At 39.1% G+C, this 71,593-nt stretch overlaps 5 protein-coding genes and 1 pseudogene across 7 annotated transcripts; 3 read left to right on the top strand and 3 right to left on the bottom strand.

Moving 5' to 3' along the window:
- Positions 1–23,484: 23,484 nt before the first annotated feature.
- LOC112188849 (protein GAMETE EXPRESSED 1) lies at positions 23,485–26,996 on the bottom strand. Its single transcript, XM_024328077.2, has 7 exons — positions 26,691–26,996; positions 25,675–26,192; positions 24,987–25,574; positions 24,779–24,905; positions 24,508–24,694; positions 24,266–24,413; positions 23,485–24,177 (listed from the first exon to the last, which is right to left on the bottom strand). Exons 1-7 carry the CDS (start codon positions 26,979–26,981, stop codon positions 23,928–23,930), a joined length of 2,109 nt encoding a protein of 702 aa, XP_024183845.2. The 5' UTR covers positions 26,982–26,996; the 3' UTR covers positions 23,485–23,927.
- A 1,692-nt stretch (positions 26,997–28,688) lies between these two features.
- On the bottom strand, positions 28,689–29,711 carry LOC121051297. Its single transcript, XM_040513504.1, has 3 exons — positions 29,498–29,711; positions 29,258–29,340; positions 28,689–28,997 (listed from the first exon to the last, which is right to left on the bottom strand). Exons 1-3 carry the CDS (start codon positions 29,709–29,711, stop codon positions 28,689–28,691), a joined length of 606 nt encoding a protein of 201 aa, XP_040369438.1.
- Positions 29,712–33,773: 4,062 nt separating this feature from the next.
- On the top strand, positions 33,774–35,930 carry LOC112184674 (annotated as a pseudogene).
- Positions 35,931–40,288: 4,358 nt separating this feature from the next.
- Positions 40,289–47,136, bottom strand: LOC112184673 (protein FAR1-RELATED SEQUENCE 5-like). The gene is made up of 7 exons (XM_024322921.1): positions 47,068–47,136; positions 42,232–42,987; positions 41,591–42,142; positions 40,923–41,502; positions 40,640–40,878; positions 40,478–40,558; positions 40,289–40,348 (listed from the first exon to the last, which is right to left on the bottom strand). Exons 1-7 carry the CDS (start codon positions 47,134–47,136, stop codon positions 40,289–40,291), a joined length of 2,337 nt encoding a protein of 778 aa, XP_024178689.1.
- Positions 47,137–55,042: 7,906 nt separating this feature from the next.
- Positions 55,043–55,552, top strand: LOC112184672 (uncharacterized mitochondrial protein AtMg00810-like). Its single transcript, XM_024322920.1, has one exon. The coding sequence runs from the start codon at positions 55,043–55,045 to the stop codon at positions 55,550–55,552; it is 510 nt and encodes a 169-aa protein (XP_024178688.1).
- Positions 55,553–59,941: 4,389 nt separating this feature from the next.
- On the top strand, positions 59,942–68,350 carry LOC112187696 (DEAD-box ATP-dependent RNA helicase 20). 3 transcript variants are annotated; one of them, XM_024326586.2, is made up of 10 exons: positions 59,942–60,107; positions 60,440–60,705; positions 64,118–64,297; positions 64,405–64,566; positions 64,782–64,936; positions 65,896–65,988; positions 66,182–66,267; positions 66,359–66,585; positions 67,397–67,462; positions 67,558–67,699. In XM_024326586.2, exons 1-9 carry the CDS (start codon positions 60,052–60,054, stop codon positions 67,429–67,431), a joined length of 1,260 nt encoding a protein of 419 aa, XP_024182354.1. In that variant the 5' UTR covers positions 59,942–60,051; the 3' UTR covers positions 67,432–67,462; positions 67,558–67,699. The 3 variants fall into 3 exon arrangements, with proteins under 3 accessions (XP_024182354.1, XP_024182353.1, XP_024182352.1); XM_024326585.2 differs by having other exon boundaries at positions 67,392–67,462; XM_024326584.2 differs by lacking the exon at positions 67,397–67,462 and adding an exon at positions 68,114–68,350 and having other exon boundaries at positions 59,943–60,107; positions 67,558–67,791.
- The last annotated feature ends 3,243 nt before the right edge of the window (positions 68,351–71,593 follow it).

Genomic DNA, 71,593 nt, shown 5'->3' with positions numbered 1-71,593 from the left:
TTCCATATGAGCCTTACTAGGATTATGCATGAACTGACTCATAACACTAATTGCATAAACTAAGTTTGGTCTAGTGTGTGACCGATAAATTAATCTTCCAACTAACCTCTGATATCTTGCCTTATTCATGGGTATTTGATCTGGATACTCAACTAACCGATGGTTCTGCTCAATGGGTGTGTCAGCTGGTTGGCAATTGAGCATACCCGTCTATGCTAATAAGTCAAGGACATATTTTCTCTGGCTCAACATAACACAATCTTTTCCTCTAGAAACTTCAATTCCTAAGAAATATTTCAAACTCCCCAAGTCTTTCATTTCAAATTCTGTTGACAATGCACTCTGCAACTTCTTAATCTCCTCAAGATTATTACCTGTCACCACCATATCATCCACATAAATAATTAAAGTTGTAACTTTACTCTTTTGATGCTTAAGGAATAGGGTATGATCTGAATTGCTCTGCTTGTACCCAATCCTCCTCATGAATGTTGTGAATCAACCAAACCAAGCTCTTGGAGATTGTTTGAGGTCATATAGGGACTTCCTTAAACAACACACCACCTTGACTCTAGTGGAAGTACCATATCACGGAGGCAAGTCCATGTAGACTTCTTCATTCAAATCACCATGCAAGAAGACATTTTTAACATCAAATTGTTGCAGAGGCCAATCAAGATTAGCTGCTAGAGACAGAAGTACCCAGATTGTATTGATCTTTGCTACTGGCGTACAAGTTTCACCATAGTCCACACCATACTTCTGGGTATAACCCTTCGCTACTAGCCTTACCTTATATCTGTCCACCGAACCATCTGAATTGTGCTTCACTGTATACACCTATTGGCACCCAAGTGTTTTCTTTCCAGGAGGTAGTGATACTAACTCCCACGATTGATTTTTCTCAAGTGCATCCATCGCTACAACCATTGCTTTTGCCTACTTCTTGTCCTTCATTGCATCCTACACTTTACTAGGAAGTGACACAGAAGATAATTGATTCACAAAGGCTACATATGGTTTAGACAACCTATGAGTAGACACATAATTAGTTACAGGATATTTGGTCTTAGCACACAAACTTGGTTCATATTTCTTGGCAGGTTGGCCATGATTGGACCGTTCTAGTAAAACTCATGTTTGAACATGTGTAGAATCAGTTAAAGGAATAACACTATTAGACAAAGGTGGGTTATGGGACAAAGGTAAATTACTACATACCTCAGATGAAGATTGAATAGGGGAGACCATTGATGGAGAGGGAGAGACTGAATGATTAAGAGCTTCTTCTTGAAGGGTAGGTGATTCGTCAATTATCTTTTCTGTTTCGGAATTCACAATGCTCTGTTTGGCAGTTGCATGGCGAAGGGTAGACGATTTAGCAATTGCTTTTTTTGTTTCAGAACTCGCAATGCTTTGTTTGGCTATTGGCTTTTCTATTTCTGCAAGAGTGTCGTTGACTTCTAGGCCACTGAACATCCTCTTCACTAAACGATCGATCAGTTCAGATAAAGCGATCGATCGTTGGCCCTTTTTGGTATTGTCGATCCTTCATAAAAAAAACACCTTGCTCCCTCTGATTATGAGTCATAGAAGATGGAAAATAACATGTATCTTCACTGAATGTCACATCCATAGTGACAGAAAATCGTTGAGAGGGAGGATGATAACACTTGTATCCTTTCTGCTGCGTCCCATACTTGACAAAGACACACTTGAGAGCCCTTGCATCTAACTTCGAATGTTAGTTCTTATAAAGATGGACATAAGCTACACAACCAAAGACACGAGCAGGAAGGGTATTAAGATAACACTTGTATCCTTTCTGCTCAGTCTCATACTTGACAAAGACACACTTGAGAGCCATTTCATCTAACTTGGAATGTTAGTTTTTATAAAGATGGACATAAGCTACACAACCAAAGCCACGAGCAGGAAGGGTATTAAGAGATGGGATAGAGACATAACTAGACAATACCTCAAATGGAATACGACCTTGAAGAGAGGAAGATGGGAGACGATTAATAAGATGGGAGGCACACAACACTGCCTCTCCCCAAAGGTATTTAGGCATATTGGCACTAAGGAGAAGGGCATGACTCATGTCTAACAAATGATGATTTTTCCACTCAGAGACCTTATTCTGTTCTAGTGTTTGTGGGCAAGTGGTTTGGTGAACAATTCCATGAAATTGGAAGTAATCACGAAATGAATGATTAACAAACTCCCCCCCCCCCCCCCCCCCCAATTATCAGACCAAAATATCTTAATACAAGCATCATATTGGGTACGGACAAGATTATGACAAGCTGTAAAGGCAGAGAAGACTGCATATTTTGACTTAAGTAAAACAACCCAAGTAAATCTTGTGAAATCATCAATGAATAAAACAAAATAGCGCATTCCAGAAAGGGTTGAATGTTTGGAAGGTCCCCATAAATTCGAATGAATCAATTCAAATGACATTGTACTAGAAGGATAGCTTGACCTATGACTCTTAGCTACAGCACAAGTCTCACAATGCAAGCTAGACTCCTTTATTCCCCAAAAAAAAACAGAGATGGCATGGACTTCTTCATAACTCTAAAGGATGGATGGCCTAAACGGCGATGCCACAACGGCAACTCATTCAACCGATCAGAACTCAATGTCAAGACAACAGAGTTTTGCAGACTTAGCGGTGCTTGTGTCTGTCATGCGTACATGCAATCTAAGTGAAACAGTCTTTCCCTCAGGTCTCCCTTGCCAATTATCACCCGAGGGCACAGATCCTGAAATATGACATACATAGGATAAAAGGTTACAAAACATTTGTTTTGTGTATTCAACTGAGACACAGATATGAGATGATGAGACAAAGTTGGTACAAAGAGAACATTATGAAGAGTAATGGAAGGTGTAACCTGGACAGACCCAATTCTTAAGACCAGGAAAGACTCACCATTGGCATTAGAGACATGTGTTATGGATGGGGATGACAACTTAATAAAGAAAGAACATAGGTCATATGACCAGACGCACCTGAGTCAATTATCCATGTATTACTACCAGTAAAGCCAGAAACATTTAAAGCAATACCAATTTTACCTAGATTTTCCTGAGCTAGGGAAACATTACCTATAGTTTGATCTTGGCCCTGCATGCCATAGAAATCAGGTCCTTGCACCTGCACCGGTTGGATTGCCGCCTTGCTTTTCTGACCAATGTTATTCCCTTTCCAACTAGAGTTATTAGAGTTGAGTCTTAGCAACTTGGGGCATTGACTTTTGTAGTGGTCAATAGTTTTACAATAGTTGCAATTCACCTGACTGTTGAATGAAACTGGTCCCCTGTTATAATTCTGACTTGGTTGATACCTTTGATTCTTGATGTTTTGAACAATCACAACATCATGATGGGCAGAAGGAGAGCCTCATTTCCTCCATTGAATAAACGAACTAAGGGGCAAATCTGCCATTCTTCTTCTTCAAACAGTAACACAAATCACAAACTTTGACACAGCTAAGAAATGAGAGGCTAATGGCAAGTTGTTGCAAATTTTAGGGTTTTAGAGCAAAAGGAACAGAGGACGAAGATAAAGGACAAACTCTTAAAGAGTACAAAGATAAATTTGCAGCGGAAACAAACAAACATAGTCCAGACAGATCTCTGCTCTGATACCAAGTCAAACAGAACAAAAGCAAAGAAAAAGTTTGGGAATTTCTGATATATTGATCTTCTTCAAAGACGAAGTACATATACAAAGTATACATAATTCTAATAGGAAACTAATTACACCGTGATATTCTCCCTTTTAACTACATAATATTCTCCTTAACTATACAATCCTAATCATACTACAATTCCTACAATTATGAAGAGCAACTTACGCGAATAATTCATTCATAAACCTTTATGTATTGTACATGCATGCAAATGGGATTCGACACGATCAAGTTCTCTTGGCCAATCACTGCTAGGTTTTGCAATTGACAAACGCAGCTTTCCTTAAAAAATTAAGGATCGAACAATAATGCAAATGTAAAATCAATCGACATTTTGTCAAATCTACTATTGAATCACGCGTACTGAAGGTACTGTATCCGCCGTGTTTTGGGCACCAATATAAATACCAATTCAATTTTCACAAGGATTCGTTTTTCCTTACATAACCATGCATAAAGGTCTGGAAAATTGATGCGACGAATACCCGTGATGCAATGTGCACTGATAGATGGGTCCAATTTAAGGTGCCCAAAAGTCAATATTTTCGGAAACTGAAAGCATCTTGAATTGTGGCCTAGTTTACACTTCACACCGGCCACCAAACTAAACCCTCATCCTATCTTTTAATTGTCAGAGAAGGCAGGCTAGAGATGGCAATTATTATGATCAAGCAAGCAACTCCATCTCTAGTCTCTCCTTATAGATGATGATCATGAATTAGCTGTGAACCCTTTAAAATAGACCCGTGCCAGTTTTGATTATTGTTATAGATCCATCATAAACAGCATGCATGTATAAGCTCATTTATTATTATTATATAATTTTGGTTGTCCGAACTGATATGATCATGATACTTTAGAGAAGTTAAATACAAGATAAAAAAAAACTTAAGAGAGAACCAATCAATGATAAGTTTTTATCATATATACCGATACATTAGTCTGGAGACTAGAAAAATATAGTGATCCAAAATTATACAATAATTTATCTCCTAGGCTAGGGTCCGGTTGTTTTTCATCTCAACTATAGCTGTATTTTGATTAATTACCAATCGTATTATGCAAATACATCACGTGCACGAGGCCCATGAATCACTACTTGAGCTCTGTTTTGAGTTTTGTTGTGGAGGCTGATCAATCTACTATACATATGAGTTCAATTATTACCCATAAGATCGACTTGTACGGGTCTAAGCCCTTGTTAATTAGGTGCAAGTTCTGTTTTTCTGAGAGATTATGAGATGTTCTCTATCTTGACTTATAAAGTTATAATCTCTGCTGCCTTGTTACAGTTTCAATGAAATTTCATTGTCAAAAGAAAAAGATTTGACTTGTACGAGATTAAGAATTACCAAATAACAAGTGTTAGAAACTTAGAATGACAGAAATGCTGCTATTAATTATAGCCGGACAATTAGACAAAGAATGCAAGAATGACATAAGAAATTCTTGGAATCATTATTTTTATTGTACATTTCTACAAAGAATTGCCAACATGTGAATAACGTACTATTTCAATGTCAAATCCTTGGATGGGGACACGGACACATACGAATCACAAAAGCTAAAACCTAAATTTGGAATATATATATATCGGAGCCGTTCGAGAGCGGACGTTCTCAACCCATAAAAAGTGCGGACGTCGCTACTTTGGCCTCGATCGAGAGGCGACGGCGTGGCGAGGCTTGCCGGAGGGAGGCCAGGGGTAGTGCGGAGGGGTCTGCGGTCAAGTGTAGTCGCCGGCGACTGGTTTTGCGGTGCTGCACAGAACCTGCAGTTGCAGGTGAGGTGGCTGCCCAGAAACCGGCAAGCCCGACCTCGAACGGTGCACAGAACGGTCCGGGACGCCTCCGACCTCCCTCCTGCAAGCCCTGGGCCGCCGTCGCCGCTTGCTGCGTCGACGTCCGCACTTTAGCGACAGTGCAGACGTCCGCCCTTGATCGGGCCTGATATATATATATATACAGGCGGGTTCTGAAGTGGACGTCCACACTTCGCTAAAGTGCGGACGTCGACGCAGCAGGCGGGTTCCAGGCGACGACGGTGGCGCGGGGCTGGCCGGAGGGAGGCCGGAGGCATCCAAGACCTCTTCTGGGCGGTGTTCGAGGTCGGAGGAGGTCGGACTTGCCGGTTTTTGGGCAGCCACCTCACCTGCAGTTGCAGGTTTTGTGCAGCACCGCAGAACCGTCGCCGGCGACTCCACCGCACCGCATACCCCTCCGCACGACCCCCGACATCCCTCCGGCAAGCCGCGCCGCGCCGCGCCGTCGCCGCTCGATCGAGGCCGGAGGAGCGACGTCCGCACTTTTTCTGGGTTGCGGACGTCCTCTTCAGAACATTTTCGTATATATATATATATATAACCATTCTCAGGTGCAGACGTCCGTACCTAAGAAAAAGGTACAGATTTCCATTTTTCCCCCTCTTTCCGATCACACATTTAGATCTTAACCGTTCAGTTTTTAGGTCCTAATGTATAGATCATCTCTGCAAAATTTCAGCCAAATTGGTGATCGTTAAGGCATTCAAAACTTCAATTTACAACAATGAATACGAACGGTTCTGAATCTGTCGAACCGGAACCGTTCGTATTCATTGTTTTAAATTGCAGTTTTGAATGCCTTAACGATCACCAATTTGGCTGAAATTTTGCAGAGATGATCTATACATTAGGACCTAAAAATTGAACGGTTAAGATCTAAATGTGTGATCGGAAAGGGGGGGGAAATGGAAATCCGTACCTAATCCTTAGGTACGGACGTCCGCAACCAAGCACGCCTGTATATATATATATATATATATATATATATATATATATATATATAAGGACCATTCTATTAAGGGATCCTTTTTTTGTAGAGAGGTTTTGGCTTAGTCCTCCTCTCCTTGCATCTCTTTTAACTTTTTTGAATAAATTTTGAGGCGTTAAGAATGTTCATTGCTTTTCTTAACCCTCTATTCAGCAAAAAAAAAAAGGATCCATTTTTTTGGTCTTTTATAGAGATAAGGCATTAAACTAACTTTTCAATCACATTTTGGCATTTCAACCGTATAGTTTTTAGGTCCTAATGTGTAGATTATTTATGCAAATTTTAAGCCAAATCGGTTATCGTTAAAGTATCAAATTAAATTAAATCAATGGACGAATCAAATCTGTCAAACTTAAACCGTTCATATTACAATCTTAAATCGTCATTTTGAACGTCTTAACGATAATCAATTTGGCTAAAAATTTGCAGAAATGATCTACACATTAGGACATAAAAACTGAACGGTTGAGATGCAGAAATATAATCGAAAAGTTAGTCTAATGTCTTACTCTTATAAAAGACAACAAAATGGATCTTTTAGTGGAAGGGCCCTCAACACACACACACACACACACACACACACACACATATATATATATATATATATATATATTCTACCACACTTTTCGATGGTATGAGAGTGAATTTAACATTCTCAATTTTACAATCCATACTCTCTCTTTCTTTTATTTGATAACATAAATTTTATCTTTTTTTTTTTTGAATAAAGGGCTGGTGCGGCTGCCCTCAAGCCTTGATTAATGAAACTGTCGAATACAAGGGGGGGGGACATTAAGCCTAAACTCCTGATTACAATAAGCACCTAGAATATTATCCCAAATAATATCAGAAATCTCTACATGAGACTTGTATTCTAACAAGCACCAACTAGCAAAGAGTGCACAAATAGCTACTCCATTTGCTTTAACATAGCAATGACACAGCGGAAAGATAACTCGATATGTAACCCGATTACAACATAGCATAATTACCAGCTTTAGCACAGCTTTCCTCTTATGTTGCCGCCGAAAAGTTAATCCGACGACACTTAGTTTCACCCTCCCACTAGGCGGCAGCGCCCATTTAACGAAACAAATAACTCGCCGCCAACCTAGAGTAGACAAGGCACACTGAGTGTGCATACCGGGACAAAGCCCATATCTTTATCTTTAATAACTTAAATTTTGTCTTTTTATAAGAATTTTGACCAAATAAGAAAATTGAGAGTGTAGACTACAAATTAGAGAGTGTGAATTTCACTCACATTTTCAATTGGTGAGTTTTCGTTGAAACAAAACTTTTACTTGAGCATTTTATTTTAATAAGTGATTTTCTAGATTTAACTCGAGGAAAAAAGATGAAGATGAAAAATGAAAAGAATTTGCACAATCACATGACTATACGAGGGTGACGCATCCACATAAGGAATGGGAGAATGGGACCATGAGACAACGCACAAATTTAATCCACATAAACAGTTTGATATCATCCTAGCTTAGCTTGGCTTGCTAGAAGGAGACTTGAGCAACGTGTAAGTTTTCTTTGATAGATGATTTACACATCTTTATATATACCTGAAATATAATCCTAGTTCTTATGGATGACTTTGCCACATAAACTTGAAGCTGCACATTAGGGATGAAATGGCTAGCTAGGTATAAATGGAGTCATATACCAATTGCTGCGGCACCCTTTTTCTTTTTTCTTAATACAAAAGAAAAGATCACAACCTAAATCCTCTTGTACGATCAACACCTAATTGATCTAAATGAAAAGCAGACAAAGTATTAATTAAGGCAAGACTATTATCTGGTAGGCAAATTAAGTCAGATGTACGTTGATGTTTGGATTTGGTAGGGCAGATCCTTAATTTCCAAGACTGTATGATTGGCATATACGCCTGAAGCAACGGAATAATTTTTCAGATAGTACACCCAACTTGGTACCTGTTTTCCTTTTAGGAGTAGGTCATTGCGGTGGACGATGGTGCAGTGTAGTCGGGGAGGCGCGGCTTGGTTGGAGCATGGGTCGTCGTGGCACGAATAGGGCGGATTGGTGGTGGCGGGCGGTAGTGCACGAGCAGACACATGTGGATGATGATGTTTTGGGCCTTGCTCCAAATCCTGTGGGCCTTGGTTTTTTGGGCTTTCTCCTTTGATACCCCATTGGGCCTTTAATTTGGACTAGGGCTTCGCCCTTGGCCCAACTTATGTTATTATCTTAGGTAATCCTCTTGATGCTTATTATAATTTGGGGTTAAGGCACTATGTTGCCTCCATGTATTCTATGGTTTCATTAATGGACAAGGCGTAAGGGTAGCTGCACCAGCCATTTTTTTTCAAAAAAAAAAAATCAATAATTTCCATGTATTAGGACCTAGATCTCTAGCGCTTCTGGCGTATTACCAAAAGAGGATCTCCTCTATCTCTACGTTTTGAGTGTTTAATGAGTTGGTCTATTTCTATGTATTACTATGGGTACTACCACTACCTTCTTATCTGTCTATGTCCTTAAATGACAGCGGAATGGTATGTAATGACTTATTCTGGCTTGTGATAAATATATTATTTGCCCCGTGGGCTTGATTAAGAAAAAAACTGAGTTCATAGTCATGACTTAACACCATTCACCTTGTAAGCTTGGATACTCTTATGACCTCCTTCTATTTCTTAATAAATCGTGCAATTTACAATATCACAAGAGGACTATTATCAGAATCAATTTCCCTAAACTCAAATCAAGCTAGCAATATAGTCTACTCTAGCAAAAAAAAAAAAATCATAAAAAGAGACCAAGATAACAATTAATGATCAACTCCATGAAGTGAAGCAATTAAGCCAAACTAGACAGAAACAAAAAGAATAGGAAATAGAAATTGCTTTTTGATCATTATTTTCTCAATTGTTCTTCTCTATATTTTTTGTCCTTTATTCCATTTTGCAATCTTTAACATTCTACCTTAATCAAAGTTGCCAAATAATCCTCATTTATGGCCGTAAGAGAATGAGGGAGGGGGAAGGGGGGTGAAGAGAAGGTGCAAATTTTATTTAATTTTTTTAATCTTTCATTTTGTTCATTTTTTAGAAGGGCAAAGTTGGATTTAAAAACTTCCAAAAATTGTTGGAGGTCCAAATACCATCTTGGGAGGTAAGAATAGAACTTTTTTTTTTTTTTTTTTATCAAGAAGAACTTCATTAATAAAGAACTGCTTACAACGAGTTTTAGGCAACATCTCTTACACAGAAATGACCACTAGACTTCACATTGGAACTCTATAATGACTAACACTACAACTAAATGGCAAAGACAACAAGCGCCGGAGCATTAACATCTCACCTCTCATCTAGCCAAGAAGAACACTAAAACTAGACAACTTACTTGTGTCGACACTAACTCGCCACCCAGAGTCCACCTGACCAGCTTTGATCGACCAAGCCAACACTCGTTGTGACCTAAACCCGATCAAAAGAATTACCGGACATTCAGACCTGAGACTAAAGTAAACCCAACATCGTCACCACTCTATTGTCAACACCGTCAACCCAATAGAACTTCCTTTGCCTAAAAAAAATAATAATAATAATAATTGATGAAATTAGCCGTTCTTATTGTTTGGCTCCAAAATCAGTCTGGTTGCAAACAGTCTCTTTTGAGCGTGCGGGCGTGCCAGCACTGTGCGGTTCAGTCGTCGGGGAGTCTCTTGACTTGACTTCTTCTCAAACGCTGTGGACGAGGAGAGCACCAACCCGGTCACAAGGTTCTTTTATATGCCTTTCGGAAAATGACTTTTTGCCTTACAGATAAGGGCTTGTGGTGTGATCTCTTCGCGTCACCGAATTGATACTCAACGTTGTAGGTTAAGCAGAGCAATCACTGGGAAATTTGGAGAAAGCACGCGTTTGCAAAAGCGTGACTTTAGCTTTGCTGGGTTGCGAGGGCGTTACCCTTGCTTCGTTGGGTAGCAGGTAGGTTCACTCCGGAGAGGCTTTGATAATCTATGTGATTAGTTGATTGAAAGTTGTGTGTTGTCCCGTCCTTGAAACCTGGTATTTATACCCTAGGGTTTCGACTGTTCATTGCCATAGAAGGATTATTGATTGAAGTTTCCTATTTAATCCCCGCTACTTGATTCCAATAAGGGCTCGTTTTCCTTATGGATCTCGGAATGGATGAAGCTATAACCCAAACCCAAGTAGACTTAATTTTGGGCTATAGATATCGGCCCGCTATGCTAAATCCCCTAAAGGGATCTTGTCAAAATTACTTTTGGGCTCAAACATTGCCCCCCAAGCCCCTAGACCAGGCTAGCGAAAATGTAACTGATCGAAGGGGGACTTAAACGACACACTTGATGACCGAAATGAGGCCATTAATGAAGGTTCACGTCCATTCTCTTGCTAAACATCTTTTCATTGCATCGTTTTCCTCACAAAATCTCTTATTTAAACCCACAATCACTTCAAACCTGTCACATCAGAAACTCTTCCAGTCTCTCTTAAACCCAGAAACCTTCTTGTTCCATCCCATCTTCTCCAAAAAAAACCCAGAAATGGCTCCACCCAATAAGATCATCATCAATTAAAGGGAGGAAATCAATGAGGAGGCTGCTCACACTTAAGGCACCAGCATCGGTGCTCGCTGCTTCATCCATACCACTGTTCAGAGACCCCTGCTACTCAGACTTCCCAACCACCACGCCGGACTAGGTTCTTCACCGCGAGGTTCCATCCCAGACGACGCTCTTGCCCTCTACGGTCCACCAATCCGTCGACTCATTCCAGTACTCCGAATGACCCCCGAAGTCAACAGTTGAGGCGCGCATCTGCACAAAGCCAAAATAGGGTTCTAGCCCACTATTAGCGCTGCAAAAATCTCCTGGTATCACGAAGCGTGAGCGCGAGATCTGGCTCACTGGAATGCGGCGGGTATTACCCATACCATTGATCTGTGTTTTCGCCTTCCACGCGGTGGTAATCCCTCACCGCTGGCTCCATTCTTTACTTTTGAAACACCGCCAACAATACCTTCGATTTCCGATTCGGCCAGATGAGCATCACATTGTTAGATATTCTTACCATCACTGGTCTACCCATCGACGGCGAGCCCTACGTGCATGGCTAATTTGATTCCGTCACATCTACTTCGACAATGACTCGAACAGGCCGCGGCTCCTATAGTGGTTCCTACCCACGGTGGCTGACCCATTACAATAAAGAGCACAATGCGACTGGTGGAATTGCTTTCCTGGAGTATTAGCTCTGCAAATTCATTTTATGCACTTCTTCTAACAAGCCCACTGGTCCTTGGACTTTTCTGGCCACAGCCCTCTACAACGGCCGCTGCGTAGGACTCGGACAACAGATACTAGGCGCTCTCTACTGCACTCTGTACCAAGCCACCATGCACTGGTCCCTTTTCGATCTTCGTCTTCTGGATTTAGATTTATATCTCTAATTTTCGCCGCGAAGACATTCCACCGCTACCACCGGCTGATGAGCTTCTTGGTCAATGGCTCTGTCGTGAGGCAAGTTACACATCCTCACCTTATTCTGAATGTTTCTCATATTTGTACCTCCTAGATGAGATGCCATACTTGGATTTGGTGCTTAGTAGAAGATTCCCGCCCCTACTTGAACATGGGTTCCTTCCTGGGGACCCTAATTATTAGCGATCGCTTGGCTTTCCACCGTGCGATCTCCTGCTCAGATATCAGGCTCGCCGCTGATGAACTCAGTTACGAGCTTTATGCCTTTAACCACTTCGCTCGCCAACTCAACCTGATCCAGTTAGTGCCATTCCCCCTCTATGATGCTTGGAACTACAACACTTCCTGGCCCAGAATTGGCCCTACAATTGGGCCTCCACCAGCCCAAAGCATGCTCGCACTGGTCGACCTCCCTAGCTGGGCCAACGAAATCATTCCGGTCGATGGGGTTGCTGAGGACTACGAGCAATGGTGGTCAAAAGTTTTTGTTAACTGTTGGAAACAGCGGGATGATGAGCTTTTCGCTACCCTCTTCCAAGACTTGAGGTATCCATATGAAGCTGATACTGAGTTGCTTGCTTGCTTCCCTGAGGATGAAGCACAATCTTAGCAACTTGCGCCGGCTCAGCAACCCGCGCTAGCCCTGCGTCCTGCTTAAGCCGGAATCGTAATCCGCGAGCTCTCTCAAGAGGTAATTTCCTTAGCACGTTCTCCACTATTCTCCTTTTATTTCCACCCTTTTATCATCCTAATTCAAATTTTATTACAGCGGAGAAGTATGCCTCCTTTCGGCAGTCAAGCAGTTGATGCTACTCTGGCCACCGGTCAGGCCGCGAAACAAAAAGCAATAGCGACGGAGCCTGAAGTAGAAGACTCTTCTGATGATGAAGACCCACAGACGGTACAAAGTCCCTTATAGAGCCTATTATCTTGATGTTCTCTTTCAAAATCTAATCTAACTCCCTCAATCTTAATAGATTGCAGCAGCTCTGGCCCTCAAGCGCAGTCGCTCAGATCCCCGGACTGACCCCTGAGCAGAAGATGAACCACTCGTTGATTGACTAGTAATACATACTTAAAATAAGCACTGAAACCCTCGTTTTATTCTTATGTCGAAACCCACAATGCTCCTCACTTACAGGTTCGTCACAGATCCACAGGCTCCTCCAGGCAAATTGGGAAAGGATCGTCCACCACAGTCGGATGAGCAACCTCTTCGCCAGCCCAAGCGCCACCTGATTCGGTCAACCCTCCACCTCTTATCAATGCCAATCACAATTTGCAATTAGCTCTGGTGCCGGTACAAATTCTAGATGATAGTTCGCCTGAGGCTAAGGAAAGAATACAGCCTTTTGATACCCCTAGCGAGCAACCAACTGCAGTTAACATCTTGGAGCAAGTAGCCCATGATTTGGTTTCAGACATTGTCGAGGTTGCCCAGGAACAAATGGCAATAGAAATTTCCATCCTTCTCAATGCTTCAGGGACTCCCCTCGAGCCAATTGCTTAAGAGGTACATTTTCACATAGCCACCTTTATTCTGACTCCCGCCCTAATCCTTTTAACATTTTAACACATCTTTTTAAGATCAGAACCTTGCTCCGAACAAGGAGGTGGCTGTCGCTGCCGAGGAGATAGTTAGTGAAAATCCCGCTGAGCCAGATGGCGAAAATGTGGCTGACCAGGAACCTGCCCCCCAAGTACTTGAAGCGGGGGAAGGATCGAACCCCGAGCCAGTGTCAAAGGCTGTTCTTGTCGCGGTCCCCATTCCTCAACAAGCTCCTCAGTCCAGACTAGAGCGGTTGGCTCGCGTGCTTGAAGTAACTCCACCTAGAGTTGTAGATGACTCTAGAAAAGGCCTTCGCCGTCTCCTGGGCCCTGACATTCTGACGCTCGGCGCACCCACGAGAGTTTTAGAGTACCTCTGAGTACTTCTCTGCGAAGGTGCCATCATTGAAGCCCAGTTCCGCGATATAGACAAGCTATTAGAGGATCTTCCTAGGTGGTTCAATGAGAAAACTGTCGCAATGACGAAGGCCAGGCAGGCCCAGACACATTATCAGGCCCTTGCCCAACAGATGGACTCTTTGCGCGACTTCCTGGTTGAGCGGGCCATCCTCATTAGAGACTGGAGGCTAGCAGACAATCACATTCGATCCCAGATTCAGGATCTTTAGGCCCAACTAACTGCTGTGACGGCTAGGCTTGCCCATGAGGAACCTCAACTGGAGCAACCCTTGGCCGCTTCTGAGACACTGTCTTAGAACCTGGCCCAGGCTCTCAAAGCAGCCGAACAAGCCGCTGCTGACGCTGGCTTTCATCTGGACGAACATTTCCTCGGCCTAACTTATGTGGATCCGGGGCCTTTAGGCCTCTCAGTAATAGACCCATTATTTCGTATGAACAATATTAATATTAATACTATTTAGTTATTTAGCCCACTTCACTGGCCCAAATACTTCTTTAAATTTTGTAGGAAATTAAGCATTCAATTTTGCCTTATCTGCTCATTAAAACGATTTAAAAGGATAATCTCGAAATGGAGCGGTTACCTCCTTGAAGATCGTTCCGTTTCCTACACGTCTTTAATTTTCCTTCATTTTCAAGATCATAGCATTCAATTTTTATTGATGGCTCAATTGATGGCATTGAATATACTCCAACCGTCCATCAAAGGGCTGAGGCAACTGAGTTTGGCCCTATAAATATCTATACTTGGGGAAACGAAGATACACGCAACCATGACTTACCCAAAAATAACCTTGCAAGCCCTACTCCTCTTCCTTCTTTTTCTGAAATTTTCCCCCACGACTACACCTCTAGCCTCTGAATCTTAAGCCTTATGGCGAAATCTCAGTTCCTGGGTAAGCCTTATGGCTTAATCTCAAGTCCACCGCGTGTCTTTGGTCTTTTGACATCCTGGATGGGATCCATCTGTTTCAGTTAGGTTAAAGAACACGCGACGCTCCTAACGCGGGATACCATATTCTAAGGAGTCCCTCTCCTTAGGTTCCCTCATGCGGAGCACGCTAAAGAAGGGTGGGAGGCCACCCAAGGCGATACGCTCTTCTTCGACGCCCTACCTCCTGGACTTAACGGATCGAACTTTCATTTTGTCCAGGAGGGAGATGAAGCAATTGGGCTGACATCTCCTCTGATGACTGCTTTCGGCTCGGAGAATGGATGATAGGAGGGGTTGGGGTAATTATTTCTTTCCCTCTCCTTGCAGTACAGGTGATAGCAGCTGCATCTCAAGTTCAAGGAGGGTGAAGAGAGGAAGAGTAAGAGCGATCATCTCACTGAACCATTCTTGATAGAAAACCAAGGAAAACCAGAAGATCTGCGATCCTATGATTTTCAGCCACCTTCGACTTTGTAATCCTGCAAATGTAACTTTCGCGAGTATACTTATATTGCTTTTGGCCGCAAAGCCACTTTATAAATACAAATATATTTCTTTCGCTATTTCGTTCTGCCTATATAATAAGGCCTCTGGTATAGGCCCTGTTGCATATACTCTTAACACTTATTGTCAAAAGAATTGAAAATTTGAGAAATTTAATTTGAGAAATTTGATAAGATGTAAAACATAACACACAAAAAACGAAGAATATCTAAAGGCTGCGAATACAATGCCTGAATGCATAGGGTGTTGCCCCCTAGTCTTACTGGGTGAAGCGAATACATGAGAATGAGGCCGCAGAGTAGGCCTAAATGCAATGGAGGATGCGAACAAAGTGAGGCCATGTTTGCCCTCCAGTCCCATAAACAAAGTGAGACTATTTTTTTCCACGCAGACCCTCATTTTGCCATTTTTCTTGTTAACAGGCACTATATTGGATAGCCACTAATTGTATTTGGCCACCCTAATGATGCCGGATTTGTGCATTTTCTCGATCTCTTCTTTGACTAGAACTAGGGCCTCAAAGTTCATTCTTCACGGCTCTTGCTTCACATGCCTCTTTTCAGGCAGTGTTGGCATCTAGTGGCATACCAAGTTCGGTGATAGGCCTGACATGTCTTCATATTTTTCTGCAAAGCAGTCCTTGTATTCCAGCAATAAGTCGATGAGCCTCTATTTCTCGCTAGGCTCCAAATACGTGCTAATAGCCACTTCCACGGGCTCATCGATTGTTCCCAGATTGATCTTTTCAGTAGGGTCCCTGACCTTTAGAGGTGTGTCATCCAATGCCGTTGGGGCGAGTTGAATCTCCTATTCTTCCTCTTCGTGGTTAGAAAACTCTTCGTAACAATTTCTAAGGTCGCGACTTGATCGTAGGCATTTTTTTCCACCAAGTACAAGGATAGCCTTTCGTACAAAGAATGGAAGGCCTTTATTCCTTCCTCTGGAAGGTCGTAATCCATTAATTATTCAAAATATTAGGCATAGCGTGGCCATGCCTTTCCAGGTCTTCTTTCGCTAGTGTGAGCCCCTACTGTGCCAATTCAGAGGTCGTACCTGACATGCAATGGAGTGATTGGCACCAAGTAGTACCTGACATCTACATAATTCACGGAAACAGGGAATGGGCGAGGATCGGCTTTAATCACCTCAGCCTTATCAGTAACCTTGTTCCACATAATTAGTTCCTGGTGGAGAGTAGACGGAACACAATAGCTCCGGTGAATCCAGTCCCTGCCTAGAATGGTGTTGTAGGCTACGTAACAATCTATAACAGAGAAAGCATAAACCCCCTTTGCGGGGCCGACCTTGATACGTAGGAACAGTAGGCCCAATGTCTTTGTTACAGTCCCTGCAAAGTTTTTAAGTGTGAGGGACGTGGACTGTATCTACTCTTTCTTGATTCCAAGGAGCTGCATAGTCCTTGTAGTAATAACATTGACTGCAGCTCCGGTATCGACCATGATTTTGCTAACCTTGGTGCCGCCAATTTTCGTCGTGATATAGAAAGGCCGCAAGTGCTGAACCATCGCAGGTGTGGGTCTTGTAAAGCTCATGAAGAATTCCTTGCTATTGGCATCCTCAGTTTCAAGGAACACCGCTTCTTCTACAGATGTTGTTGCCACTGAGGTAATCTGCAGAGGCTGTTCACCACCTTCCTCAATTTCTACACACTCCTGCGCGGCGACTGGCAAAGCGTATTTCGCTGGAAGCACATAAACCATGTTGCAGGAAGTGTCAACCATCTCCGTCTCGTCCATGTCATCTTCAAGGTTGAACTTGGGCTCATCAACTGAGATTTCAGTGTTGAACTGTCTAGCCACCAAAGCAACCAACGATTCCTCCGTGGGGGTCTGCTTTTCTTCCTGCCCGTGTTCTGGTATCGCTGCTATTTGCCTTGGTAGGTCCGACCTCTGTTCCTCTACTGGGACCTCTTTTGGAGGCGCAACCACTACACTTTGAACTTTCTTAGGTCTCCACTGCAAGGTATCTGAAGTTTTGTCCTTGCCCCCCAGTCTCTAAAAAACTGAGGACTTGGTTTCATGCTCCTCGCGGAACAACCTGCGCCTGACACATGACCGCCTAGTTGCTCTCTTTCCTCGTTGGCGGTGGTGTCCTTTCTTTAGTGATCCTACAGAAAACACTGGGCTTGGATGCCCCTGACTTTGAGCTTGCTTGCTTTTGAAAACTGTGAGGAGCCACCAATGGCTTAGCAGCTAGCGCCTCCATCTCTTTAATTATGATATTGTTAAGGAGATTTGACCAATTGCGAAGGCTTGATCAGGCCATGAGCCAGAGCCTCTAGTGTTCGCTTGGCCTCTCCAAACCTGCGCTGTAGCTTCATTTTCTTGGAATGACTGATTTCTACCGCCTTTCCCTTTTCTCTAGTATACCATTTGCCTTCCTTGATGGAGGAGGTTGAAGAAGGCGGTATATAGGGTTTGGTCACAACATCCTTGTGCTTGCTCCCAGCCTTTCCATCTTGTTTTTGTTCTGCCGCGGCCACTTTCAACTTCCTGAACAGGTTGGAATCCTTTGAGGATGGCAGTGACTCTATCTCGTCTCTAGCTTTTGGGCGGGAAGGTTGATAATTTGGCAATGATGAAGCCCACTTGACTGGTGGGAATGAGCCAAAGCGAAATGTCTGCTCGACCTCTTCATGTGACACTTGGATGGCACATTCCTCTTTGCATTGCGAGCATAGGACCACTGGTGAGGCTTCACTGATAGGTTTGGCCTTCTTCTTTGTTGGGACCTCATCCTTGTCTTCTTTTTGACCCCTGGTAGTCAAATCTAGGGTTGATTTCCTCTGGTTCGTCTTGGTCCAATTCACATCGACCATATTGACCCCAGTGTCAGGAAAAAGGTTCAGGTCTACTAACGCCACCGCGGTTGTCGGAGCTTCCACATGCATAATACCATTATTGAGCCATACCTAAATTTGGTCCTTCATCTTCACACAGTCAGTTATGTTATGATTCCACAGATTGTGAAATTTGTAGTATTTTTTTCCTTTTAGCTGATCTGGTCAAGGGAAGGGTCCAAAATCTGTCTTCACCATCTTCGCAGCGATCATCTCATCTAAGATCTCATGTGCCTTATTGGCATCATATGTATACGTCGCGAACTCAGGCTTGGTGAAGGCTACAGACTTGAGCTTGACCGATTCCTTAGTTATTTTTAACTGTTTCAAAGCCGAGTTCTTTCTTCCAGTCAGCTCAAAAGCGTAGACATCATTCTCTTCTTCATCTTTTTCGTCCTGGAAAACTTCTTCACCTGCGTGGTAGTAGGGATCATAATTGGTCAGCTGGTAGTTCACTGCAGCCACTGTACGGTGTTTTCATGGAATAAATGTCCCTTTGAATGCATTCTTCCTAGCATCTGTCTCTCTGAGGAGGTGCTCAAATCTGCCTACCTAGGTGATAAGGTCTCCTATTAACCAGATCATGCTACCATGTTGCTTGTTTCGTTGGCGTGGCTCCAAGCCCTTAATTGCCAACTTGACCAGTTCTCTTTCTGGCAAGATCATGTTGAGCTTAGCTTTCTGAATCTGAAACCTCTGAAGGTAAGCAACAGTAGACTCAGTAGGTTGTTGTGCCATATGGGTCAGGGAAGCCAAGTCAACTTCAGGTTCTATTGCTCCAAAGGTTTCCCTAAAGAGTTTTTCCATTGCTAGCCAATTCGCAATGGACCGAAGCTTGGAGAACCTGGTGAAGGCGGCGCCTGATAAAGAAGTGCCAAAGATCTTGCACTTAAGACTGTCATCATTCTGGTACTGGCCGCATTGTACCTTGAACCTGGCCAAATGGGTTGTCGCATTCTCGGTATCTTCCCCCTGAAAAAGTAGAAAATATGATATTTTTATAGCCTCTAGGGAAAGGCGCGAGCATTATGTGTGACAGGAAAGGCCCTTCATAGACCTCATCCAGATGGGCCCTAGGGTTAGCCAATCTGATCATCTCCTCAATCTCTTCACGTCTCACATAGTCTGGGCCAAGATGAGGAGGTGCAGCCACAGTCTGGCTAGTGGTCTGCAAAGGGATAACCTGGCTAGTAGTTGCTGTTCCTTCCCCAAGGTGAATAGTCCGGGGAATAGCGGACTACTGAAGAGTAAACGCTGGGGTGGTCACATCTTTTGCCACAGCTGTTATCTTGATCGGATTACTTGCCTGATCAATCCCATAGTAATTCCCTAGAAGCTCTTGGTATACATTCTCTACCCCATCACTGTCGTATTGAGTAAACACGACAGGATCAGCAAGGGTGCCTTCACCACATTTCAAAGTTTTGCTCTTCTGCACCGCCGGATGTGTAGACTTTTCTTTGTTGTAGTTTATCAAAGCTTTTTCTTTACTCTTAGTCGATGAGGCAGCCGCGGTAGTAGGCGGCGTAGTAGTGCTATTGCTAGCCTTCTCCTGAGCATTCGGTGGTATATACTTGCCGGATTCGGAGGGTTGACCAAGAGAACCCAAGATAGCATTGGGGTCTCCTAACGCCTTATGCAGAACTTCTTTAGCCTGGTCCAATTTAGCTCTCTGCATGGCAACCTGGGTCACGAGATTGGATCCATCGTTTCGGATGGCCACAGAGTCAGTCGCAATGTGTTTGCTCGCTGCAAACAACTCGTCGTGGTTTTTCTGCATTTTTTGGTTCATGCTATCTAATCGCCCCTGTGTTTGTTGTGCCCCCAACTCAAGCCTTTTGACCAAAATAGTGAACTCATCGAGCTGTCGACTGTCCTCCGCAAGGGCTTTTTCCATCTTCTCATAGTATGCTGTAGAATTCTGTTGAAGGATATCAACCCGCTTCTATGCTCGCATTCTCTGCAACGAGAATAGGCACAAAGTCATCAGTCGTACCCTCGGCCGCGACTACCTGGGTAGCATTAGACGTGTTGCCAGCCTCGTTAGGCTGGACAGTAAGGATGTTGTTGCCCTCAGTAACGGGTTGGGGAATTCCACCCTGTTCAGTTGACATATCGAATGATCATAGATTGAGTGAGAACCTTTGAGTCACTTGTTCGTTAGAAAGACCACGACAGTCTACACGAGAGTACGACCTGTAACTGGAGGTCTTGTGCTTCGGGCAGTTAACGTAAACCTTTTGGTACGTGTTTGCGCTTGACTTCCCAATGGTTGCGGTCACGAAGAAACACTATGCAGGTCCCACTGGGAGTGCCAAAATGTTTGGCTCCAAAATCAGTCTGGTTGCAAACAGTCTCTTTTGAGCGTGCGGGCATGCCAGCACCGTGGGGTGCAGTCGTCGGGGAGTCCCTTAACCTGATTTCTTCTCAAACGCTGTGGACGAGGAGAGCACCAACCCCGTCACAAGGTTCTTTTCTACGCCTTTCGGAAAATGACTTTTTGCCTTACGGATAAGGGCTTGTGGTGTGATCTCTTCACGTCACCGAATCGATACTCAACGTTGTAGGTTAAGCAGAGCAATCACTGGAAAGCTTGGAGAAAGCACGGGTTTGCTAAAGCGTGACTTTAGCTTCGCTGGGTTGCGAGGGCGTTACCCTTGCTTCGCTGGGTTGTAACTAGGTTGCATGTAGGTTCGCTTTGGAGAGGCTTTGATAATCTGTGCGATTAGTTGATTGAAGAGTTGTGTGTTGTCCCATCCTTGAAACCTGGTATTTATACCCTAGGGTTTCGACTGTTCCTTGCCATAGAAGGATTATTGATTGAAGTTTCCTATTCAATCCCGGCTACTTGATTCTAATAAGGGCTCGTTTTCCTTATGGATATCAGAATGGATGAAGCTATAACCCAAATCCAAGTAGACTTAATTTTGGGCCGCAGGTATCGGCCCGCTATGCTAAATCCCCTAAAGGGATCTTGCCAAAATTATTTTTGGGCTCAAACACCTATGTTTTCTCTGAAGAAAGCATTACATTCATACAATATATTTGTTTGCCAAGCATGGGAGTAGAGATACGAGCAGAATCTACATACCCTAGCTACTTAGAGATTAGTTTCTTACTCTATCCCCACTTAATTATCAACACTGCTAATGCCTCATTAGCTAATTGAACTAACTACCATGTATTAAGCAATAAAATCATTTATATATGAATTAGTTTCAGAGGTTGGGATCGATGGCAGGAGGATAATGTACATGTAAATTTAAGCTTGTCCCTATTGAAAAGAGCATGCATGGCCCTAGGTAGGTACTTTGGTCTGAATAATATGATAATATAACCAAGTCATCATCATCGATTTATCTATTCCAACACCAAAGATTTTTCATCCGCATAGTAAGTGCTGATCGAATTGGATAGGCCTTATCATCAATGAATGTGTTCATGGAAGAGACTCTGTTATTGCATGACCCCTTTCTTTTTCGGCTTATTTACGTCTCATATGTCTCTATTGTGTGCTATAGAGAAATACTTTATATATTAAAGGCAGAGCGGTCCTGAGATTTTAGAGGCCTAGAGTGAAAATTGTAATAAACTCTTACTAATTGTGATATCCATCAAATAATTATAACAAGTTTAGTGCTGCAGAAATTGACAAAGGAAAACTCCGATGATAAATAGGGAGGAAAAAAAAAGAAAAAGGAGCAACAAGTGAATCGAACGGTTCCAGATCGAAGTCCTCCAACACTTGGAGGCCTAGTGTGACTGCACTAGTTGAAAACTTTATTTGAAGTCATTTGTTTATACTTTATAACGAATCAACACCCTAACTTCCTCAGATCACAATTGTTGATTCACTCCCTCTGTATAAACATTTACCATTAAGATCCAAAAACAAATGAGTTGCACCTACCCCGGCGATCACCACAGAAAAAGTCGACACAATTGCTGCACCACCTACTCCCTTAGAAAGGGGAAAAGACTGCACATCACCACTTGGAAGGAAGTTGGAGCAGAGAAGGACCAGTTTCTACTTACAAGTTCCATCTACTTGGGAGTACAAATACAAAAGTGGGTCTTCACAACTAGGAGAGAAGATTGATCTCAGTTGCCCTTGCTGTCATCCATGAGCCAAAGAAAATTGGACGCAGGATCTTGGTTAACTAGATAAAGAATCCAGAACACTCTTTACAGCATTCCCAGCACAATTAAATTGAAAAATATTTATCATTTGATGCTACACCAAGGTCTAAAAACTTGCATATGGATAAATCAGTTCACAAAATTTATCATTGCATGCTATCTGAAAGAGCTACACACTTTCCCATAAAAAATTGCAACTAACTAGAGTTGTAGTAGACACTAAACAAGTACATGTTTGCATATCATAAACTCAGTTTTATATCTCCATTTCCAAAAGAAGAGAAATAGGGTAGCCTTTAGCAAGAACTAAACTTTTCTTGAAGCTGGAACTCTTGAGAAGGATCTGTACTTCTGTAGTATCATATAACAGCTTGTTCTCATTTGGATTTGGAGAATGGATTTCATCGACTACATACTTATTGTTTTGGTAGTATGAGTTTCAAGGAAAATGATGTGGTTACAAAGGAAAAACAAACATCACCAGCCAAGCAGCTTAATCCTGCAACTCCAATTGAAATATTAAGATTAAACCTGTGTACTACACTACCAAGGCACTTCCTTGTTGGTTCTACATATTTGATGAAATGGTTCACATCAAGGTCCACAGAGATTACAAAACTCTCATCTTCCAGACAGTTAATAAGCAGAACCACACCAGGATTAATGGCTTTGCATCAACTAATGATCAATGACTGGGAACCTTAATCAGTTTCAGAATTAACTAGAACTTGAAACAATTTGTTACTCATTTTCTTATTGAGGGTCATCTTAACTATAAAGTATCCCAAATAAAATGAAAATGAAAATGAAATGTTATTTTATCAGCTTGCTTCTTTTTGTTGTTTTGATATCCACAACTCCTCCAAACCTGCTTTTCAGACCCTGGCTGAAAACTGGGGCATCCTGCTGAGGCCTACAATCTTTAGGAGGCAATAGATTTGGAGGAAATGGATTTCATTGACTCAGTGCTTTTGGTAGTATCAGTTTCAGTTAAAAAGAAAATTATGTTAGTAAACTAAGAAGCTGAGAGTACAAATATGGTGTCATTTATCACAAACATTGATGCAAACAACAAGACCTAAGCAAATTTTGAAAAATTATGATCATGAAATTTCAAATCCTAATATATCACTCTCATATTCTATTAAGATTTTGAATAGAAGAAACATTTATTGAAAAAAAAGTTATACAAGAAAGTGACAGAAAAGTTAGTAGCTAAAACTCTAGAAATCAGGAAAAAGATCAAAAGAACCATACTGGAGGTACATCACCATTATCTTGATCAAGTCACCTCCATCAATGACACGATCACAACCTTGATTCTTTACATCATATCTTCGACTCCTGCTTATTAAGCACTTACTTTCTCCTTTGTTAATATCATTAGTAAGCACAAGTCATAATATATCTGGTGTCTTGATCGGGGCATTAGATATTGGTTATGCTTTGTAAGTCAAGTACTTGTTCTGCTTAAGTAAAAATATGAGTTCGAACAATTGCTAAACTTGGTGTAGGAAACTTTTCAATGAAGACGTTGACGGAGATCATATTCTTTGATACTTGAAGCTGTGATTAAATTGTCCCCAACTTGTTCGGGAACTAAGTAGTCAGGGTCTTCAGAACAGTCTTCATCTTCTGGTAAGTTGCTGTCCAGCCAAGAGGACCAGTTCAAATCACTATCTTCATCCCAAGAGAACTTCTGGTATCTCTGAATGCCATTAACCTTCTCAATCAATGTATGCAATAGTTGATGGTTCAATACTTCATAGTCCCTGCATGGTTTGAAAGCCATCCTTTTAGATATAACATATATGATGCAAAGTTTACCTGAAATGTCATAGTTTTTGCCATTTCTCATACCTGTATGTGAAAATTGCATGCATTAGCTGAACTAAAGCAGTCGCTGCAAAAAGAGACCTGAGAAGGTTTATCTTCCATGTTTGCTGTTCAATATCATGCCCTGTGAGCCGAAGTATTGCTACTTCTACTAAGAGAGTCAAACACAGCCCTGTGAAGAAAATTTCAAATACAAAGTAAATATAAGTTTATGAATTTCATATGTTTCTGTAGTTTTATTTTTTGTAGTAAGACAGTGTATGTACCGATATATAGACGAGGTCTAACTGTGTATGTTCGCTTTGTGCTTGTGAACATGTAGATAGCAAACATTGATATAGAGTAAATAAAGAAAGCTTTGATCAACCGTGATTCAAGCAGCATAGCATTGTGCAAAGCCAATAGCTTGTCTAATGCGGCGAACATACTGGCTTGCTTTGATTCAAAAGATTCCTATGAGAAAAAATGAGAGTCCAAATGAGAATTAATACCAGTTGAAACAAATCTCATTAGTAAGAAATTGGAAGATATACAAACCTGTGCCTCCAACATTGACTTTGAGTTTTCCATCAGGTGATCATGAACTTTTTGAAGCTGTAGTTGCTTCTGAAGAAGCTCTTCTTGTTGTCTGTGACCATATTCAGTTAACCGTTGTAGGGTTTTCCTGCAATTTATTAATGAATCAGCCTCATTGATTCTGCATATTTTGTAGACTTAAGTTCACAGTTTGTTCTTAATTTGTTACCTGCTCTCTTCTAGTGCCTCGGATTGAAATTTGGTTAAAAAGTCGAGCTCCTTGAGAGCTGTTGTTTGTCCATCTAGAAGCTGCTTTTGCTTGTCCAAAGAGAGCCCTGCCATATTCCTAATGTCATCTGCTTTGACCTGCAGATTCTCCATCCTAGACGACATTTGGTCTCCGACTTTGGTTATCTCTTTTTCAACTTCAACAGCTTCATTTTTCAAGTTATCGATTTCTTGTCCCAAATGGCTGTATGAATCCTGCAACATTGCCATTCCTTCCTTCAAATTTTTCTTCATTTCTACTTGTCCTTCTTGCAGCTCAGATTGAGAATCTTGGATTTTCCTTGATTGCTCATAAACTGCTGCGGAATGCTTCAACACCACATCTATATGATCTTCCACATTCTGTGCAGTCTGAGCAACTTGCTGTGTTCGAAGATCAATCGAATTCAAAGACTCAAATATTTGATTTGACCCCTGCAGTAGATGCTCTGCCTTCTCTTCAATTACTTCCAACTTGCCTTCTGCATACTGAGCTGAATTTTTAAGTTCATTCACAATTCTCTCTGTTTCAAACTTAAATGCGCGAGCCCTAGCAATGAACAGAAAAACAAAGTTCTTGTTAGCTTCTAATAAGGAGAAGAAAGACAAACAATCCAGTCATTTTAATTGAAAGATTTACCATACTTAACTGCAACTGATGGCATATTGAGTTAGTTTCGAGGTAGAATTCCAAATAGACCTTGTGCTGATCATCGTTCAAAGTTTTCAAGCATTTATACATTGCAGATTTCGGGTCACATGAAGGAAAAGGAGGCCTTGCAGAGTCCTTCTGAAAGCAATCACTCAGATGCCAAGCAAATCTTGAGCGCTTCTCTTCAACGGCATGGACCTCCGAGCACCCCGAAAAGAGATGCCGATAAGCATTTTGCCAACAAGAGTTTGGACCTGCCAACTTCTTCTCTGCATCTTCAACAAGTCTGATTGCCTTGGGGTCATCATTATGACCTTCCATGGAAAACCTGCCAACTGAAGTTCCACTAATAGAAGGGTTCTCATCAGTAGATTGAGTCTCTTCTGAAGAAGGGAACCAACTCCATGAGTGAGACTTTGCTGAAGCCAATGCTAGAATTAGCAGAATTAGAAGATAACAACACTGACGACCCATCTGAGTGTTATATGAAGTACTATTTCGCCAATCTAAACAAACCTGCAATACAGTAACAAAAAAATTAAAAAAATGTATGTAATCTCTACTAGTCCTCATCACATATATATTATCTATCTTTCAGAGGAGACAGAGAGACTTGGAGTTCAAGAAACGGAATTGGGAAAGCGGCACGCTTTGTACAAAAGCCAAAGTGAGGAAATGTTCGGTTTTGTCAATAGTTGAAAAAAGAAGAAGGATTGTGACGTTTTCATTGTTTAAAATAAAATGAAAAAAAGCTTTCCAGAAGAAAATAAATAAATAAAAAAAATGAAAAATACCACTATATGAAAGTGACGAGGAGAAGATGAACAAGATAAAACACATGTCATCACCACAGTCTCTTGCCTTTCTCAAGAGGAAAACGAAGTTATCAGTGATCTTAAGCTTTTCTTGATCAGTAAGTTTATTCAAATATAATATAATCATAAAAAATAATCAAACTTATAATCAAACCCAAAAGACAGAACACGCAAAACAAAGAGAGGGACAGAGAATGACCTGTGTATTGAGATTTGAAGGTGGTAATTTCCGGCCACTGTGTGTGAATGGTGGTGTATATACATATATAGAAGAAGACAGAGAGGTGTGTTTGGAATTCCAGAGCGACGTAACTGTTGACGGAGAAAAAGGTAAGAGAGCAAAGACGCTAAGTTGGTTAAAAATATTAAGGCGCGTAATTATGTAATGGTTCGTATTCCTGGTGTTCATTTCGTGTCCCCTCACTACTTCCCAAAATTCAAATAACCAATCCACTTCTCTCTTTCCTACACACATAGCTATAGCCTCCATGATTACAGTAAGATCTCTCAGAGGAACAACTCCATCTGAATGGAACATATTTTCCTCTTGGAAACAATGATAACCGTGACAGAGGAATTTGAAGAAAATGAGGAATGGCACGGCAACTGCAACGGAGGCGAGACAGCGGCAAGAAGAACAGAAGTTTAGGGATAATGGTGAAGGTTAAGGCGTTGCAGATCGATCTGGATTTTCATTTTCTGCAACTAGGTGGTTCACTAGTGTATCAAAGAGAGAGAAAACAAAATCTGAGATGCAACTAATTATGTGTAAATAACTAAATACAAGGGTCGTATAATTTCTTATTCAGTTACTGACCGGGTAAACACCACCGATACAATCCTAACTCTTTCGGAAAGACCTAAACTACCCTATAGCTATATTATTAACACAATAAGCGGGATTAGATTCGAGTCTTAGTTGGTAAAATGGGGTCTTGCTTTGCCAAAAAAAAGAACAGAAAAAACAAAAAAAACAAAATCTAATCTAGAATGGGGTCCTGGTAACCGAACAGAAGCTGTTGTGATGTAGGTCGGTTATTGCTTGAACATGGCATTAAAGCTTAGCATCAGAAGATACAAATGGAGGGAATCACATGCATATCAGGATGTCTTTTTATAGGGAGGAGTTTTAATGCCAAAAAAAAACACATGCAAGTGCGGCCAGTGCGTCTCACATATCGGTTTTCTTAATAGATCACTCTGCTTCAGCAAGGTAACTGGCAGCTGAAGACAATCCAATCTTTCAAAAAGGAGAGGATCAGACTTTATTCGCATATATGCTTTCAATCTTTCAATACTTGTTCCTTCGATTTGTTGGAGGGAACTGAAATTTGACAAGAATACCACAATCTACAGAATCATTAATCTCTAGTATGTTGATGAATGTTTAATTCCGCATCTCGGCAGCCTAGTGCAGAGACTTCCTTCTGCATATAATTTCCCCTTCAGCAGACATCTGTAATTCTGTATTATTTAACTGTTTCTTTCATAATTAATGTGTTCTTCTACTTTGCCTCAGATAGAAGTTGCATGTTTGTTGCAGCTACTAGAGAGCAATAAGCCCTTAAGCTGGTGACTGGTGAGCCAGGGGAGGGGAATGATGCTTCTATTTTTTTTTCTTCTTTTTTTTTGAAAAATGAAAGGGGTTGATGGTACCTGGGCTGCTGGGCATTCTTATTAAACTATTGACAGACAAGCAAACCTTAATGAGCCCATAACTAACCATACAACTTAGGCAACTTATGATTATATTACAAGTCATGTGGTCTATTTGACACAATTCAGAAGCAGACATAAAACTGATAAAAGGCTAAATTCTTGTGCCTCTGCACTAGCGTTAAACATATTAAAAGGAGAGGCTTATTTTCTTGCAGACCAGAATTTTCATTCTAGATGGATAGTGGACAACAGTCATCGTGGCATTCTGATAATGCAATTTGGTTTTACACAAGGTAAGAAATTACACTCCAACAAAGATTAAATTAGATTAAGAAGCATAAACAACAGAAGACCCATAAACAACAGCACAGATAGAAACATTAACTTTAAAAGTGCAAGTATCATCAACCAAAAAATCAGGCTGTCTGATCTTTGTTGAATGGACAGTGGACAATAGTCTGCAACCCTCTATTCTGATAATGCAAGTAGCTTGAGGTATGAATTACACCAGAACAAAGATTAAACAAGAAATACAAGATTAAAGAGCATTAACAACTGCACGGACGGTAACTCTGGCTTCAAAAACTCCAGTATCATCACGCAAACATCCAGGCTGACTGATATTTTTAAGTGAACTGAACTTTGCCGAATCTGCTTCATGGTTGCAGGCACTGAACCAGTTACGATGTTTATAGAAACTTCGATTCCAAAAGCTCAACTCGAATTCAGCATTTACCTTTGAAACGGGAGGAAGATGTGTGGGATCAGCTAAAACCAAATAAAGAGAAAGATGTGTGCCCACTCCATCACCCTTTCGGCTTTTCCATTTGTATAGAACCTCAATTTCCTGCAATCAACATATTGTTAAATAATTATCTTTGCAAACTCACTAAATTAGAACTCAAAATATATCATAATTTGATAGATAATATACTTAGTAATTGAGAAAGATACCAATTTTGACCTCCAGCTTTGAATGGTTTTGATTCATAAAATTCAGCATCTAAGTTTCAGATGTCATCAAGTATCCACATGGTACTTCTGAAGTACTAGGTCAGTAATTGTTGATAGACACTCTCCGTTGCCTGTTCTTCTCTCTTTACATACAAACACCTCAGCTCCAAACACACTGGTCCCGCCAACAATACATCCATCGAAAAGAGAGCAAATATCAATCACACAGATAGATCCTGATTCAAGCATCATCCCATGAAAACATTTTTCCCTTCTATCGATCAGCATCTAAAGAAAAACAAAGTGAAAATGGAATCAGCAGATTGACCATGCATTTGCAGTTTGCACGTTTCAAGATCATAACTAGTTGATCAATGCAAGAACAATGCAAACCTTGTGGAACCAAGTATGTGGCTCTGCTAGTCTGATCAAGCAAAAACAATCTGAAATTAACATATACTTCCCAACCAGTCGGAAGTGAATCCGCTCCAACAATTGCCAAGTAGAGAGATGCGTGATCTGTCACACCCTGGCATTTATTTCCTTTTGGGTGGAGCACAAGTTTCCTGAGAGAAAAAGGAAAATTATAACAGTATAATGCATACATGTAAGTAGAAGTAAATTAAGAAGAAACAAAGATGATATTATAACAAAAAACCCGACCTCACCAAAATACCAAAACGTCGCTTGAAGAAAATGAAAGAGATCCTTTGTGAAAGGTTTTCTGGTATTACATCGTGAAGAAAGCTATTACAAGCTAAAACTATATATAGAAGACAAAAGCAGATTGCAGCAAGGTGGAAAGCAGACTGCAGCAAGGTGGAAAGCAGACTGCAGCAAGGTGGTATGAGTACTGGAACGTGGACAGCAGCTATGTACACAAAGGTGGACAGCAACAAAGTAGACAACGTGTGCAGCTATGTACAGAAGGTGGACAGCAACAAAGTAGATCAACATGTGAACAAAGTAGATCAACATGTGATATATTCCAATATTCCAATACTCCCCCTCAAGCTGGATCAAAGAGGTTTATTGAGCCAAGCTTGCCAAGAATTCGATGGAACTGAGCAGTGGAGAGAGATTTGGTGAAAATATCAGCCAGCTGGTCATGACTTCGAGTGTAATGAGTATCAATAATTTTGGATTGAACTTGAGCTCGAATATAATGGCAATCAACCTCGATGTGTTTGGTTCTTTCATGAAAGACTGGATTAGAAGCAATGTGCATTGTAGCTTGATTGTCACAGAAAAGGGACATTGGTTGACTAGTAGGGAACCCCAAATCAGAGAGGAGACCTTTTAGCCAAATAAGCTCACAAGCAGTGGAGGCCATAGCTCGGTATTCAACTTCTGCACTAGAACGAGCAACAACAGTTTGCTTCTTGCTCTTCCAAGTAACCAGGTTACCACCAACAAATGTGCAGAAGCCAGTAGTGGATTTACGATCAAGGGAGTTGCCTGCCCAATCAGCATCAGTGTATCCCATTATGTGAGTGTCTCCATTGTTTTTCATCAAAATGCCTCTACCAACTGAACCTTTGAGATAACGAAGGATTCTCTTTACAATATGAAGATGAGCAAAAGTTGGAGCATGCATGAATTGGCTGACAATGCTTACAGCGTAAGCAATGTCAGGTCGAGTGATCGTGAGATAAATAAGCTTACCAACTAATCTTTGATAGGCAGCTAGATTACAGGGAGACTTACTTGATACATCAAGTTGCAGCTTACTGTCAAGGGGAGTGCGAGCTGGTTTGCAATCCTTCATATCTGCATCTTGCAGCAAATCAAGAACATACTTTCTTTGGTTAAGAAATAGGCCTTTATGAGAAGTAGCCATTTCGATACCAAGAAAATATTTAAGAATCCCCAAATCTTTGATAGCAAACCTGTTTCGAAGCGATTGTTTGAGCAACTCAATCTCTTCAGCATTGTCACCAGTTATGATTAAATCATCAACATAGATAAGCACCAGAAGTTTGCTGGTTGAGCTAATGCGAATGAACAATGAAGAATCTGCATTACTTCTGTGAAAACCAACTTCTTCAAGTACTGAACTAAGTTTGGCATACCATGCACGTGGAGATTGTTTTAAGCCATAGATGGCTTTGTGAAGCTTGCACACCATATCAGGCTCATGAGATTGAGAATGACCGGGAGGTAACCTCATATAGACTTCCTCTTCAAGATCACCATGTAAGAAAGCATTTTTGACATCCATTTGGTAGAGAGGCCATGCATGATTAATTGCAACTGATAGCAAAACTCTTACTGTGTTCATTTTAGCAACAGGAGCAAAAGTTTCCTTGTAATCTACCCCATATGTTTGAGTAAAACCACGAGCCACTAAACGAGCTTTATATCTCTCCACCGTGCCATCAGTGTGAAACTTGGTCTTATAAACCCATCTGCAACCTACAACTTTCTTTCCTTTAGGAATTCGAACAATACTCCAAGTATTATTATCATTGAGAGCTTGAAGTTCATCTGTCATAGCCTGCTTCCATTCAGCAAGATGATTGGCTTCCTCAAAACTTTGAGGTTCATGAGTATTATCAAGAGCACTCAGAAATGCAGAATGAGCAGATGAAAATTTATTATAAGAGATGAAGTGTGTCATCGGATACCTTGCATTGTAGGTTACATAGTCATTGAGCTTTGATGGAGGACCTCGTTCTCGTGGAGGGTTTCTACGAAGAACAACTGCAGATGGAGAAGTGGGCTCATCAACAGATTGCATATCAATCTCTGGATCAGAAAGGACAGCTGGAACTTCTTGAACTGGAACAGCAGGATTGATAGACGGATTGCAATCCTCAACAGTAGGGAGAGCTGGAGCTTCTTGAACTGGAACAGCAGGATTTAAAGAAGGATTGCAATCCTCAACAATAGGGAGATTTGGACTTGGGAACAGATCAGATAGGAACTCCCCCTGTCCAGTATCACATGATTTCCTTGTGAAATAAGGAGTAACTTCATCAAATCTTACATCCCTGGAGACAATGAGTTTCCTAGTAGCATGATTGTAGCATTTATACCCTTTTTGAGTAGATGAATATCCTAGGAAAACACATTTATCAGCTCTAGGATCAAGTTTATCACGTTGATGAGCTTGAATATGAACGAAGCATGTGCAGCCAAAGACTTTCAAGTGAGACAGATCAATCTTTCTGCCTTTCAACACTTCAAGAGGAGATTTGAAACCAAGCACTCTGCTAGGTAATCTATTGATGAGATATGTGGCAGTGAGAACACTTTGAGACCAAAATTTTTTGGGAACATTCATTTGAAACATAAGAGCTCTGGTTTTTTCAAGAATGTCTCGATTTTTCCTCTCGGCAATCCCATTCTGTTGAGGAGTGCCAACACAGCTAGTTTGATGCACAATGCCTTGTGAGCTCAAGTATTGTGACATGTTATTGGACATATACTCAGAACCATTATCAGATCGTAAAATATGAACAGATGATGAAAATTGAGTGATAATAAGTTTATGAAAATCCTTAAAAACATCCACAACTTCACTTTTTAGTTTCAAAAGATATAACCAAGTAATCCTCGTAAAATCATCTACAAATGTTACAAAATACTTAAATCCATCATAGGACTCAAGAACTGGACCCCAAATGTCTGAATGCACAATTTCAAAAGGGTTACTAGCCCTAGACTGAGAAGAAGTAAATGGTAATCTAGAGGATTTTGACAAATGGCAGACATCACATTGATTAACTGCCTTGTGCATATTAGGGAACAAAAAGACAACATATTCTCAGATGGATGAGCCAAACGCTGATGCCAAAGATGATGATCTTGAGCTAAACTAGTTTGAAAAACCTTGGAGGTAAAGGAGTTTTTTGACAGGTAATAAAGTCCATTCAAGAAGAAACCTTCACCAATGGTCTTCTTGGTGATGAGATCCTGAAATATAACCTTATGTGGAGAGAAAATGACAAGACATTGCAAGGTATGTATAATTCTTCCAACAGATAGAAGTTGAAAAGGAAAGGACGGAACATAAAGAGCAATTGAATCAATGAGATTGGAAAGTAATTTTAGTTTTCCTTTCCCTAAAACAGAAACACTTTGGCCATTTGCTACTGATACTTTAGAAGGAGTGGACAATTTTTCAAAATCATGCAAGTTTTTAAGCTTATTTGTCATGTGGTCTGAAGCTCCTGAGTCTATAATCCAATAATCATCCACAGCACAAACATTTAGAGCAGTTGAGAAGGATTTTAGAATACCTGAGACTTCTTCATGTGGGACACAATCAGTTTCTGCAAGAAAGCCAGCAAATTTTCCAAGGAGTGGAGTGTGGCTTTCACTTCCAGTTATAGCTGATTCTTCTTTTTCACCATGCATCTGCCTCTTGTTGAGATAGGCAGCAAATTCATTAATCAAAGCAGCGGGATTGGAGGTGAAATTCATCATACTCCCAGTAAAAGAAGCATAGAGTCAGGCTTTGAATTCCTGCTCTGATACCATGAAGAAAATGAAAGAGATCCTTTGTGAAAGGTTTTCTGGTATTACATCGTGAAGAAAGCTATTACAAGCTAAAACTATATATAGAAGACAAAAGCAGATTGCAGCAAGGTGGAAAGCAGACTGCAGCAAGGTGGAAAGCAGACTGCAGCAAGGTGGTATGAGTACTGGAACGTGGACAGCAGCTATGTACACAAAGGTGGACAGCAACAAAGTAGACAACGTGTGCAGCTATGTACAGAAGGTGGACAGCAACAAAGTAGATCAACATGTGAACAAAGTAGATCAACATGTGATATATTCCAATATTCCAATATCGCTCCAACACATCGCAGAAGGTCCGATTAGTGGCAAAGATCAGCAGCTTTGAAGATCTAGCGGCCAAGCTTTCTGGTGCGGTGTTGTGGATCCCAGTGAACAAGCCCGCCGGAGAGGCTTTGGAGAGTGTCACACTCTCCTTAAGAGACCAATCAGCAAGCCGGAAAGAGTCCTATGACTTGGTCTATTGCCATGACCAAAATGAGGATAACGGCCTAATTTTTTCGCGAGAACTAAAGCCTTTAATTCCTGGAATTCTTGAGGGTTGTAATGCTACTGTCATTGCTTTGGGAGCTAGAGGTACTGGAAAGACTAGCTTACTTCAGGGTTCGAGTGAGAAACCAGGTTTGGCAACACTGGCAATCGATGAATTTATTTCAATAGCTGAGAAAAACCACTATTCAATTACTATATCCTCGTATGAGGTTAATCAGGACCACATTTACGATATATTGGCTCCATCACGCCCAGAAGTTTTGGTACTGGGAGACACTCAAGGAAACATTCGGCGTAAAGGACTTTCTCAGGTGTCTATTAAGTGTCGAAATTCAGCAAACTGTATGTTAGTGGCTGTGCTTTCCGTAAACCAGCACCAAAGGGACCAGCTGAACTTCTCGTAGGTGCCACAAGGGATTGATAGTCTATGTATCATCTCGAAGTGAAAATTCAGATAGCCTTCAAGTCAGCAACTTCAACTTCATTGACTTAGCAGGTTATGAAGATAGAAGAAGGAAGAGCATTGATTGTGGTAATCATGTTGAAAGCAGAAAAATCATTAAGTCAATCTATGTCATGATGATGTCGTTAATGCAGTGAGTTCCAATGGAAACCATGTGCCTTATCGGGAAAGCAAACTCACACACTTATTGCAAGACTCCCTGGGAGGGATGAGTAGAGTTTTGATGATCATTTGCTTGAAACCGTCATTTTGCCAAGATTCCATTTACATGGTATGCTTGGTGTCTCGCTCTTGTCAAAACACCAATCAGGCTGTCACAGGCTCAACAAAGAAAAGTAAAGGTCTGACAAGATCAGAAGTGCGTTCATCAGACAAGGGCCATATATCCAGTTCTAAAGCAAAGAAACAAAGTCTCCCGAGTGCCTCTTTCTGAGAAGAAAGTTAATGGGCCTCTTTCTTGCAAGAAAGCAAATAGTAGTCCAACTTCTGCATTGAAAGGAAGGAAATTATTTGATGAAAGAAGGCGTTTGACCAAATTGATGGAGGCAAGTGCTATCTCAGGTATTATCACAACAATTGAAACTTCTGTAGCTGAGAAGGAAGATACCATTTCAAATGTTACTGAAGGAACCGAGCAACTTAAAATTGAGAATCTATCATCAGATGCTTTGAATCCCATAGCACCTACCTCTATCTTGGAAAAGGACGAGTTATTATCAGATGATCCAAAGCATGCAGAACATTCTTTAAATGAAGAAAAGGAGTATTTACTAGCGGATGATCCAAAGCATGCGGAAGATACTTCAATTGCAGAAAAGGATGTTTCTGTGAATGGTGATGGCCCTACTGAGGAAGTTAATCCTAGTGACAATAGCAGTAGCAAATATGCATTGGCTTTAGTTGAAGAAGTTAATGACATCGAGAAGGAAAATAATAACTTCCCAGACAATGAAGGTGCATCACCCCCAATCAGTGAACGATTACAAGAATTGGCATTAAAAATGAAATCACTTTGTTCTTCCACTCCATTAATTGTGCTTAAAATGCCAGAGGAGAAAGATACTTCATCCAATAACTTCCTCTGTACTGACAGCATGGAACCAAACGCCCCAGTTGCTAGCTAGTCAGGATATAAGCCACAGTGATAGTTGGGAGGTTGCAAATGTCAACAACATCGCGGAACCAAAGACCCCAGTTGCCAATCAGGTTATAAAACACAATGACAGAGGGGAGGTTGCAAATGTCAACAGCCCTTGGGAAACGTTGAGTGCCTGCAGTACTGGTGTCAAGCAATCTCTTGTTCAAGATTATCTTAGCTTCTTAAACACCCTAGCAAAGAAGATTTGAAAATATTAAAGGGAATTGCAGAGAAAAGAGCAACATGTATGCTTGATTAATTGCCGTGAAGAAACTCCTGAGCCCTTCAAGAGTCTTGATGATTTACAAGACATTGGACTTTCAGTGAAGCAGATTAAGAACTTGATGAAGAAAGCAGGAGGAGGGCTATTCGATTAGTGATGTTCTGGAGAATCTCCTTTCTCTGATTGCATTTTTTTTTTTTTGAAACAGAGCATTTTCTTTTAGTCTGTAGAGTTCTGCATCATCACAAGAACGAATGTTGATATGGCAATATAAAATTGCATTTACTGTAATGGTATATCCGTACATCTTAAAAAAAAGAAAAAAAATATCATTTGTATCCATCCTCCAGATTCAAAGTCGCCTGATTCGAATCTATCGATCAACCCGTCAGCAACAAAACGTACCAATGAACAAAAAGACTGTATGTTTAGAGAGTAATGAATTGGTTGCGTGAAAATGATCTCAAAACCCCTGCAACAAAATAAGGCAAGACAAGAAATTATGTATATATACTAGGTCTGCCACTCGGTCGGTTCGAATCGGTTATGGGCATTACCAACTTCAAAACCAAAGCTTTCGGTTTTGAAATTGACTTACCAATTACCAACCAAAACTTTCGGTTATTAATTATTTTTACCAAATTCGGTATTTCGGTTTTCGGTATTACCAAACTTTACAACAAATATATTTTCAAAATAAGAATCAAACAATACGACTTTACCGAAACTGAATAACACTCTTATATCTAGAGTCTCATAACTGACATATACAAAAGATATTGTCCTTAAATACATAGCTAGAGATCTTTGTGCAACTTTACTTTCCAAAATACAAAAGGATCAGCTTCTGCTGCTGAAATGAGGATGCTAAGTTCTTTCTAAATATGAGCATCCATGGTTCTTTCTGATATAAACAAAAGCTACCTCCAAGGTACAAAAATGCTAATTTAGTCTTCTATATAGAGTTAAAAATGCTAATTTATGCTAATTTCCTACGTTGATTGGATTTGATGATTAAATATTTTAAACATACAGTTAAAAATTTGATCATTTTCGTTCTCCTTTCGACTTCAATCCATATGATCACTAACAATAGTCGTTTTTGTCCATATAGTTATTAATTAGAGTTCTTAAAGGGTAACCACACTGAAACAAGATTTTGAGTTGCAACTTTTCACATTGGTAGATGGAGCTCGTCTATATGAGCATGTGGTTTCAAAGGGCACAAAAATCGGATTTGAGAAAGAATTATTAAGGCCAAATTTGCGAAAAGGATATTTTGGTAAATGACTATAAAAGAAGATTGACTGCATTGACCGAGACCTAAACGACGACAAACGAGACCGATTATTTCATATCATGTCTATTACTATGCTATGAATACGTGGATGAAGTCAGATTTACCATCAGACTTTTTTTATTTATCAGCTCGCACGAAATGTTTATATGTCTACTAGTGTTGTCTACCATATTCATCGGTTATGTAGACATGTATACCTATCAAAACCAACAAGTGAAAAAAATCAATACATTGGATAACCGACTGGTGGATATAAAGAATGGGATAAGATACGCCTATGGTAAAAATATAAGCCGATTTCATCTTCGTATTAACCTCGATCCACATGGTCAATTGTAATGGCGTTATTACCTTTACAACTAAAATACCAGTAGTCAATCTATCACAAATCCTACCAAGGACAAGGTTCAACCCTACCCTCTCATGGTATCAATATACGTTTACCTGGGTAGAAAATTTGGAGGAGAAAAATCATTGCAGTTTGGTTACCCTTAGAAACACAGTAACTTAAAATGATATAAACGTCCAAATCAATTAAAAATATAAATAAAATGTATATGATTTAATTTCAATTAACTAAAAAATTAAAAATCTTACTAAGAAATGTAATTTATTAAAATTAAAACTGACAAATTAAATAAATCATATGATAGCAATATATCACAAAACAGATAATAATCTTTCATTATAAAACTAAATACATACTTTGTCAAATTAAATATATCTTCCATATCAATGTATCATATTCATACATATTAAAATAAATGACTACATAATTATATATATATATATATATATATATATATATATAACCCTAGCATTTCGGTAAATTCGGTATTTACCAAAACCAAACCAACTTTTTTGGTATTTTTCGATTTCGGTTATTTCGATTTCGGTTACCAAGATTCGGTTTACCAAACCTCAAATATTCGGTCGGTATTCGGTCGGTTCGGTATTTACCAAACCAAATGTCAGCCCTAATATATACGAAAGAAATTACACAGAACTTGTAAAGCATTTTACTACCTTGATCAGATTTAAGAGTAGCCAGTAGCCATGGCAATAAGCAAAGAGCCAGCAGCCCAGCAGTCGAGAGACTATGCAAAAAATGATACGGGAAGCCTCCTAATATTAATATAAACAGCCATCGCCGTATATAGTATCTAAACAACTCGTCCAGAACGGTTAGTATTCCACAATGCTAAATTGAAGAGCCCCAATAGGCAATGGCAATTATGAACGTGAAACAATTTACAAGGAACAATTCTTGGGTTCACCCCCTGTGTGAACCTGCAGGTTCACCTCTCTCCCAACCTACCAATCAGAAATAGCCACATATCTTTTGAGTGAAAAAAAATAAAACTCTAACTTAACTATTAATAAAAGAAATAATAAAAAATAAAAAATGAGTTCTAACTCAATTAGGAACGACGTTAGTTAACGCCGTTCCCAAATCCATATGGTTTTTTTGGCGAGGACGAAAAACAGAGAAAGTCTTGAAACTGAGACGTCGCTAGGTCAATCCATACTGAATGAGCTCCACCTATGGATACCATCTCTGACGAACAGACGCTTGGACATGAGGTAATATTAATATCAGCATATGGTTTTGATCAATTTATATGGTTCGATGAATTCATGATTGAGTTTTGATATTTGCTTATATCAACATATGGTTTCGATTAATTCATCTTTTTTTTTTTGATATGTTTGGTCAATTGAATATGGTTTTGTTGATTATACATATATAGCTATATGATCGAAACCATTGAGTATAGAACGTAGTGGCAGAACAGTGCTATAGCTTAGCTCTTTGTATATGTTTCTTTTAAACGATCTTTTAATTTTGGTGCTGTCTGGAGTTGGAAACTTGGAATATGAATGCTCTCAGTAAAGAAGCAAGTTTGATCATGATTCTTTTAACCATGACTGCTGGAGCAATGAGTTACTCTGCACAGATAAAAAAGTTCAAAATTCTCCCAAAAGGTAATCATTATTTCGAGCCCTTATACCGGCCATTTTTTCATTGATAGATGACAATAGACTAATTTTTTTCATTATTCACCAACACCCTTTTGTTTTAATAGACTTGAACCAAATTCAAATCACTTTCTTGTGAATGTATTATTATGCAAGAGCCCAAGAGATGTATCAAAGTGGCGTGCTAGCAACCATGAATGTGATGAGAATGGCAGAAGCACATGTGTGTATGGGGCGATGAACAAGTTGGCATGTGGTAGATACATTTGCTTTGATCAAGTATTGAAACAGAGAAATAGGCAGAAAAGCTAGCAGAGGAGACCAGTATGTCAAAGAACAAGACATGTGGAAATGATGAGGGATCTAGCAGTGCTCATCATCTTAGATATGAACTGTCGAATAAGAAGCTTACCAATATTTTGTCAAGTCACTGAGAAGTTGTTTGCTATAACCAAAACCAACAATTCTATGAAGTTTTTGTTGTGGTTTAGTAAGATTGAGTTTATAAGCACACTGAAAGTTTTGGAAGCATTAGAAAGAAATTTCAGTTTGTCTACTTGGATACACCAATATTAGTTTGCGGTAGATCATTATATTTTGATAACCACTAATACTGACAGCAAGAATAAATACCTTTTGCCAACCTTAGGTACTTTATGAATGGATCACTTGATCCATTCCGACCCAATATCAATGGCACCAACACAATATAAATGGTACAAACACAATACTATGGTAGTTTCGTACAGACCCCAATATCAATTCTGTAATAGGTCTTTAAGATTCTCCTTTCTCAATTCAAAAGCAAATCCATGGATATCTTGGAATTACAAATAAAATCCGGTACATATTGAACAAAAAAAAAACAGTGATTTTCTACATATCTTCAACTTCCAGACTGCTCTTTGCCTCCTTCATTGCTTTGTGAAGAGCAAATATGATTCATTGAAATTTCCTACAAAATATAGTTCAAAATATCTAAGTGATTGAAATAGATTAAAAATAATTAATAGTAACTGAATTAGGCAATTTACCTGGAGCATTTGAGTGAAAGAAAAGTCGTTCTACAAAGTTAGACCTGTGCCATAAACTGATACTTGGGTACCAGCACTAAGATTGGACTCCTATCAAAAGCATATAGGAAAAAAATTATCCAACTAGTATATCCCACTTAACAAGGATAAAAAAGAAGAAGACGAAACCCAATAAGACCGAAATGCCAATATTAGTTGCGATTAGAAATAATTTCTTACTTGAGTTGCTGAATCAAGCATTAGAACTTCATATTCATTGACTTCTTGTTGCTCGCAATTGTCACTAGTAGGAATAGAGTCCTGTATTATCTCAACAGTAATGAGTTACAAATCTAATAGATAAATTTGCTTAGTTTGTTCATGAAATTTTTAAATAAATACCTGGAAGGATAGTTGTTTCTTTGCTGCGGCTTTACTTGCTAGAGATGTTGATGCTTTAGATGTGGCTTTACAACTCTTCCCTTCAAGAACACCTTTAAATCTACCATGACGACCGCGTGGTCGTCCAACAGTAGCTTTTCTTTTAACTCCACGTGCATTTGATACTTCACCTTCTAAAGCTCCAACATCTGATGTTTGAATCACCCATGCATCTTCTTTCAACAATTTCTTCTTCTTTTCTTCCAAATTTTTAAGCAACTCAATGGCATATTCATTTGCATACCTATTTGTTCCTCATGTTCTGAGGCAAAGGATGCAATCTCACGATAATTACGACACAAATGGCTGTATCGCTTTCCAATTGACTGCTTCAAATTTTCATTAGTCTTTGGTCCATGATAACTAGCGATGCTCCTTGCCTTAGCTTCTTTACTCCATCGATTTAATATGCAAGTAGGAGGGATTCTTCTCACATTCTTCCTATCCAACACTTTCATTGCATGATGGCATAAAATCCCAACAAAATTAAACTTCATGCAACTACAAGTTATTGTTTGCATTGAAGCATCAAATTTTACCAAATGCTCTCGAGCAACACCACGATAAGATACTTTGTATTCATATTGCATCTCAGACTTGCTAACTTTATTAGCAACATAATCACCAATACTTGTGTATTGTTGCTGGAAGAGTCTAAAAGCTTCTGGGGTATACACCTCCTCTGCATGTTGCAACATCTCTACGTTAGCAGATAACACAGGAGAAGTTTGCATCATCTTGAAGTCAGCAATTAATTCTTCATATCTTCGATCAGCCAAAACTCTCTCATAGTGTTCAAAGAAGCACAACAGGTCATAACTAGGCTTCAAGTATTTTTTTCAAAATATTATTCATACTCTCACTACGTTGTGTACTCATCATATCTGCAGTAAAAGTATGTCGCCCGTATACCAATGCCCATTTTTCTCTCACATCAAACAAATTCTTTAACCATTTATCCTCCTTCAAATTGTGCTTCTCGAGCATATTATTCCATGCTAATAACCAATCATCTTCATCCTCATAGTCATACACACACTTTCCAAAATCATGAGCAAATTGTTGTGATCCGTGAAACACATGACTCAATCTCTTTGCAGCATTTTGGTAAATATGCCAAATACATAGTCTATGATAAGTGACAGGAAATACTTCTGCTATTGCACTAGCAATTGCTGCAGATTGGTCTGTAAGTATGGTCTTTGGTTGCTTTCCAGACATCGCTCCAAGAAAAGTCTCAAAAAGCCACTTAAAGGACTCAATGGTTTCGTCATATAATAGAGCTGCACCAAACACCACTGTTTGTTTATGATGATTGACCCCAACAAATGGAGCAAATGGTCTACCATATTCATTAGTTTGATAAGTTGTGTCAAAACAAACGACATCCCCAAAAAGACCATAATCACTTATTGAACGCTCATCTGCCCAAAAAATATTTGTGATCATATCATCCTCATCAAGCTGCATTGAATAAAAGAAGATGAATTATCCTCTTTCATTTTTTGGAAGTATTGCAATATAGCTCCAGCATCTCCCTTTTCCATCTTCACCCTTCGCTTTCGATGTATGTAATTCCGATAGTCCTTTTCCATAAAACCAAGATTCTCTCGTCCTCCAACTTCTCTACTCATCAATTCAACTGTTGCTTTTGCTGAAATTCCTGACATCTCAGCATCATCAGCATGCTCTTTTTGAGCTTTAGAGAAACTTCTATTGATCTTTAACATATGCTTCATAGGTGTTTTAATCAACTCATGATTATGATTCCTCTCAAACGACACAATCTTTAATTTTCCGTTGTTTTGACGATAGCAACTCATATGGGCTTTACAACCGACCCTTGTAACTGGTACTGAATAAGATGTTTCCCCCTTTGTTTTGGTCTTTCGGAAACCTTCTTTTGAGCAACAATAAACTAACCTAACAACCAAACCCTTCTTGTTTCTTGTCCTGCGTTGTTTCCTCACATTGAAACCAGATTTTCCTCCATATTTAGCATAAGCTCTATATGCACTCTCATCGGAACTAAACTCCATTCCGATATATAGTTCTTCTTTCTTCTCTTTGTCTTCATTTGAGTTTAAAAAAGAATCATTACTTCTTGATTGAAAAGTCTCCTCAGGTTGCACATCAACTTCATCTTCACTTACTAAATCATCTTCTTCCTCACCTTGCAAATCGATTTCACTCTCACCCAGCAAACTGAACTCATCATTACATTGCAAACTGAATTCATTCTCATCTGGAAAAGCAACTTCACTACCACTTAATAACTCATTACTTATACATTCTGTATTCTTTGTAACCTGCAATATTAATGCATATTAATTCTAAATTTTATTTGTTTCCTACAACAACCTTAAATTTTGACCACGATATCAACTATTACTGAAGAAGAAGAATTGATCAAGCTATATTCCAATTGACCAGGAACAAAAAGTTACTGCAACAGAGACTTGAATTAACTATCTCTTTAGAGAAGAAGACGGCAGTTCGGGCAAGTTTATTACTAGTGTTTTATCCCAAGTATACACAGACAAAGTGGAGATATAAAATAATCTATATATGCAGTATGACTTTGAGAGACAGCACCAATTGCATTAAAATATCTTACAGAAGATGGTGTTGAGATTCATGGTAAGAGTCCCAATTATATATATTCAGTAAAAATCAGGTAACAAAGACCTAAATAAAAGTGGTTCCAAATTTTCATAATAGGAATGAGATTCCAGAAATCATGATCACACTTCTTACTATATAAGCGTAATCAAAGAGCTAAGCTATAGCACTGTTCTGCCACTACGTTCTATACTCAATGGTTTCGATCATATAGCTATATATGTATAATCAACAAAACCATATTCAATTGACCAAACATATCAAAAAAAAAAAAGATGAATTAATCGAAACCATATGTTGATATAAGCAAATATCAAAACTCAATCATGAATTCATCGAACCATATAAATTGATCAAAACCATATGCTGATATTAATATTACCTCCTATCCAAGCGTCTGTTCGTCAGAGATGGTATCCATAGGTGGAGCTCAATCAGTATGGATTGACCTAGCGACGTCTCAGTTTCAAGACTTTCTCTGTTCTTCGTCCTCGCCAAAAAAACCATATGGATTTGGGAACGGCGTTAACTAACGTCGTTCCTAATTGAGTTAGAACTCATTTTTTATTTTTTATTATTTCTTTTATTAATAGTTAAGTTAGAGTTTTATTTTTTTTCACTCAAAAGATATGTGGCTATTTCTGATTGGTAGGTTGGGAGAGAGGTGAACCTGCAGGTTCACACAGGGGGTGAACCCAAGAATTGTTCATTTACAAGGCACGTCGTTAACCCTATGGCTACTGAGCCCATTAGTTCCAACTTCCCAATTAATGTTGCTCGGGAAGACGCTCACATAATATTGCTTTTTATGGCATCCTTTACGTACATGCATGGCTAGTTAATGTGGCATCTCTTACATCTTATATAATTAAGTCAATTATTAAACAAATTGTTAAATGTACATATAAATGATTTGAAAAGCCAAAAAAAAAAAAGATTTGAAAAGCCATGGTAGCTTATTAGGGGAAATGATCATTTACCCAATTTTGGGGTTAATTAACCCCATTTACCCAAATACTCTAAAAAATTGCCCACTTACACAACAATTTTTATTTTTAAACCCCACTTACCCAAAACTCTAAGAGTTGGACCTGTTTTTTTTCATACTTTTGTACTGTTTTGCTCTTGTCAAAGCTGAAAATGAAACATAAAGAGACTTAGAGAGAGAAACTCCCCGATTATAGAGAGAGAAGCTCTGCCATTTTAGAGAGAGAGAGGAGTTGTGCAATTTCTGGAATGAGAGGAGCTCTACAAATTCGAGAGAGAGAGAGAGAGAGAGAGGAGCTCTGCAATTTTGAGAAGAGAGAGAAACTGTGTGATTTCCGACGCGGGCGATTGCGATCGGTTTGACTGGGGACGAAGACATCGGCGATTGCTCTTGGATCGACCGGAACTGTGAAATTCCAGGTGCGAAATTGCCAAACCTTGAAGCTCTAGAATCGATTGGGTTTGGAACAGAGAGGTTGATGATGGAGTTGGACTCCGCGAAGGATCGAAGGAACTCGAGGAGCGATTTGTTACATTTTCTGAAATGTTTTGGTAGTTCTGACTACATTATTGGGGCAATAATGTGTCTTAATTGTTATGAAGTCTCTATAATTGTGTTTAGTGATATTTTCCTTTGTGTTTAAAGACTGCTTCTAATGTGTTTTGGTAGTTCTGACTATATTATTGGAGGGCAATAATCTGTTTATTGCGGGGCAATAATCTGTTTATTGCGGGGCAATAATATGTTTGTTTTGTTATTTTTTGCAAGAATATGGGTGATCCTTTGGTTGTTATGTGCATTTATTCTTGCGAAGAGGCCACCTGGGACGCCTAAGGTGAAGCGGTTCAAGTCAAGTGGAGAGTGTGAAAAAAAAGCCAATTCGTTGTGGTCGTTGTGGCAAAATGGGCGCTAGCTCATAACCTGATTATTTGGGGACTTAAATTCACCAAGTATTGAATTTGAATACATGTACTTTTGTAAACTAATTTAAAACCAAACTGAGTTACTTCTGGCCATCTATAAAAAAATTATTGGGGGGCAATAAACTTTTTATGACCCCCCAATAAACCTAATTATTTTGGTTAATGAATCTAGCAGCAATTTGTTGAAAGGACCTGTATAAATGAACCATAGTTAAGACATTATTGGGGGGCAATAATCTGTCTATTGCCTCCCAATAGACCACCCCAAAAATCACCAGTTTCTATCATTGACAGATTATTGTACTTTAATAAACTCAAAATAACATAAGACTTATCAAAACTCTAATTTCAGTGATTAATTAACCACAGTTAAGAAATTATTGGGGAGGGGGCAATAATCTGTCTATTTCCCCCCAATAAACCACCCCAAAAATCACTAGTTTCTATCATTGATAGATTAGTGTGCTTAATAAACAGCGCAGTGATTATTGCCCCCCAATAGACATATTATTGGGGGGCAATAATCTTTTTTTCTTTATTGGGGGAATAGACGACTCTGGCTATTGCGTTTGGCTTGACTAGGCACGAAGACACCGACGATTGCTCTCGGATAGACCGGAACTGTGAAATTGCAAGTGCGAAATCGCCAGACCTTGAAGCTCCAGAATTGATTGGGTTTGGAATAGAGAGGTTGATGATGGAGTCAGACTCCGCGACGGATCGAAGGCATATATTTGAGGAGCGAGCGGAGGTAGTAGACTCGGAGGAACGAGAACTCGGCGCAGACCAGATCGCCGACGGCTGTAGCCGGTGAGTCTGATTCGGATTCCAGCGAGGGCTTGAGTGTGATTCACTCGGTCCATTGAGAGAGAGAGAGAGAGAGAGAGTGGGCAATACTGTCAATAGATGTTAGATTGCGTAAATGAGGTTAAAAAACTCTTAGTGGAGCAAGTGGCCAATTTTTAGACTAAAATTGGGTAAGTGGTCACGGCCCCTTTTTATTAAGGGTAAAACATGGGAGCATGAGACTGTATGTTGATAGAATTTAATGACATATGTACCCACATAACAAAGGGAAGTTACTAACAAAAAAAGAAACATATAAATAGGGCTTGATAATGATGAGGAAGAGATGAGACGGCAAACAAAGAGGCGACCATAATAGCAGCAAAGGCAAGGTGGCCGGCAGCAAGAAGGACAGAGTTTTAGAAATAATGGTGAAGGTTAAGGCATTGCGGATTGATCTGTGTTGGAGGTGAAAAATTCCTTAGAGGAGTTTGCCCCAACAATTAATGCAGATTTGAGCGAGAGCTGACCTGGGAATAATCGAGAGGCTTCCTTTGAGTGTTGACCTGGAGTTTGACCGTCTGCTCGAGGAGAAGGGGGGGGTACCTGCAGAAAACCCTCCGATGCCTAAGTCAGTACGTTTCTTAGTAGTGGAGTATTGAGAATCAGAATTCGATGGATTACCTGGACGTCGAGCCTCCTTTATATAGGCGATGACTTACTTCGGGAACAAGCCGCCATTATTTCTGCTTTGATGGCTGCATTTATTTACACACTTATAATGACAATTATTGCTGCACTAATAACAATACTTACGACCGTCATTCATTGTGTATTTATGATGGTCATTCATTGCGCACTTATAATCATAATCATTGTGTGTAGTTATTGTCGTAATAATTGCCGCATTCATGACTAAAATTTAACGCCATACTAACTGCGGAGTTAATCGCCTTAATTGCAGGCCCAGCAGAATTTTCCCACTCCCACAATGTGCAACTAGGCGGTTCACTAGTGTCATAAAGACAACCCCTAAGTTTTCCTAAAATTCAAATTAATAACCAATCCACTTTCTGTTCCTCTTCCTCCCTCTGCGTCTCTTTTTCTGGCCATACTGCCCTACCAGCCTCATTGACCATTGCCTACCAGCTGCATGATACTAAATTTTCTTTTAATCAAATAATTTTATATGTTATTCATTTCTTGGTTCATTTTTGGCATCCACAACTGAAAGGACAATTTTTTGTTTTTGTTTTTGTTTACAACATATATCATCGATCATTCTTATAAATCACAGCATGAACGAAGTGCAATGTCATTTTTTCTTGCTCTCATTTCCATTCTTCATCTATTCTTAAAAGGAAAATTTTAACAACAGTACAGGACAATGCGACCACTCTGAATTTTGGTGAATTTACTTTCGGAAATATCAAAACGGTACATGACTTTCAAATCCCCACCCAATTTTGGTACATGACTTTTAATAACACCGTTAACCTTATATAATTATTAGTTTTTCAAAGGGTAATTCAGTATTTTCATCTCTCTCTTCCTTCTTCTTCTTGTCCTTCTTCCTTTTTCTCCTTCTGGTGACCTCCCCCCCCCCCCCCCCCCCCCCTTTTCTTCAAAATCCGTTGAAACCCAGAAACATGACAACTCTGTTTTCAAATATGATTTTCTACTATATACTAAGGATTGATTGAATACTAAAACGACCCAATTTCAATTCCAAGCTAGTTCCTTTGTCCCTACCTTCACCGTGACAAACGAGACAAACCCAAGTAATAGAAATAATCCCACCAAACGCAGATTTGAGATTTAAATTTTGGTGAAATAATTCATCGAGATCATTGGCACTCTATCACCAGATAGTGAAATAAACCCAGAATGGGATTTATTTTGGTGGAGAAATTCATCTCCGCAACCATCTTCCTTGGGGAAAAGCTCCGACCTCAACTAACGGTGGATGTAACGACATGCACATGTCCTGTGTTGGGATTTGAAAGTCATGTACTGTTTTGATATTTCCGAAAGTAAATTCACCAAAATTCAGAGTAGACCCATTGTTGTGTACTGTTATTAAATTTTTCTCTTCTTGAAAATATAGTTTCTTATGCCTAGTAGCATTTGGTCTAGTGGCATCATGCTTATTTTGTAAGTAGAAAGTCTTGAATTTGACTTTATAGAATAGTTGTATACATTCTTAGTTGTAATACTACCAGTTGTGTATTCACGTTTCTTTTAAAAAAAAAAATCTCATGTTTTGATAAATACATAGTGTGAACGAGTCTCATAGTACTAAAGAACTCTTAGCTTTCTTTTTTGTTTAAAATGTGAAGCTATACGTAAGTAAAACACATGTACATATATCATCATCACATTCCAATACACTAGTAAAACAATCAAGATATAAAGATGTAACTCATTACAAAGAACAAGGCCATAAAAGCTTATTCAATAAAATGAGTTCACCTCAACCCTTCATATACTAAAGTAGTCACCTTATTAGGCGAAATACACTTTCAAAGTTTTCAAAGTGAAGGGTACATTGTGATATAAAGTTCACTCTAAGTTCTCAAGTATTAGGTATCCAAGTCAGAGATACATATTTGGACTATGTTAATGAATATGAGAGGGATACTGGAATAAGCAACAAATAGGGGCTCTTTGATCCCTATACCTCTTTGTCAGTTGATTTGGCCAATTTGGCAATACAAGTGCCATGGATGTATGCCACAAATACTGTTTCCGAGGATAGTCGCGTTCTAATATGTCAGTTAATATTCAACGACCAGTTGAAGATTTTAAGGGATACTCCATTCCAAAGCTGGCCATTAAGAGATGGGTAAGTATTAGGGTTACATGAGATAATTATGGTTTCCTTTTTGTCATCTTGCTTAATCTAAGCCTCCTGCTACAGTTAGTTAATTTACGTTTGTTAATTAGCTAATTAGGTTAATGCATGTTAGGTGTGTTATTGCCTACATCTCATCTACATGTGGCAATCATCTAGTGATGCTTCCCTTTTATAAATAGATAGCTGGTCTCTGCTCTAGGGTTGTAACGAAGACGCTCATTGTGCCTCTCAGCAATATATATTTCTATTTTTCATATTTTCCATTTCTTCTATAACACTATCATGACATCAAGAGCCAGGTTAGTTTTAGATCGATCCATGCTTCCAGCAGCTTAGTATCTATGTTATTGAGATCAAGTTCTTAAATTTTTCTGCTAAACATTTTATTCTGTAAGTGCTCTTCTAGATGTGAAAGTTATACTCTTGCTATTGTTGAGATCTGTTATAGTGAGCTGCTATCTCTCATCGTATTGAAGATCTGATACTATGCTAGTCTTTTCATCCACTGTTTGAGGTTATCTTTCAAAAAAAGGTTGATATCAAGTTGATAATCAAGTATTTTCTTTAGATCATTTACTACTGGAAAAGTGTTGAAGTTCAATTCTTTTTCTTTTTCTACTGTTATTCCTTTGGTATCTAGTATATTGTCATTGTTCGAGAAGATCTTTATTCAGCTTGCTTGCTTATAAGTCTAGATTATTTACCATTGAAGAAAATGACCTCTCCTAGTTCTACTCATCCTGGTGGTTCATCCACCACAACTTATGCCACAGTTTTTTCCCCTAATGTTTTACTTGATGGGAACAATTACCCAACTTGGTTGTTTAGAATGGAATCATTCTTAAGGGGCCAAAATCTGTATGGTTTTGTGGATGGATCTTTTCCTTGTCCTCCATAGTTTGCTAATGCTACTGTTGAAACTGCTAATACCATATCTACAGATTACACAAACTGGAAAACACTGGATCAGAGTGACATGAATATGATTGGACAAACTCTTAGCTATGTTGCTATGACCTGTGTTGTTGGTAGCAAATCAGCAAAACAACTTTGGGAGAATCTAAGGCTCAAATTTGCAGCTCCAAATAGGCAAAACATCTTGCAACTAAAGTCTAACCTGTAGAGCTTAAGGAAAGGTGCAGATGATAGTGAAACTTACCTAGATAAGATCAAAGTGGCTAGAGATGCCCTTGAGACTGTGGGAGTACACATTGATGATGAAGACATACTTGTTACTGTCCTAAGGGGTCTTCCTGTTGAATTTGCAGCAATTAAAACTGTGATTAGGGCTCAGTTTCTTAGCTGTACCCTGGGGGAACTCAAGACACTCTTGAAAGCAGCTGAAATTGACATTGATAATGAAAGTCAATCCTCCACACCTCTTACAGCCATGGTGGCACACAATAATCTATCTCAGGTACCAACTGGTACTTACTCTCATTCTGTGATATCAAATTAGACAAGTGCTAATGCTCATGTTGCAATAGCTACTCCATCACAGACTCACAGTGCTGGGACATTGTTGAACTCCAATATTCATGCTCCTCATATTTCTCCAGGTTTCTCCTCTATAAGCACACCTGTGCAGAGCTCCATTCTAACTGTTCAGCCTCAGATACAAACAATCCAACCTCCACTTCAGGCCATGGTGCCACCCGCATCAATGCAAGTTGGACTTCAAACCATTCCACTATCTACTCAGCAGCCATATGTCTCTATTCCTGCAATTCCTTCTGGTTTCAGTCCATTGCACACAGTTGCTACTAATGATACATCCACTCAATTTAATGGTCTCTTTGCTGGGAGAGGAAATCCTAGACTCAATAACAATGGTGCAGGAAGGGTTTTCAATGGGGGAAACAGGAATTTTGGTGGAATACCAAACATTAATCCTGCTAATGCATTTTTTGGTGGTTTCAATGCAGGAATTAACAATGTTGATTTCAATAATGGTGGTAACACCTCACTCGGCAAATCTGCAATCGAGTTGGACATGGTGCAAGGACTTGTAGAGCTTTGTCAAACTTTCAAGGAGGCAACAATCTGAATCTTGAAAATAACATGAACTTTGGCAACAATGGAGGATGCATCTACTATGGTAAGAGGAATCATACTGTTGAAAGGTGCTACATATCATTAGATTCCCTGACCAACAACAAAATAACAACAATGAGGCTACTGCTATGCTTGCTGCTGCCAACAATGCACCACAGTTTTGGCTTGCTGATACTGGAGCCACTAACCATATGACAAGTGCACCTCAAATGCTCAACAACCTCACTCCTTACAATGCTACAGATACAGTGCAGATTGGTAATGGATCCCAGCTACCTATTACTCTTACTAGTAACACAATGCTAGGTTTGCTCAAACTAAAAAATGTGTTACTTATACCTCAACTAGCTGCTCATCTTCTATCCATCTATCAACTGTGTAAACAAAATAATTTTTTAGTGTGGTTTGATGAGTTTATGTGTGTTATACAGGACAAGGTATTGGGTAGAATTCTTTACAAGGGACTGAGTAAGCAAGGGTTGTATCCCATTCCTTTTGATTTGCCTCTCATCAATCATTCTACATAGAAATCTACAGCAACTTTGACATCTTCTTCAACACAGGCTACTGGTTTTGTTGGAAAACTTGTCAAATACTCACTTTAGCATCAAAGGTTTGGGCACCCCTCAAATGAAGTAGTTAGGGCAATGTCGAATAAGTGTAATATACATAGTGTAGGTGACACAGAACAAGTCATTTGTGAACCTTGTCTTCTGGGAAGGTTTAAGAAATTGCCTTTTCCTAAATCACAGAACAGAGTCAAGTTTCTTTTGAGCTAGTTCACTCTGATGTATAGGGACCGGCTCCTTACATTTCCATACATGGTTTTAGGTACTTTGTTTTGTTTGTTGATGACTATACTAGGTTTACCTGGATATTTCCTATGAGAAATAAAAATGAAGTCTTCAGCTATTTTAAATCCTTATGTGCTCTTGTTTCAACTCAATTCTCTACTAAAGTTAAATGTCTTAGAAGTGATGGGGGAGGTGAGTATATGAGTTTAAAATTCAAGGAATTTATGCAAACAAATGGTTTCATTCATCAGATTTCCAGCCCTTATACTCCAGAGCAAAATGAGTTTCTGAGAGGAAAAATAGACATATTAGGGAATTAGCTGTTACACTCTTACAACATGCTTCTCTTCCTTCTCATTTTTGGTATCACGCTTGTGCCATTGTCACTTTTTTGATTAACAGGATGCCAACCCACATATTGAATATGCAATCACCTTATGAAAAGCTTTATAATTCTGTACCAGCAGTGGAATTACTTAGGGTGTTGAGCAGAAGCAATAAGCTTCAACCTAAAACAGTGAGATGTGTCTTCTTAGGTTTTGCTGCAGGCTATAAAGGATACATCTGCTTCTTTTCAGCAATAAGAAAATATATCATCTCCAGGCATGTGTTCTTTGAGGAAACCAGCTTCCCATATGCTTCTGCTAAAGTTAAGCCTACTACTCAGCAGCTTAACACAAGTCAATTGGGATCACAATCTGTCATGCCTTGCTTCACTCAGCTTCCCACTCAGTCCCTTGGGCCAACACCCTTGTCACACACTCCCACTTTTGCAACTTCATCAGGTCAGTCTCTTGCCCCGAATATTATTGCTGATCATCAAGAAAACACAGTTACTTCTAGTGTTGAACATGACTTAGCAAATCCCACTGATGTTTTACCTCTTGTTTCCATTAATGTCTTGCCTTCTGAAAATAATGATGGTGCTGAAATTGCAATTAGTCATTCTGAAGAGAATCAGTTCAATCACTTTGTTGATAATGAACCTACAATATCATTGCCACCTAACAACACCACTCCAGGTTCTTGCCATGCTTTGATTCAGATGTTAATACTGAGATTCACTTTGAGGAGTCCAATGGCACTCTATTAGTTCAAACTTAACCAGGCAGTGGTTCCATATCAGTGATTCTGGACTGTGCTCCATCTAGAACCTCTCGTCAAATCTCTGATGAAAATATACTGCATCCAGTTGTTGGCTTATCTTCTGCACCTGATAATGCTCATTCCATGTTCACTAGAGGTAAAAGAGGGATAATAAAAAAAATGCCTTATGTCCATTATGTCATCTTCATCTAATGATCCTACAGATTTTGAACCTACCTCATACAAGGTTGCTCTCATGATACCAGTTTGGAAATACGCTATGCGAGAAGAGTATGATGCCTTGATGAAGCAGAAAACATGGTCTCTTGTTCCTCTGCCTCCTAAAAAAAAATTGGTTTCTTGTAAGTGGTTATTCAAAATCGATCAAAAGAAATGCTGATGGTACTGTGGCTAGGCATAAGGCCAGGCTTGTTGCTAGAGGTTTCAGTCAAGAATATGGCATTGATTATGATGAAACCTTTTCACTAGTGACACATAACAGTTAGGCTAATTTTAGCTTTTGCAGCCTTCTCAGGATGGAAATTACATCAGTTGGATGTGAAAAATGCCTTCTTGCATGGCTTGTTCACTGAAGAGGTGTATATGGCCCAACCTGGTGGCTTTGAGAATGCTCCTTCATCCCATGTTTGTAAACTACACAAGTCTCTCTATGGTCTCAAGCAAGCTCTAAGAGCCTGGAATGAGAGATTTATTGCATTTTTACCTACTCTTGGCTTCTACTCATCACATGCTGATCCAAGTCTATTTGTTAAAGTCACTGGCAGCTCAAAGGCCTATCTATTGTTGTATGTTGATGATATTATCATCACTGTTAATAGTGAAGACACTACTACAATAAGTTAATCAGACGACAGATATTTGGAGTTGTGTGATTTTGAACTCTTTTGCAGTCATACAGCACATATATTGTTTTGTATTGTGTTGTATGACTAAAACTTGGACAACAAGAAGAATATTCATAGAAATAATGCTCGATATATTATGATATAAACAGTACTATAATCCATATAATTCAAGTACTATTATTCAAACATCTATACATTCAAGTAACTAGATAATGTACCAGACAAGAGCATTCCTAGCTAGTTATACATGAATCAAAATCATTCATATTCTCGATGGCTTTTAGCCTTCAGCTGCCTTTGGCTTCAATAAAACCTGGAAGGACCTGCTCCAATTGCTTTATACTTTTTGCAGATCTAGGATCATCAAGAAGGAGATCAACTTCCTTCATTGCACACAAGGCCCCAGTTTCTTTGCAATATATTTAGAAGAAGTAATCAGCAGAAGAACAGCAGGCCTTATTCTGCGAATAGAAATAAGCTTAGCAAATAGCCCGATGATCTCCTAAACTGCCATCATATTCTCTTCTCTAATAACATGCTCTACCTAAAATACATATACCAAATAATTACTAACCAAAAACTAAGAACTTGTTCTCGATACTGTGCAAGTAAATTAACCCCAATGAAAAAAGAGAAATTACCCGAATCCGAGCTGTAGCTTCCTGGCCAGTCTCAAGAAGCTTGGCAATGTCACAGCACATGTTAGGAACTAAGAGACTTTCTTTGTGGCAATGTCAAATAACTCCAAAACTCATGTCATCAGACACCAAACTTAACCAATTAGTTAAAACTTCAAAAGCTTTAACAGATTCTAAATAAGCCAAAGTAAAACCAACAAGAAAAAATGAAAGTCCAATTTTCAAAAAAGAAAAGAAACCTGGAGTGCAATCAACCAAAAGAAAAACTATGGTACCAGCACATGCAACAAAGCTAACCAGCAATAAAGCAAAAACTGGACTACCAAAATCAATACCCAAACCTAACAAATCTAACTTGTATAAAACTCTAGTAAGAAAACAAGGGGAGTTCTCAATTTCAAAGAAAATAATGACAGCTATCACATTCTTCCAAACTAGCAAACAAAAACACATAGTGCAAGAGGATATAGCAGTAGTTTCAGTTGCTGATTGGACTACAGCATTTGTCTCCATCGACTAGATGTATTTGCTGCATCAAAGAGCAAAGTTAATTTAATTTGACAAAAAGATTGTGCATATCAAATGCTACTTTGATTTCTGCAATTAGGTCTGCAATACATTACCTGAAGAATGGTGGCATTTTTGTATCACAACAGAAATATGCAGCTGATTTAATTCACAAAGCTGGTATTGATAGTTGCCACTCTCATATCACTCCCTGTCAATCTGGTTTAAAGCTTATAAGGGACATGGGAAAGGAGCTGGACTCACATGAAAGCTCTCATTTCAGAAGCATGGTAGGCTGCTTACAATATCTTACCTTTACTAGGCCTGATATTGCTTATGGAGTCAACTTAGTATGTCAATTCATGCATTCACCAACTCATGATCATCTTATTGCTGCGAAACGAATTCTAAGATATGTCAAGGGCACCATTGATCATGGTATCTATCTCAGGAGGGGTGACACACTGTGCAATTCCATTTCACACTCTATTCACATGGATGCTTTCTGTGATGCTGATTGGGCAGGTGATCCCAATGATAGAAAGTCCACAACAAGCTTTGTCATTCTCATTGATGGTATACTTGTGTCTTGGTGTAGCAAAAAGCAGTCATCTGTGTCTAGATCATCTACTGAAGATGAATATAGATCCATGGTTAACACTACCTCTGAAATCAAGTGGCTCGCTCTTCTCCTGCAAGACTTACACATTGAGTTGAAAGATGTTCCCACACTTCATTGTGATAACATTTAAGCTCTTGCTCTTGCCACAAATCCTGTCTTTCACTCAAAATTGAAACACATAGAGGTAGATGTTCATTTCACAAAAGATCAAGTTAAAGCAGGAACCATCAAACTTCAGTTTGTAACATCCAAGGAGCAACTTGCAGACTTGTTCACCAAAGGCCTCTACTCACCCCAATATCGCTATCTCTGTGATAGCTTGAAGCTTGTTTCCCACCTTCAAGCTGAGGAGGGGTATTAGGATTACATGAGATAATTATGGTTTCCTTTTTGCCATCTTGCTTAATCTAAGCCTCCTGCTACAGTTAGTTAATTTACGTTTGTTAATTAGCTAATTAGGTTAATGCATGTTAGGTGTGTTATGGCCTACAACTCATTTACACGTAGCAATCATCTAGTGATGCTTCCCTTGTATAAATAGATAGTTGGTCTCTGCTCTAGGGTTGTAACGAAGACGATCATTATGCCTCTCAGCAATATATATTTCTATTTTTCATATTTTCCATTTCTTCTATAACACTATCAGTAGGAACTAGGAAGAGTTTCATGTCGGAAATGGTACACTACTTATAGTTATGTGTCACTCGATGATGGCAACGTTGATGCTCATGTATTCTTCTTTCTTTTAAAGATTTCACCCAGTAAATAATAAATATTGTTGTATTTTGCCACGCTCATTTTTCTTTCAACAACATTAAGAATTGAACTCCAAATTAATTCAAATTAACACTAGAATCAGTAGGTGTACTAATTCCACAAAACATCAATCCAACACCAGTTCAATATTAGTAAATCTAATACATAAAGATTTGGTTAAGGCCACAAGCTCAATGCAAATAAAATTAGTCTAACATAGTAACATATTCATTCTCCTTTCCACTCTTGCTTCCAACCTTCCATCTAGTTTGTTCAGCATAGCATATCCGATCTTTATTGCTTGGTTTCCAAGATACTTAGACTACCTATCATATTTATGTGATTCATAACACAAATGCAATTAAACAACGAGTAAGAATTATATTTGATCTCAGATTACTTATTTTGTAATTAATATTAAGTTGTCATGTTTAATATGAATTATATTGATGTTCAAATTTAGTCTTACAATCTCTCACTTGTACATATAGAATTCACTATGACAAGAATATTATTTTAACTAGATATAGCTAGTAATCACTTAAGTGTGCACCAAAGACTAAATCAATTCCAAAGAATCTAATCAAATCTCAGTCAATATAGTACCTTGAAGAAGAATTGCAGAAAAATTCAATTTAAGAAAACTTGGTCACTCTACAAGTACAGACTTCGTGACCATCTACCACATGAGACACAAAAAGTACTACTTAATACATATAATGCTGATAAAATAAATCTACTGTTAATATAGTATATTATATGAATTATACATTAAAAATTTGTTTAAATTATATGACCGCATAAAAAAATTGATGTTCATATGTAATAGGAACAAAGAAGAAAAACATGAAATATATCTGTTATGCGATAATATAAGAAATAACATAAATATATGAAGCAACTTGTTGAGAATGAGAGAAAAACTCATAGATCGTTAGCCTTAGTCATAGGCAATTATGTTGCACCATAAGGTTTGCGGATCATCATGGAGTTTAAGAGGAAAAAGAAATAAGAGCAAAAGCATGCTGATAACGTGTTATAAACTAGAAACTTATGTCGGTAAGAAATAGAGACTATAGAGAGATAGATAGGAGGACATGTAGAGAGGTATCTTATTCATTCTTTTTGGACTCCTTTATATAGGAGTAGAGTTTACATTCTAAGGACATAACAAATGAGAATATACGTGGACAGACACATATTTATAATATTTACAACAAAAATATAGTTGATGTTATCCAATTATTCATTTCTGTCATCCCTAGCCAATTCCTTACAATAACGCAAACTACTCAATAGGGCTAGTACCTCAGTGGTTAAAGGACTAATAGAGGATCTTACATGGACAACTAATGCACTCACAAGAGCTTGATGTTCATTGCTAACAACTGCTTCCCAACTCACCACAATGTTTTCAAGTCACAAGCTCTATTGAAAAGTAATCTTACCCATTGTTAATCAAGTGGTGCTTAGTGCCTCTTCTTTACACTTGCACTAGTAGTGTGATTGGGCTAGGTTGCTGCGCTCATATAGTTTCCCTCCCAACTTTGCCATTGATCTTCAAGCCATTCAGTAGCTCTAATAATAACGATTTGTGGCTCAAGCACTAGTTTATTATGGACAACATTATTTCGCTCTATACAAATCCACCACATAATGACAACATGAACAAATAGATCCCCCGTAAAACACACCTCTTTCCAGTCTTTATAAATACAGTGCAGCCAAGTAAGTTTCCAGATTTGTTTAGCATAAACACAAAGGGAGTGAAATTCTTACTCCATGTTTCTTTTGTTAGTAACTTAAATTTTTGTCTTTAGTAACTTAGTTTTGTATTTTTCTAAGAATTTCAATCAAAAAGGAAAAAAAGGAGTGTGGATTTCACTCACCTAAACACAACCCCAAACACAATGCAATATGGTTTCTTCAGCTTCCCCAACCTTCCACAACTAGCATTGGAACTAATATGCCATCTCTGTAGACATTTAGCATAGGGTAAGAAGGAATGACAAGCTCGCCAAAGAAATAACTTGACTTTATTTGAAATTCAGACACTCCAAATTTGACTCCAAACATTTACAATTTTAGATTCATCCTTCTCACCACTGCTCCTAGTTCCCTGCTCTCCATACCCAACTACTAACCTGATTTCGCACTGTATTCCCCATTTTAAAATAATATATTTAAAAAATGAGTGACTAAAAAATCGAGCAAGTAAAAATTTAGTGATCATATATAATTGGGATCTTGACCCATAGCACCAAAATAGATTAAAATTAGCCCACTCACACCACCAAGAAATTTTTATTCCCACTAACTCTATTTAAAAGAAAATAACAATTTTGCCCTCAGACTAATTAAACAATTACACTACCACACTCATCTCATCTCATCTCTCTATCTCTCTCTCCTCTCTCTCTCCCCCTCCCCGATCACAAGCACCATGTCGTGGCCGATGGCGTAGTCTTAATCAGAGGAGGAGGACACAAACTGATGGATCTCAGACCACTGTGACCTCGATCATCGTCGTTGTTGTTAGTGGAGAAGAGATAAAATCTCTGGTTTCAGGTGGAGTACTTTGCGAGAGCGGCGAGTGGAGGGGGGTGAGACGGTGGAAGCGACGCCGGTTCTTCGAGTCTGAGCCAAGTGGTCGATGGCGGTTTCGCTTCTGATGGTCTTCAGCCCCCTGCGATTGGGGTTCGGTGGATACGAGTTCGATGTTGGTCGGCCTCTTCTCTCCTGCGTCGAAGCCTTCCTTCATTCTCCGGTGCTGGTTTCAGGTCCAGCTCGTTGGTGTCGAGTGCAGGAGTTTCTCGGAGGATTTTGATACGGATCATGTGGCTTCAAGAGTTGGGTTGATTGGGTCGCTAGCGTCGTTGCCTACAATAGACATCTTTGATGCCCGTGCCGGATCAATCTTATTTGGTCAATGCTTGCAAGACTCCTTGCCCAATTTCTGATGTTTGTTATTGACCAATGTGATACAGGATGCTGATGATGACGAGAAATTTGATGAGGACAAAGTTGATGAATAGGTGGGTAGAAGGAAGTCCGAGAAGGAAAGAAAGAAAGAAGGAAAAAAAGTGTCTATTGAGGGGTAAACTGTGGGCAGAAGACACCTCAATAGACGTCTAATGGGGGGGGCAATACATGGCTGATAGACGTCTATTGAGAGGGCAATACATGGTTAATAGACGTCTATTGGGGGGCAATACATGGTTGATAGACGTCTATTGGGGCCAATACATGGCTGATAGTCCTCTATTGTGGGGCAATAGACGTCTATTGGGGGGCAATAGAAACTTTCCGGTGGGTGGTAGCCGGTGATCGGAATCTGGCGGACGGTGACCGGAATCCGGCTGCAGGTGATCGGACTCCGGCGAAGTCCCCTATGGTTTCTCTCTCTTCCATTCTCTCTCTCTCTCTCTCTCTCTCTCTCTCTCTAAGTAACAAAGGTGAAGGTAAAATGGTATTAAAAAAATAATAAAAACAAAAAAAAATCTTAATGGGGTATTAGGGAAGACCTCCTTAGAGTGTTTTGGGTAAGAGGGAATTAAAAAAACTTAGTGGGGTAAGTGGGAAAAAAATCTCTAAAAATGGTGTAAATGGACAAAAACCCTATATAATATTATCTCTTTCAAAAAAAAAAAAAAAAACTTACAATAGCCTCGGAGCAGCGTACACTTGTCTGCTGGTTATTGGTCCATCAAGCCAGTCGCATTCTTCTAGTCCTATTAAGCCGAACGAGCTGCAGAGAATTAGAGAGAGAGAGAGCGCTTTGGCCCTTCTTCCTTTCTAATTCGTAAACCACCTGCTCTTCTAAAACCCTCAATATCTCACCCGACGGTGACTCACAGTAACCACCCACCCATCATGAGCCGCTACGACAGCCGCTCCGGCGACCCCACTTCCTACCGTGACCGGAGAAGGTACTCTTCAATTTTATGTGGATGACTTTAACTTTTGTGTGCCTTACTTTGATTTCGTATTGCTTTGGTTTTAGTTCGCTAAGTGATAATTATGTGGTTTACGACTTTAATTGGTTTCTCTCTGAGTTTTGATTGGATTGGACCCAAAATCAACATTCACTTCGATCTTCATTCCCTTCAATTCATTGTTCTTATGTTGATTTTACTCTTAGTTCTACAATTATACAAGTCAAGGCTGACAAATATTTATTTGATTGCATTATTATATGAAAATGGTTTCTTGAAATTGACCGGGGATTGAAAATTTGTTTCCCAAATTTGTGCTGTTTTAGTGATTCGGGCTTTGGTGGGGCGACCGGCTACGGTGGTTCGGCCCGGTCTTCATCAAGCAGGAAGGATTATGAAGGGGCTGAGTCGCCGAGGAAGTTGGATTTGGATGGCTTGACACCTTTTGAGAAGAATTTCTATGTTGAGTCACCTGAAGTGGAGGGAATGACGGAGAGGGAGGTTGAGGAGTATAGGAAACGGAGGGAAATTACTGTTGAAGGCCGCGATGTTCCAAAGCCCATCAAGAGCTTCTGTGACATTGGGTTTCCCGGTATGTTTTCTTTGTTCTTTTAGAAGTATGTGTCTTTAGTCTTTTGGATTTTTATTGATTCATTCAAATGCATGCTATAGTAGGTTCCAAGTCTTAGGCCTTCCCAGAAATTTGTATTTATTTTTTTTTCAAATAGAAAGTGGAACTTAGTGTAGCTCTGTTGAGACTTGAGACAAATTGTGCTATACTTTCCAATTCTCAGTTGTTGATGTGCCAGCCATATTACTATAATTTTCTACCTAACAATCTAACATCATATTTCCATAATGAGATGAAATATCGATTAGTTGGCTTTTGCATAGATTCTACTTTCTTTGGTCTGTTAGGATAGTTTTCCAAATGTAAGGAATTAGCCCTTGATAAAGTAACTTTAGATCATTGCTCGGTTTTGTTGGATACAAGTAATTTTGATGGGGTCCTGGTCTGTTTATACTTGATTATATCTTTGAAGAAAGCTTTATGAAGTAGTGGGAGAAGAAGATTGCCAAGAGTGGGAAGGCCACTTTACGAGAAACTTTAAGTGTTTGAGAGAAACAAAAAGGTAAATGAGATGTCTGGTGATGTTGGGAAGGAGAATAGCAGGTGGAGGATTTAATGAAGGAGGATGCAGAAGAGATGAAGGATGGCGGAGGCTGATAGGAGTTGTAGCGAAATTTTAAGGGGAGATTGGAAGAGCTTTGAGAATGAATAATTTTGGAGGTAGAGAACTATATCAGTTTGGGCTAAATAAGGGGACACAGTACAAGATTGTGAAACAGAGTTGTCAATGGCAGAAGTAAAAATGAACCATATAAAAACTAGAAGACGACAATGGCATTGTCATGGAAGACGAGACTCTGACAGAGAAGGAAATTATCAGTATTAATGACAATCTTTATTTGAGTAATAATGAAGTGAATGGGCTTTGAAAGGCCTCACTTGGAATGAGATTAGTGAAGAAAAAAGCGAAGTGGCTGGAGAGGCCCTTCGAAGAAGAAGTAAAATAGCAGTTGGACTTTAATAAGGATGAATCTCTGGGTCTAGATGACTTTTCTATGGCAGTCCTGCAGAGAAATTGGGAAGTGGTAAGAGGTGAGCTATTGAACTTTTGAAGAATTCTATACAGATGGAATAATAAACAGAGATACAAAAGAATCATGTATTTATCTCGTTCTAAAGAATACATATTTCCTAATGTTGCAGACTTTAGAGTTTGACAACAAGCTTGTACAAGATCATTGCCAAAGTTTTGGCTGGAAGTTTACTGGAGGTGCTGGAAGGCACTATTTCTTACATGAGAGAGCTAAATTGGAGAGAGGGCCTAGTCCTCAAAATTGAATTTGAGAAAGCCTATGACCATGTTGAGTCAAATGTTTTGGATTGCGTTTCGAAAAAAAAGAAAAAGAAAAGGTTTTGGAGTCCAGTGGAGAAAATGAATTGGTGGTGATCAATGGAAGATCAAGATGGAAATTTTGTGCCACTAGAGGTTTGAGACTAGACGATTCATTGTCTCCTTTTTTCTTTATTCTTGTGGTAGATGTTCTAAGCGGATCAATGGAGGGGGCATAAGGATTGCAGTACTATTGATGGTCTGTGTAGGGAGGGAAAATGTTGATGCTTGACTACAACTTGGTGATGATACCATCTGATTGCAGAACTGTGCTAATTTATATTTGGTTATAGAGAGTTTTCACTTGCTTGCTATCAGTTCTAAAATAAATAAAGTTATGTGCTCTTTGGTAGAAATAAACTCAGAAAGTGGCAAAGTGGAAAGTTGGTAGCAATATTGGGATGTAGGATAGGAAGTTAGCCTGTAATATACCACCTTGATTTAGAAGCGTGTGATAGAGAGAGTTGAGAAGAGACTGGAAGGTTGGAAGAAGGCTTTCTATTTTTTTTTGGGGGTTTCGTTTGACTTTGATTCAGGCTGTTCTCTGTAGTCTACCCACCTACTATTTGTCTATTTCCCAATTCCAGTCAGCGTGGCGAAGAGGTTGGAGGGTTTGATGATCAATTTCTTATGGGAAGGAGGTGAAGGGCAGAAGGATCACCTCATAAGGTGGAGCTCCTCTTCCAAAATTAAGGAGAAAGGAGGTTTGGAGATCAGGATTATAGCGGCAAGGGTTACCTTATTGCTGGAAAATGACTCTGGATATTTTCTCGGAAAGAGAATCTTCGCGGCACGTAATATGGTTACCATTAAAGTGGCTGGGATATAACCTGGTTATTAGAATGATCGACTAGAATCCTTGGAAGGACATTTCTGCTGGGATGAACCAATTTTTTATAAGTGTTTTCAGCTTGCAGTGGCAATGAGGCAAGAGTGAGCTTTTGGGAGGATAGTTGGGTGGGAGAACAACTTTTAAATCAGGCCTTCCCAAGACTTTCCACATTATCAAGATTCCGTAACACCTCGATAGAAAGTCTAGCCATTCCAAACACCTTCCCAGCCAATTAGAACTTTGGTTTCAGGAGGAATTCAAATGACGATAGTTCTGAACTTCAGATATTTTCCCAAAGGAAGCATCGGATTTACTGGTGCTGGTAGAAAGAGTGAGTTTGGGGAGTTCCAGAAGGTAAGAGAGGAGATGGAAGTTGGAAGCTTCTGGTGCCTTTCTCTTGCAACTCCTTCCACCAGGATGAGGATAGTTCTGAACCAAATTCCATCTGGCAAACTTTAACCTGGAATGCCAAGGTTCCTCCAAAGGTCAAGGTTTTAGGCTGGTTGGTGGCGCATGAAAGGGTGAAACCTGTGAGAGGCTTGACCATTGGAGGCTAAATTCTTCTGTCCTCACTGGAGTGTGAGGTGCAAATTGAACGGAGAGACTGTGAATCATGTGGTTGTGCAGAGTGAAGTAACTTTTTAGCTTAGGCAGAAATTATATGGGGAGGCTGGGGTGTCTTGGGAGTCCTCAGCTTGGACTTCATCTTTGTTTTGTCAAAACCGTTCTAGTTTTGGAAAGGGAAGAAGGCCAACAGTGCTCTGGGGCAGCAGGTTGTGTTGGCTGGCTGTAATTTAGGTGCTATAAATGGAAAGAAATAGAACAAAATTTGAAGCCTATTTAGGTGCAGGGGTGGAAGAGCTTTGAAAGAGAGCAAGATATTGGTCAGCTCTTTGGGATTTGGTGCCTGAGTCATTAATTATTACAGCTTGTTTTTTTATTGTGCCAGACTGGAAAGCAGTAGCATCATAGGGACTTTACTTTTCTTTCAGGTTTTTTGTGGTTTTCTTGGCTTGTGCTAGGTTCTTATTTGTTTTTTATTTTTTAATTTCTGCTGCTTTTGATCTTGTGTGCAGATCTTGTTCACTTATATTCTCTCTTTCTTTTGTCTAATAAAACTGTCTCTTTTAAAAAAAAAAATGTTCTTTTGGAATATTGGTAAAGTTGTTGTACTAAATTCTAATTAACAAAATATTTCCTCTTGATCACAGAGTATGTCATGCAAGAAATCACAAAAGCTGGATTTGTTGAACCTACACCAATTCAAGCTCAAGGATGGCCAATGGCTTTGAAGGGACGTGATCTTATTGGTATTGCTGAAACAGGATCAGGAAAGACATTAGCTTACCTGCTGCCTGCAATTGTCCATGTCAATGCCCAGCCAATTCTATGTGAGTATGCGATCTTTAAGATGTTTAAGTTCTGTGATAATTTTTTTGAGCTTTGATTTAGATTTGGCTATTGGTACTGCCTTTGTAATTTTATATTGTCCATGCAGCCCCTGGAGACGGCCCAATAGTATTAGTTTTAGCTCCTACCCGTGAACTTGCCGTTCAAATCCAACAAGAGTCTACTAAATTTGGTGCATCTTCAAAAATTAAAAGCACATGCATCTATGGTGGAGTTCCGAAGGGACCTCAAGTTCGTGATCTGCAGAAAGGTAGGTGGTGGTGGTGAACTATGTTGACTTCGTATTATCATTCTGATACTTTAACAATGAATTTCATGTATTGCATATTGTACTTGATATTCTGTTATAGGCATTGGTTACATGTAAGATGACTAATTAGTTATTGTTGTAGGTGGTGAATTGAACATATCTTGTTTTAGTAATTGCTTTGTCTTTTTGTTGATGTTATTAATGTTTTGGCTCAGGAGTTGAAATTGTAATTGCTACACCGGGAAGGTTGATTGATATGTTAGAGTCGCATAATACAAACTTGCGAAGGGTCACATATCTTGTGTTGGATGAGGCTGATCGGATGCTAGACATGGGGTTCGAGCCTCAGATACGAAAGATTGTTTCTCAGGTTTGAGATTTTACTATTACTTGTATGTGACTACAATGCTTTGTTTCTATATTATGAAGATCTTTTCACTTAGTTTGGCCCCCTTGTGAAGTCTTTTGTTTTGCCTTTGGTTGGTTGTCTTCATACTCTCTTTTTACTAGAATTTTGGTATGTTTAAAAGCTGGAGACATTAGTGGTTGCCTTTTAAAGATCACATGAATTCTTTAGCAGTTCTAAAGTGAAGCCTTCGTTATCGTGGTTACTTAGAAAACGATTCTAAACTTTGTCTCCAGATGTCTTGGCTTGTAAGTTGAGCTTATTAGGTTATATACTTATATTTGAATTTCTATTTAAGATGGGAATCCTACTTGAGTCTTGGAAGGCCATAAATTATAATAATGACAATGATGATTAATCTCCTTATCTTAATCATACTAGTTTTGATAGGTATTGTTACCGTGACCCAAGTTGAAAACTTCAGCATTTTATTTCTCTAAGTTTCTTGAGCACCACACCAACTCAACCATGTGTATATGCTTATAGTAGTGTAACTTACTGGTGCTAGTAAGCTGCTTCATCTAGAAAGTTTGGTTCATATTACCTGTCAATATTGTGAATCTTTTTATTCCCAGTAAACCAATATGCAAGTATTTGATAAGAGAATTACATATGAACTAGTTAGGTCCTGGATTGCCATTTGCACTTTGCTTAAGGAAGACTGACTCTTCTACTGACTTGTAATAAGTGATTTAATTATTACCCACTGAAGAAGCTTGGTAGGCTGAAGAATCAATGAAGTGTAGTTTATAGGCAACACAATTAGCCGGTCATTTCAAATCGGTTTGACAAGGGGTGTAAGGTGCCTCGTGAATTGTTTATGAAAGTCAGCGACAATGGATTTTTCTCATGCATCTCGCTCGCTCTCAAGTTTATGTTCAGTTGAAAGTTGTCATTATTGTCTAATGTTTTCTTCAATACAGATTCGCCCAGACCGTCAAACATTATACTGGAGTGCTACATGGCCGAAGGAGGTTGAACAACTGGCGAGGCAGTTCCTTTACAATGCATACAAAGTACACTATCTTACTCTTACTACCAAAGTGACCTTCATCTATTAGGACAGTCTTCACATTTTTACATCATTTTGTCGGGTTTCAGTGATATTGCTGGCTGAAATTGTAGTTGCTAAATGCCTAATCTCTCTATTTTATTATTTGAACTGTACTGTTGGGAGTACATTCTTACTTCTTTTTGGATGTTGAACAGGTAATAATAGGTTCTCCAGATCTGAAAGCCAACCACTCAATTCGCCAAATTGTTGACATCATTACTGAAAATCAGAAATATAACAAGTATGGCACATTCATGGTTTCTGTACTTTCAACGTGTTAGTCTTTCTGCCATGTGCTTACGTTACCTTTCTGATTCATTTCACTTTTCCAGATTGGTAAAGTTGCTGGAGGATATTATGGATGGCAGCAGAATACTGATATTCATGGATACTAAGAAAGGTTGCGATCAGATCACTCGGCAGCTTCGCATGGATGGTTGGCCCGCCCTCTCCATTCATGGAGACAAAAGTCAAGCAGAAAGGGATTGGGTCCTCTCTGAGTTTAAAGCTGGCAAAAGCCCCATAATGACTGCAACAGATGTTGCTGCTCGTGGTCTAGGTATGGGAAGGAATTTCTTTTTAGCTTGTGAGAATACTTGGCAGGAATTCTTATTTGGCTATGCTCTAAGAGTTATTTGCTTGATCATACACATTAGTATTGCCATTTAATTTGAACAGGAATTTAGCATCTTCAATCTCTTTTCACAGTTGAAGGCTTCATTAATTTACTAAATTTACTTTCCTTCCTTTTCAAAATCACATTTCCTGATATTGATTCAGGAAAATGAAGGCCATCTTCATAGACAGCATTTTGCAGTGTCATTTTTGTCAGCAATGGCCCCACGGGCATTATTTCATTTGGCAATTTCTATGTTCTATCTTTTCTTGTTATACTAAACTCTCTTTTGTTCGCACTGGTTTGGTATTTTATTTATCTACTCTATCTACTCCGTCATCTATGGGTTTCCAGCCATTTATTTCTTTTATTACTTACCTATTGAGAAAAGCAATTCCTTTTTCAATTCTTTCCCAACTTTCTCACCATAATATTATGAGACGGTGAGATCCACTCCAAGAAGAATATTATTTTCTGAGTTATGAAGGTCCACTCCTTATTTGAAGCATCTTTACCAAATTTCAGACTGTATTGGGTCCTTTCCTGTCCCATTGATCTGTTCTATGAGGAAACTTATCAATATGAATGTCCTATTACCATAATTTTTATTATTCTTTTCAAAAAACAATTACCCTGCAAATCTGGCTGGATAATGCTGATTTTTGCTCAGGGGGGAAGCGCTTACCCTCCAAGGTTGGTAATCATCTGTGCTCAGAATTTGAGTAAATAATTGTTTTCCTTTGAGTCAGGTAAGGTTTTGGCGGGCATCGGATTTGCCTTTGGCTTTGATAGGAAAAACTGCTAACTTTGGGGTTCATAGGTGTGTTGATCTAGCAAAATTTCTTGAATGTATTTAACCTATATGCCTACAGCTTTGTTTCTAATCTGTTGGCGTCATCTTTGATTTGGTTGCAGATGTGAAGGATGTGAAATATGTAATTAATTATGATTTTCCGGGATCCCTGGAGGATTATGTTCATCGCATTGGCCGAACTGGAAGAGCTGGGGCCAAAGGAACAGCGTACACATTCTTTACAGCTGCTAATGCTAGATTTGCAAAGGAACTGATTAGCTTACTTGAAGAAGCCGGACAGAAGGTCAGTCCTGATTTGGCAGCAATGGGGCGTGGTGCTCCTCCTCCCCCTTCAGGTCAGTTAGTCTCAACACTAGATAAAATTATTGTTGACAATTTTTTTGTTGCACAGAACGGTGGATATGCCCTTTTGATGAATAGGGTATCTATACATTGGATGTCAATGTCTAAATAGGATTTTGGGAATAATTAGTGCAAACATATGGCTCATTCTACTAAACTTCACCTTCTCCAATATGTTTTACATAGTGTTTGTGTTGTAGAAAGCCATTTGTATTTAATCCTTTTAAGTTTTGAACGAGTATTTCAATGAATCAACTTCCTTTTGTGTCTTGATTGAGATAACTAACCATTTTGTTGCGACTTGTAATTGATCAGGTCATGGGGGTTTTCGAGATCGTGGTAGGGGTTATGGTGGTGGTCGTCCGTGGAGTTGATTAATGATTTGTGGTTATGAGCTTGACATCTGTTTAGAGTAAAATCCAGTAACCATCTCCTCCAACATGGCAATGACATTGTATTCTGTTCAGAAAACACGGAAACTTGTATTGAGTGCTGACTAGAATGTAGACGTACAAATATCGTTAATCAATTTAATCCTTCTTTTTTTCCAAAGAAATTTGTGCAGTGAATTTATCCTTTTTTTTCCTCACAGCACTTTGTTTCTTTCCCTTCTCTCTCTGTTTGTGCTTCTTTTCCTTCGCTGTTCTTCTTTTCCTTCTGTTCTACAGTGAACAGAAGAAGGATCATTAAACTCAGAAAAGATCAAGGCTTTGAGCACAAGAAGGATCATTAGTTCTACAGATCCTTTGGAAAGAAGCGGATTTATTAAAAAATATACACAATGTACATGATCAGTTGTTCATCACTTTATCAGCAAATGGACGACACTCGCAAAACTGAAAGCCTCGTCAATCTTCAACTCCTCAAATAATCAAGGCTTTCACCACACCCACCACTCCATCTCCGTCATTCTTCACAATCTAACCTCCTCCAATATGCCAATGCACGCCCAGTCTCTCATTCTTCAAGTCCTCCCCGGTCGAATTTCATTCCTCTCTCCTTCACTCCCTCGTCTCTCCTCCACGGTTGAACTCAACCAAAGTTGAGCTCAGTCCCCACCTCTAGTCAATTATACAAAGCAATTATCAACGCCCATGTTCAATCTCAGTTACCAGAGCAAGCCGGTCTTTACTGTTTGAAAAAAATTGGTTGAGCAAGGCCTCGTTACCAGATCAAACACTTTCAATAACGTATTGGGTTTTCTTGTTAAGTCGAGAGATTTTGAATAGGCTTGAAAAGAAATCACTAGCTGGGATTGTCAATGCCCAAGAATCCCACCCCCATTACTGCACCCACCAGAGTATGAGTTGCAGAGATGGGTAACCAATTTGTAGTTACTTTTGGTTGATTTTATCCTCCTTATCTGGGCTTGTTCTTCACCCCTAGAATTTGAGGAACTGCATTCTGGATTGAATCATTCTTGGCTTGCTGATGGTTTTCAGTAGGGCTGCCACTTGGTTTGGTAATTACCAAACTGACCAAATACTAACCGATACTTTAGGTTTGATAAACCGACTTTTTGGTAACTGAGATCGATAATACCGAAATCGAAAATTACTGAAAAAGTTTGTTTGATTTTGGTAAATACCGAATCTACCGATTATCTAAATATTAGCTTTATATATTATGGTTTTCAATATACATACATGTATATTAAGAAATATACATAAAACTTTTCATAATAGTATGAACATTACTCAATATACTACATTAATTAATAGAACATGTATTTTGAGTAACCTAGTCCAAGATGGTTAAATAACCTAGTTTTATTGAAAATGGCTGAAATTTGATGTCATATATACAAAAAAAAAAAAAGCTATGATTAGTAGATGAATACGAAGTTTACGGTTATAAAATTGAAAAACCTAATTTTGTTCATTCTAGGGCTAAATAGTGAATACTACCCTGTAGTTTGGGTCCAAAATCAATTCAGTCTATGAACTTCTAATTTCATCAAAAACACCCATGCACTTTCAATTTTGATATAATAGGTCCAATTTGTTAGTTTTTCAATAATTGAAGTTATTTAACTTGTTAACGTGACTCATATATAGCCTATGTTTTATGATGTGGTGTCAAGGTGGCCTGCATAGTCAATTTAAGAGTAAGTCATACTATAAAATAAATAGTTTTTTTTAACAGATAATCCAACTATAACTTGAACTCATAACAGAATATTAACGAATTGGACCTATTAGATCAAAATTGAAAGTGCAGGGGTGTTTTTGATGAAATTAGAAGTCCAGGGACTGAATTGATTTTGGACCTAAACCACAGGGTAGTAACTAGTATTTAGCCTTTCATTCTAATTTATATTACAAAAAATTAGTTGTTCTAAAGTTGGTAATACCGAAAACCGAAATAAAGAAATACGGAATTTGCTAGATATGATTAAAAACCAAAAATTTTTGTTGATAATTGGTAGCTCAATTTTGAAACCGAAAGCTTTGGTTTTGAAGTTGGTAATACCTATAACCGATTCGAACCGACCGAGTGACAGCCCTAGTTTTCAGTGGAGAGAAGTAATCTCTACGAAGGAGAGAGAGAGAGAGAGAGAGAGAGAGAGAGAGAGAGATGGGCCAGTAAAAGGAAAAAAAACAAATCTCAAGTTAGTTGTAGGCCAGATTTGATATGGACACGTGTCTCATTCTTCAAAGCTTAGGTAGGTCAAGTAAAATAATACATCAGGAGAGGATCCGGATCGGATCTCTTATTGACAATCTTTTTTCTTATGGAAATACGTCTGTCACACCTGGAGAGTGGAGGGCAATTTCTTTGATTTTTTCTTTTTTCTTTTAAATGTCCTATTTATCTACCAGTTATTTTTTGGTCTATGATGTTTTTTTTTTCCAATGGGATTATATTTTGAAGTAGTATTTTTCACAAGAAATCATTTGATTTTTCATTTTTCTCACAGACATACAGTGAAATAAAAGGTACGATCGCCACTTCTAATAAAAATAAAATGGGTTAAAATTAGGCTATGTAAAGAGTTCGTTAAGTGATGAGGAAATTTGGTTAGAATTAGACTAAATTGAGAGAGAAAGGGGGGTTCGATTCGTTTCAATGAAAATTAAGCAGGGCAATAATTTTATTTCAACTATTTAATTTTAGTGGGGTAGATATGCTCCATAGCAAGGAAAGTAAGCGAAAACAAGCGAAGACTTGACATTTTTTTTTTAAAAAAACGCATGAATATTTTAGAGTAAATTACATACAAGTGCATATTCGAATGTTTTTTTTAGCCATAAGGCCAACAACTAATTTTGTCCCTCACAAGGCCACTAAATTAAAATGGTGTTATATTTTAGATATAAAAACCAACATATTTACATAAATGTCATTACAGTAAAAAGTCAACAACCATTCTCTCTCTCCTCTTGGCAAGGTCTCCAGTCAACTCCGACCGACCTCCGGCCAACTCCGGCGGGACTCCGACCAACTTCCGGCAGGTCTCCGGCCAATTTCCGGCAAACTCCAGCGACTACAAAATCTACTATCACCAGCACCAAAAGCTACTGTGGCTAGCAACAAAAGCTACTCTGATGAGATTTCCGGCAACCTCCGGCGAGGTCACAAAAACTACTGTTGCCAATAAAAGATACACTCCCAAAAATAAAAAGCTACTAACACCATTAACAAAAACTACTGTCAAGGATGTAAAAAGATACTCTCACCAACAACAAATGGCTACTGTCACTATCACCAGTAACAAAAACTACTTTCACCATCACCAAAAGCTATTATCAAGCAAAACAAAAACTACACTAACCAACACCAAAATAACCTACT

Source organism: Rosa chinensis, chromosome 2 (genome assembly GCF_002994745.2).
Source record: "Rosa chinensis cultivar Old Blush chromosome 2, RchiOBHm-V2, whole genome shotgun sequence".
NCBI lineage: Eukaryota > Viridiplantae > Streptophyta > Magnoliopsida > Rosales > Rosaceae > Rosa > Rosa chinensis.
This window is presented reverse-complemented; position numbering and strand designations above follow the sequence as displayed.

Bases quoted from the DNA above. Each gene is read 5' to 3' on its own strand.
- LOC112184673 (XM_024322921.1), bottom strand. From the start codon at position 47,136: ATGGTCAATGAGGCTGGTAGGGCAGTATGGCCAGAAAAAGAGACGCAG. The intron at 42,988-47,067 runs GTGGATTGGTTA...TTAATATTGCAG, and splicing joins GGGAGGAAGAGGAACAGAAA to GTTACAAAGAATACAGAATG. The intron at 40,559-40,639 runs GTATTTATTTAA...GAGATAATACAG, and splicing joins AGAAACAACTATCCTTCCAG to GACTCTATTCCTACTAGTGA.
- LOC112187696 (XM_024326584.2), top strand. From the start codon at position 60,052: ATGAGCCGCTACGACAGCCGCTCCGGCGACCCCACTTCCTACCGTGAC. The intron at 60,706-64,117 runs GTATGTTTTCTT...TCTTGATCACAG, and splicing joins CTGTGACATTGGGTTTCCCG to AGTATGTCATGCAAGAAATC. The intron at 64,937-65,895 runs GTTTGAGATTTT...TCTTCAATACAG, and splicing joins TACGAAAGATTGTTTCTCAG to ATTCGCCCAGACCGTCAAAC.
- LOC121051297 (XM_040513504.1), bottom strand. From the start codon at position 29,711: ATGTATGCATTATACTGTTATAATTTTCCTTTTTCTCTCAGGAAACTT. The intron at 29,341-29,497 runs GTTTGCATTGTT...TGCTTGAATCAG, and splicing joins CACATACTTGGTTCCACAAG to GATCTATCTGTGTGATTGAT. The intron at 28,998-29,257 runs GTATGTAAAGAG...TGTTGATTGCAG, and splicing joins TGTTTGGAGCTGAGGTGTTT to GAAATTGAGGTTCTATACAA.
- LOC112188849 (XM_024328077.2), bottom strand. From the start codon at position 26,981: ATGGAGGCTATAGCTATGTGTGTAGGAAAGAGAGAAGTGGATTGGTTA. The intron at 26,193-26,690 runs GTCATTCTCTGT...ACTGTATTGCAG, and splicing joins CTTCAAATCTCAATACACAG to GTTTGTTTAGATTGGCGAAA. The intron at 24,695-24,778 runs GTTTGTATATCT...TTTTTCTCATAG, and splicing joins AGTCAATGTTGGAGGCACAG to GAATCTTTTGAATCAAAGCA.
- LOC112184672 (XM_024322920.1), top strand. From the start codon at position 55,043: ATGGGAAAGGAGCTGGACTCACATGAAAGCTCTCATTTCAGAAGCATG.